This window comes from Cucurbita moschata, unplaced genomic scaffold, assembly GCF_002738365.1.
Source record: "Cucurbita moschata cultivar Rifu unplaced genomic scaffold, Cmos_1.0 Cmo_Scf00026, whole genome shotgun sequence".
Taxonomy (NCBI): domain Eukaryota; kingdom Viridiplantae; phylum Streptophyta; class Magnoliopsida; order Cucurbitales; family Cucurbitaceae; genus Cucurbita; species Cucurbita moschata.
Genome location: NW_019268542.1, coordinates 431,264 through 490,948, shown reverse-complemented (window position 1 = coordinate 490,948; position 59,685 = coordinate 431,264). Strand labels below are relative to the sequence as shown.

General features: G+C 37.5%; 5 protein-coding genes across 12 annotated transcripts; 1 reads left to right on the top strand and 4 right to left on the bottom strand.

The window, feature by feature from the left end:
• Positions 1-7,244: 7,244 nt before the first annotated feature.
• On the bottom strand, positions 7,245-15,560 carry LOC111462052 (cyclin-L1-1-like). 7 transcript variants are annotated; one of them, XR_002713695.1, is made up of 12 exons: positions 15,272-15,560; positions 15,074-15,124; positions 12,635-12,791; positions 12,447-12,528; positions 11,672-11,812; positions 11,184-11,353; positions 8,832-9,105; positions 8,274-8,679; positions 8,142-8,180; positions 7,928-8,034; positions 7,598-7,744; positions 7,245-7,461 (listed from the first exon to the last, which is right to left on the bottom strand). XR_002713695.1 is itself a non-coding variant. In XM_023105722.1 (11 exons), the coding sequence occupies exons 3-10, from the start codon at positions 12,784-12,786 to the stop codon at positions 7,973-7,975; spliced, it is 1,326 nt and encodes a 441-aa protein (XP_022961490.1). In that variant the 5' UTR covers positions 12,787-12,791; positions 15,074-15,124; positions 15,272-15,560; the 3' UTR covers positions 7,245-7,461; positions 7,928-7,972. The 7 variants fall into 7 exon arrangements, 5 of the variants coding, with proteins under 5 accessions (XP_022961490.1, XP_022961489.1, XP_022961488.1 ...); XR_002713694.1 differs by having other exon boundaries at positions 7,643-7,744; XM_023105722.1 differs by lacking the exon at positions 7,598-7,744.
• Positions 15,561-19,923: 4,363 nt separating this feature from the next.
• On the top strand, positions 19,924-26,161 carry LOC111462054 (protein YIPF1 homolog). The gene is made up of 6 exons (XM_023105724.1): positions 19,924-20,182; positions 20,324-20,363; positions 20,954-21,034; positions 24,804-24,996; positions 25,250-25,517; positions 25,617-26,161. Exons 1-6 carry the CDS (start codon positions 20,123-20,125, stop codon positions 25,827-25,829), a joined length of 855 nt encoding a protein of 284 aa, XP_022961492.1. The 5' UTR covers positions 19,924-20,122; the 3' UTR covers positions 25,830-26,161.
• A 7,343-nt stretch (positions 26,162-33,504) lies between these two features.
• On the bottom strand, positions 33,505-35,904 carry LOC111462076 (uncharacterized GPI-anchored protein At5g19250-like). Of its 2 annotated transcripts, none has more exons than XM_023105757.1 (2): positions 35,713-35,904; positions 33,505-33,972 (listed from the first exon to the last, which is right to left on the bottom strand). In XM_023105757.1, exons 1-2 carry the CDS (start codon positions 35,879-35,881, stop codon positions 33,548-33,550), a joined length of 594 nt encoding a protein of 197 aa, XP_022961525.1. In that variant the 5' UTR covers positions 35,882-35,904; the 3' UTR covers positions 33,505-33,547. The 2 variants fall into 2 exon arrangements, with proteins under 2 accessions (XP_022961525.1, XP_022961524.1); XM_023105756.1 differs by having other exon boundaries at positions 33,505-34,056; positions 35,713-35,896.
• A 10,263-nt stretch (positions 35,905-46,167) lies between these two features.
• LOC111461965 (NADPH-dependent aldehyde reductase 1, chloroplastic-like) lies at positions 46,168-48,529 on the bottom strand. Its single transcript, XM_023105609.1, has 3 exons — positions 48,013-48,529; positions 46,463-46,821; positions 46,168-46,384 (listed from the first exon to the last, which is right to left on the bottom strand). The coding sequence occupies exons 1-3, from the start codon at positions 48,513-48,515 to the stop codon at positions 46,362-46,364; spliced, it is 885 nt and encodes a 294-aa protein (XP_022961377.1). The 5' UTR covers positions 48,516-48,529; the 3' UTR covers positions 46,168-46,361.
• A 3,364-nt stretch (positions 48,530-51,893) lies between these two features.
• LOC111462124 (amidase 1-like) lies at positions 51,894-57,544 on the bottom strand. The gene is made up of 9 exons (XM_023105823.1): positions 57,270-57,544; positions 56,026-56,178; positions 55,545-55,669; positions 55,330-55,455; positions 54,851-55,033; positions 54,239-54,386; positions 53,952-54,120; positions 52,359-52,493; positions 51,894-52,277 (listed from the first exon to the last, which is right to left on the bottom strand). Exons 1-9 carry the CDS (start codon positions 57,374-57,376, stop codon positions 52,137-52,139), a joined length of 1,287 nt encoding a protein of 428 aa, XP_022961591.1. The 5' UTR covers positions 57,377-57,544; the 3' UTR covers positions 51,894-52,136.
• Between the last annotated feature and the right edge of the window lie 2,141 nt (positions 57,545-59,685).

Genomic DNA, 59,685 nt, shown 5'->3' with positions numbered 1-59,685 from the left:
AAGTGACGGGCAACCGCCCGTCTATACAAAAGCGAGTAAGTGACGGGCAACCGCCCGTCTATACAAAAGCGAGTAAGTGACGGGCAACCGCCCGTCTATACAAAAGCGAGTAAGTGATGGGCAACCGTCCGTCTATACAAAAGCGAGTAAGTGATGGGCAACCGTCAGTATATACAAAAGCGAGGATCATTCATTCTTCACTCTCTTGTTGCTATTACCCGCACGGAGCGCAACAACCGACCAAGGTGCATATTATCATATAGAATAGAAACAAGCGAAGCGTAGCAACGACAAAAACACAACAATATCAAAAAATATACTTTATAATGAAATAAATGAAGTACATCACAAAAATGAAAGAGGATAAAAGAGTTTAAGAATTCTTCTCACAAACGTTATTTAAATAAATTATTCATTCTTCAAAACTCATTATTCATTCTATCCTCAATAATCAAGGTGCCGGTACATTGATGTGAAGTTCATCTGCAAAAGAAGTACCAAAAATAAAATTAACACAAAAGATTTAAATTTTAGGATCAAATTTCGTTATAAACATTTAATTTCATCAAACTTATAAACGTTCACCTATTTGTTGGAAATAATTTTTTAAACTATTGAAAGAGATCGAAAAATGTACCAGCAACTTCTTTTTTGCCACAATGTGTCTCACACTCAGTATGACACGAAGCTTTGTTATTGCATCCCTCGCTGCAGGTTTCAACACACGACTTGAATTTTTCTTTCACACCATCCAAGTTGCCAAAAAACGACTTGAAATTTGCTTCCATATCAGCTGTATTGTCAGCGGTGGAAAACCGTAGTGCAGATACCACCACAACACATACTAAAAACACCACCATCATCTTCTTGGCCATTATATTTTTAATTTTTTTCTCGACTTACCGAACAATTTTCAACCTTATTTGTACCTTTTAGAATTTTTTTTTTTTTTTTTTTCCTTTCTGTGTGGATGATTGTTGGAAAAAGAAAAAGAATTTATAGGGATATTATTTGTTAAATTTAGAGTGTAAAATAAGTTCCTATTTTCTATGCGGAATCAGAGAAATAGTCTTAGTTTGTTTTCTATTGGCTAGCTTTTTGCTTTTGAGTATACTAAGAAAAAGCTTTTCCGTTGTTATTTTCTTGTCTATAATATTATCTTAAAATGTTGGGAAGGTCATAATGATAAAATCACTGTGACGTCTGAATATTTCAAAAGATAAATATATGATCGAAAACGAAATGAAATCAAAATTAATTTTTTATTTTTCCTAGACAAACAAAATTTTAATTACATTTAAAAAGTCTGAAACCTATCTCTAAAGAATTGAATAAAGAGATTCAAGTCATCGATTCATAGTCAGCACACCATGGATACATCACGATGGTAGGATGTCACGACCTTATTTTCGAGTTTGCACAAAATTAACTCGATGGTGTAAAAAGACATTTTTACACTATATCGAGTTAATACATAAGTAGTTCAAATACAAAATAAGAAACATACACAAAATATTTAAAACAAAACAGGGCTGGAACGATAGGTAAGGCTTGTCACGGCATCTGCTCGAGAGTCCGCTCCTTACCTCCACTAATTCCTAGTTACCTAAAAAAAACATGAAAAATATGGAGTGAGCCTACTTGTAGGCTCTTAACCGTGTCGTTAAGGTATAGTAGGGTACCACACTTATTCCTTTTCATGTTCTTGTCTTTGTCCTTAGTTTTTACTTAGACATGGGTACTTTGTGGCATGAGTGGCACGACTTGATTCCTGAATCCTCTGAAGCCCAAACCATGACTCATAGAAAAATATGGAGGCTACGTGGTTGATCTAGGGCTCTCGCTCCAAAGTTTGCTTTCATCCTCGACCAGCTCCTAGTTACCTAAAAAAATATGAAAAACATGGAATGAGTATAAAAACTCGGTAAATAATAACCTACTTGTAGGCTCTTAACCATGTTCTTTGACACACATAGCTTAGCTTGGTTCATGACATGTGGTGACTTTGAAGCTACCCCTAAAGTGGCTGCCACATGAAAGACCAATATAGTCACATGATTGGTGCAAAACATGATCATGACATCCTACTAAATACATGATGTAGGGCATCTCAACTAGGTGAGGAAAACATGAGGCCCATCATAATATCCCACTCATGAGTTATGGTGTAGGATGTCACGGTCGTACATTATCAACCGTGGGTGCATGATCGTGACACGCTCACGACAAGCCTTTAAGAAAACCCAAGCTCCATATAAATTTTGTGCGCATCTTTATGGCTTTGCAGACCTTAGGCGAGGTTCGTTTTCTAACATGATTTGTGTCGGATCCAAGCTTGTTTGGTCACACACACCGCCTGTGCGTGCATGTTCAATCGTCTGCGACTTATCCAACTTGCCTCTATACAAGGTAAAGTCATTCAGCTCGACCTCTCTTCTACTAGGTGCCAAGGTCACACAATACAATGAATCGTCTGCGACTTATCCAACTTGCCTCTATACAAGGCAAAGTCATTCAGCTCGACCTCTCTTCTACTAGGTGCCAAGGTCACACAATACAATGTTACATCCTAACACGTCTTCTTGGTTTCCAATTAACATGGCCCACATGTTTTGATGTCATCCTAAGTTATAAGATATCGTCAACCATCATAGCTCACACGGTTATGCCCATCAAGAATGGGTTTCATGTATCATTCATAGTACTAGGACATTTGGAACATCCATCAATCTAGATTCTATCGAGACATTGGACCTTCCCGCGTCAATGTCATATCATTTATGGACTTCGTACTAGATAGCGGATGTATGATCCTCTAACGTTTCGTTTAAACAAATAAAAAAAAGAAAAGTCGTCACTAGAGCCCAAGAATTCTAGTGAGGCGCCGAAGTTCTGGGGCAACACAATGTAGAGAGAGATTTCAAAAACATTTTTCGTCGAGACTAAACCACTTTGAGCATAAGCTCTCATGGCTTTGCTTTGGGCTACCCCAAAAGGCCTCATACGAATGGAGATAGTATTCTTCGCTTATAAACTCATGATTTTCCACTAAATTAACCAATGTGGGACTCACTCCCAATAATCCTCAACACAACCCACACCACGAAAGAGATTGTCGACGACTGTACGTACTTCTAATGTACATTTCACGCCTTAACAATGCCCATTCTACGTCGAACATGAAATTTGAGCCTCAAGTTGGTGGGAGTCTCATGAATCAGTCGATGTAGGTGTTTACAAGTCCAACCCGTGACACCTGCAGCCCAAGGATCATTCCAACCCAGTAACCCATTCGACCCACACCTGCAGCAGCTCGGCCCATTAACTGCATCAGACGATCCACCTTCAATAGTCCAATGTTGTTCCAGCCCACTTCTGTAGCAACCGCGACCACGCGCCCGCTTCCTCTAACCCGAACCCGCACCACGACTCGAGAAGCAAACGCGACGTGTCACTCTCTCATGGTGACACGGTCATCCCTACAACAATCAGTCCCTCGACTCCAGCAACTTGAATCGTCTTGGCTCGGTGGCTCGAAAACTCGTTTTCAACTCGGTTTGTGAATTCTAACATCGACCCCTACGTTTTTTACCCTCTACAACTAATTTTGACCCTAATTAAGATAATTAAGGTTACTACAATGCTCTGCTTCACAATTTTAAGTTAAATTTATATTAGAATTGTAAAATACTCCCATAGGGAAGTAGACAACCTAATATGAAATGAATCCCGAAACTTGAAATTAGAGGAACGGATTCCTTATTGTTTTTTGGATTCTTGGATAATTTAGATCTAAAAATCTTGTTTTTTAACAAGGTTGTTAGATTGAATTCCAAGAGTTTCATATTCAAAGACTTATTATAATTAGAGTGAGCTAGCATGGTTACTTAATTCTTGTTCTAAATGAAAGGGATTGAATTGGAGGTTTAATTTTCTAATTCTTACTGAAAATATTCTCTCTGATCACGGACTCTGAAAATATTCTCTCTGATCACGGACTCAGGCCTCAAAGTTGAATTTTAACTGTCTGATTCGATGAGTTATGTGTCGTCTACAACATATCTAAATTCATTGGTTTTCTGACACAATGGCATTTTTGTAATTTTCTAAAACTTCAAAGGTATTTACCAATTTCAAATTATTTTAATATTATTTTTGTAAAAATTCCAAAATTTTCGTAAAATTTCTTAACCGGGCTTTAATTCTTATGAAACCTTGCTTATAACCATCTTAGATTTCTGCTAACCTAAAGTCGCTACTATCATCGTAATATGTTCTTTTATGCGAAAAGTCGTACAACATTGTTATGGACTTGCATGTTTTCAAAGAAAGGTCTTGAAATAGTACAATCTAAATATTAAATAAAACAAAATAAATACTAAAAATGAACCTAGTCTATACTAACCTACAATCTAATGATTTATAAGTCACTATCATATACATGTGTTGTGGTTTTTACTTGCGATACAGTCGTCAGGTGCAAGGATACCTAAACAAATAGAAGTAACACATGTAGTGAGGTGCAAGGATACCTGAACAAATAGAAGTAACACATGACTTAAGTATCTTATGATATACTTAGTAAGTAATCCCACTATTGGAATGAGAAAATGCAAACACATACCACTCATGATTACAACCTATTGTTAATGCAACTCATGATTACGATCTATCGTCAAAACTATTATAGAAGTAGCCTCCAGTCTGGACAAAATTGGATGTATAATACTTCCTCACACGACCCACACATGCAAGCATGAATCCCCAGGCAGTTCGCACCCCCCTCGACCCATCATAGTCAAGCTAGTCGTCCCTAACTAGACATCCAGAGGTCAGCAAACTCTCGAATGCCTTGCTTCATCACATAGTATACTCGGCTGTACTCATCATCATAAATAAGAAAGTAACCGATATATATGAACACATAATATGCATGACATCTCTATCATTTCATCTTAAATTATTCTTATCACACAATCAGATAGATCAAATATGTAACGACCCGAAAAAAAAAAGAAAAAAAAGAGATAATAATAAGAATAAGTAAATAATAATTATTAAAAATAAATAATAATAATAAATAAATAAATAAATTATCACTCTCTCTCTCCACCTTCCCCAAATATCTCCCCAACACCTCCAACTACAAAGGGATCTGCAAAAGAAAGAAACAGAAGAGAAACAAAAAAAAATGGCTACTGGGAAGGAATGGCTTCACTCCAAGAAGATCTGATAGGAAGGGAAGAGATAGAAAATTTATGGGTAAGTTAGATCTCTTCTTTTATTTTTGCAGGAGATAGAAAAATTGTTTTAGATCTCTCTTTCTTTCAATTATTTAGATTTTTGGATCTCTTATCGGAAATCAAAATTGATTGAAAATGGTTTATCAATTGCATGAATCATCATTTTTAGGAAAGAGAAGAAAATCATAATTGATTGATGCATAGTCATTTTATGAAGGAAATTAGAATGGATTGTAAATGAATTTGATAGTCATTTGGGAAAGAAAAAGAAAAAAGAATAGATTGAAAATGGCTTTCTGTTAATTGGATAGTCATATTAGGAAAGGGAGGAGAACAATTGAAATTGTTTTATAATTGCATAATCATTTGTAGGAAGAAAAAAAATACAGAGAGAAGAGAACAAAGAGGTACAAGAAAAAAAATGGAAAATGTGAAAAATTATTATTGTTTGTATCAAGATAATATAATATTATAACAAACCATAGTTGGATTGAATGATTCAAAGCAGCATGAAATAATATTGACATATTTTCAATTTGAGTTTTAGAAAATTTAGAAACAATGAAAACTTGGAATTTGATTTTTACTAAGACCGTTTAGAGCCGTATTTCACATTGTTAGTTGGATTATTAATTAAAATGTGAAATACTAAAAAAAGGTGACGAACGGTGGGATATGAAGTGAACTCCAGCAACCTTTAGAGCAACTCTCGAGGAACGGGAGCTTACGTTAATTAAATTAGGGAGTACTTCGGCTAAGGCCAACCAGGTAAGTGGCCTTACTATAGGATAGGCTAAAAATTGTATGAGTTACGATGTTGTATGAACTATGTCGTATAATGCGGTATATGAGTTATGATGATGTATGACTTATGATGATGTGTGGGTTATGATACCTGATATGTGCTCAGTATATATATATTTTGATGAATGTCGTATTTGATATGTTTGATGCACTTTATGGCAATATGATGAGTATGATGATTGCGTGACGTTTACCTTAATATGATGATGTTTTCCATATTGAGCATGCTATATGATGATGAGTGCCATATTGCATCATGTCGTTAGATCAACATAGGACACAACCCTAAGAGCGTGAAAATGATATTAATATAAATATCCACGAGTATGTGTTATCTAGAATAACAAAGAGATGAGACTAGAGGGTTGTGTCAGAAGAGACATTATGATGGATTTAGAGGGACCTCATGCATATTGTATGTTCATAAGCATAGGGCTACTTCCCCTAGAGATGATGAGTGCGGACGCGCATCGTATGATGAGCGCGTATGCGCACAGGTGCGAAAGCACACAGATGAGGGTGTTCATGAGGTGCATGACACTATGGGGTTCCGCTGACCTCCGGACGTTGCTACAGATTAGCTTGACCAGAGGGTCCAGGGGGTGTGCGAGCGCCCTGGGGATTCACACTCGCACGTGTGAGTCGTGTGTAGGGAAGTACTACACATCCAATTTGTCCAAGACTGGAGGCCACCCCTAAGATGATTAGAGATAGGTCCCTAAATCATGATTGCATGTGTTTGCATTTGCATGGCCTCCTACAGTGGGGCCACTTACTGAGTATTCTTTGAAATACTCAGGCCGTGTGCCACATCATTTTTCAGGTAAAGGCAAGGCGCACTTGTACGGAGGACGGCGGCATCGCGAGCAGAGACTGTGGCACATGCATAGAGTAGACTCATATTTAAATTTCTAGTCTTAAGTTAGAATAGGTTGTTTTGCGTTTCATTGTTTTAAATTATTTTGTATTTGTTTTTGTTTTCTCTAAATTTCATATTTAAACACGTAAGACCATGGCTATGTTTTTCAGAGAAGTTGTTTTAAACGTTTTTTTAAAACTTTCGTCATCAATTATGTTCATGTAAGAGTTATATTTCCACATTATAAATGAGCATGAGACATTAGTAGCGACTCTGAGTATGTGAAAATTTAGGGTTGTTACAAAATAAGTTGTAATAACCAAAACTAAATAAAACGGTTAGGGAAGAAATATATACATTTAAGGTCGCAACGAAATAATACCATTTCAAGAATTAAAGGTCAAGAAAACAGAAAAAGGTTTGACAATGTGCTTGAAATGCTCAACAACATATGAGCAATTGACAAACAGCTTGAAGATGAAGAGCGCTGTTTGGTCAAGAGGTCCAACACATTGTTACATTCTGGCACAGCTACTCAATTTCAATGAGGAAAAGCTGCAGACACCAATACATCCATTCAACATCCTTCATATTCATATGAATCACTTTCATTTCAATTTCTAAGCCTAATCAATTCCAGAAAACCAGAGAAGTGGTAGCAAACAAAAAAATGAAGGACGAGAATGATAACTGGAGAGGTAGATGCAAGAGTATCTATCAATTATAGGCCAAGCACCTTGCTTCTTCAGACTCCAGCCCGCCCCACCATTCGAAGAGGCGAAATATTTTAGAAAGCATCAGCGAGTTAGGAAGTAAGAATAGAGTGGCTACTCTAAACCTGCAAATTAGTCATCTAAAATGTGAACAGATAATTATTGTCACCAAAAGTAAGGATTCTCATTTCATCAATGCAAGCTTCCACCGTTTGTACAGTCTTGACAGATAATATCAACGCATCTACTAGTGTACTTGAAATTGGTACAAATTGAGAAGGCGATACCGACTATTCAACTGCACGTACATGTCAATGCCGCCCACCATAGAAGATCGATCTGATTCCATGTCGTCAATGATGCCTATGGCGATCTTTATCACGTGAAGAATAAGATGAGCCATGGTAATCCCGATCTGAAAAGGAGCAAAAGGTTGCCGTCATATTCATATTAAAGACCACAGAGAAATAGGAGGAAGCTCCCTAAATATGTGTCAGGGAAAAACAAAACACAGACCAATACCTCGCGATGAGTGACGTCTCGATTTTTCCAAGTGTCCTCCTGCGATTATTATTGCAAATATTATTATTCAAATTCAACTTCGTGCATTCTATTGTCTCAAAGTGCAGGAAATAATCATATTCAGAAGTTAACCTAATTCCTTGCTCCTATCATTTGAGCGATGAGCTCGATCCTTGATTTTGTCTCTGTCTGCATCCTCCCTCTCACGTTCCCTGTCAGAATCTCGACCTCTATCCCGATCTCGAGACTTGGTTCTGTCTCTCTCCCTCGCTCTTTCCCTATCCCTGTCCCTTTCTCTCTCCTTGTTCCTTTCACCAGTCTCAGCCCTTCGATCAGATTTCGATTTTGGCAAAACTTCCTCCCTGGTAGTGGCTTCAAGCGGAATGCTCTTGGATTCGTCATCACTCTTCTTAGATTCCTTGAGCTTGTTTAAGGCTAATTTAAGCAACTCATCTTTGGACCCACCTGATTCATGATTATTTCCTGAGGTGGCTTTTACAGCATCATCGTTGGCTGTTGGGCTGCTTTGTGGAACTTCCTAAAAAATGAAGGATATGAAATTCAACTTATGCAGCTACTAAAAGATCAGGCAAAACTAGGCAGAACAGTTTTTTTTTCTTTTTTTTTTTTGGGGTGAAGAAACAATAAAAAAGTATATATATAATAAGCATAGCAAAAAAATTAAAACACCTTGGTCACGGGAAGAGATTGTGAATCCCATGACTTGTTAGAAAATGTAAATGAGTCTCCATCCTTGCAGACTGGGATATATTGTGCCTTAGGAAGGGTATACAAGTGTGCCAAAACTCGACAGACTTCATCAATTCCCGACTTGTCTGCATCAAATGCCTTCCACCAAGGTGGATTTTCAGGAAGGGGTACTTGGAATCTACGAGCAGCAGCATATACAACCCCACAAGCCACAACCTCGCTCTTGAATCGAACGCACAAGGTTGTACGCAAACTGTTCCATATAATGAAAAATTAAATTAACAAATTTTCTCATAGGATATATAAGAATATCTACATAAATTCTAAACATTTTATTGCCAGTTATATCCTGGTTAACACCATCAGGTACGTGAGGTACACGTATGCCATTTTCCCAAAGCTAGGTTATTTCTATTATCGGTTAAATGGACCATATAAACACACAAAAAACAGATAGAAGCAGGCCAAATAAAACTAAATTAGGTGTCACACCTAGCTTCACAGCTAGGATAAGAATATTTTAACTTTTTTTCTCAGATGACTAAGATGAAACTCAAGCTTCTTTCACACAAATGCAAGCACAAGAGAGACTTTAAGGGAGCCCAAAGGTTCCTTGACACAAATATACAACTGCCAAGTCTAATTCAGTCCAATCTCTTAAGTCTTACTATTCTAAAAGGCTCCCACACAAATGACCAAACTCCAGCCAAGTAGCTCATAGTCTATCAAACGCCCTATTTTCCATCTTGGTGGTGTTTTTATAGCCTTGCCTTGATTATTAGAAACTGAAAGGGTTTTTTGTAATATTACTTTCTCGGAAGGGGTTCTCACTATGCCTTGCTCTTAAGTTTCCTTTTGTCGGTATGAATATATGTTTCTCAGTTTTATATTTAGAAAACAAAATAATCCTCAATGAAAACAAGTTTAACTATTGAGGTTAAAAGCAAAGTTGGCCAGTAGATTAAAAGTAAATTCAAACACCATGACCACACCCAAGACCTCCTAAGAATTTCGGCAGGTACATAGGAGAAAAGGTAGAAGCAATAAACCTCACACCACCCAAGACAAAATGAAAAGGAAATCACCCCCAAAAAGGTGAAATTTTTCCAACGGAAAATAGCACTAGCACAAGTGAAAATCCACAAAAACAGAATGTTCTACGTAACTCTATTTCCAAGTTGGTGCTCATTACACAAGAAAGACAATGAATCACAAAACTACTTATTTATAAAGGGTACATGCTCATAATTTACGGACAAGAATTCTTAACGTCTTTGGATGGCATCTCACTTTTCCTAGGGAGGTAAAAGAGTTATTGGACATGGCCTTTAACATACCACCCCTTCAAGAGCGCAAAAGCCCAGCTATGGAAAAACCTCATTATAGCATTTTATAAAAAAATATATGGAAAGAACGAAATCAAAGAGCATTCATGGAGAAGACACATACTTATATCAAGCTCTTTGACAATGTTGTTTACCACACTATATCTTGGTATAATGTGTCTGATACTTTTGCTTCCTATAGTCATACCTCCCCCATTGTAAATTGGGAAGGTCCTTTGAATCGTCATGGATAACACATCCTTTATGTAAATTTCAAACCTCTATGGAATTGTCACTTATAAAAAAATGAATTTTATGCCTAAACTTTCTATTTCGTTGTCTAGGAGGTCTATGAAGAAATTATGAATAAGTTAATGACCTATTAGACACAAAATTAAGAGTTCAAAAACTTATTAGACATTTGGAAGTTCAGGAACTAAATAGAAATAACTAAAAAGTTGAATAACTAAACATGTAACTTATATTCCAATTCACCAAATAACAATATCCCAATTTAATGTATCTATGTAGAGATGCAATGCATACATGCACACAACACATGCAATATAAACAAGGCAACCCTTACGATATAATCTAAATTTCCAATCAATTTCAATGATTTAGCTCTACGTTCCCAAAAATAACCATTTTAACATGTGCTACTTTTATTTCCTTGTCAATTACTTATCCTAGTTATAAAGAGAATTTTTTAAAACGGAAAACCAGAATCGAAGTGACTTCAAATATTGACAAACTCTACGTTAAAACCTCTCAAAAAAAGTAAAGAACAGTGATTTACTACAGTAAGACGGCGATCTTTTTAATATGAGAATGCCTAATTAATGTCTCCAATTTCCACGACCTTGAACTGAGAGAAAAGAGAAGTACAAAAATAGTTGAATCAACGTTCAATAGGATTAACTGTGTTAACTGTAACTCGAAAGCAGTTTAATGAAAATTAACACGGAAATGAAACTTTTGATTAAACTTCTGACTATTATTATACCTGTCGTTGGCTAGATTCCAAGCTTCTTGCCTCAGTTCTGGAGGTGTTCCAAGGGTTGCAAGGTAGTTAGATATGAATTTATGCGGATGTTCAACATGACAAATGAAACCCATCTCTTTCAATATATGCCTCTCAGTTCTGCTCAGCTCCGTCTTCAAGTCTGCGTATTTCTGTATGAAACAAAACAAAATAATTAAAATGTTGAATAACATTATAAAATAAAATAAAATAAAATAAAATAACTAGGAGGTTAGTTAAGTGAAAATTTTAAAAAGTACTAGCCAAGAAGAGGACAGAATCAATAATATGTGAATATAATAGCAAAGCTAGATTCCAGATAATTTTATAGGACAAAAAAAACAATGATTTCAAACCTTTTGTTTTACTTTTTTGTGCAATGAACGACGAACACTTTGATTAAAAACGAAGAAAATACTGATCCTAAGATTCAAAAATGGAAACTGAGGATAAAAAGATCAAATTGAGACCTTGAGAGTAGGGTCCAAGAACTCTATCGATAAGTTCTCTCTCCTACATTCCATTCTGTGAAAAACAATAATTACTTGTCTGGCTTTCCTAGGGTTTTCCTCCAACTTTGAAGCAAGCCACACACAACTAGAAGCAACTTTCTGCAAGAAAGTATCATAAAACAATAAAGCATCACATCAGAATTTTTTTTTATATGAAACATATCATAAGAATTAAAAATAACTTTAAAAGAAAAAGGAATCAAAATGTACAACCTTGACTTCTTTTTTTATTTTTCTTTTTTTTTTTTTTTTTTTTTTTTTTTTTTTTTTTTTTTTTTTTTTTTTTGGTAATGAAACAACCATAAAGCCATGGAACAACTGAAATCCTTAGCCCTTTAATGAGCTCAATACAACAACTTAAGTGTAAGCAGATGTGAAGTCTTCTGAAAAATGGAAGACCATAAACATGCACAAAAAAAAATTATTTGTTTTGGATGATCAACCAATTCTTAAAAGAATGGACGGTTTAGAGAGAGGGGAAGAGAGATCTAAGAAGGCAGGAGTCAAACGAGAATAGAAAAGACATCTAGCAGGTCATAATAGACAAATGGAGAAAAACAAATAATTAGAAGAGACTAATCCAAGTAGAATTTAAATAGTATTTTCTTTTCATTCCATTAAATAAGTTTTCTTCTTCGGGCGTTGAATTCAATTAAGAAAGTAGAACTTAACTAGTCCAATTTTATATATATATATACAAACACATAAAAATTAATAATTGAAACAAAATAACCTTGACATGGAAGCGGGCAAATGATTTCTTGCAATAGAATCGATGGAACAGAACTTGTCCAGTAGCCATGACTGCCTGAGGCCTGAAAGAAGCAATGTTTTAAAAAAATACTACTCAAGTAGTATATACACACACTTGTTCCCATGCCATAAAGAAAAACCATGAAATAGTTTAATGCATGACATTACAATTTAAGCAATATGCCAGCTTCCTGGATGAGATCACAACCGTAGATTCTCAGGGTGGTTTCAGTGACTTCATCAATCCCATCCTTTCTCGAAGGTGAGTCCTTCAACTGCTCATCACTTAGATAAAATGTGTCGATGGCCGTGTAAATCATCGAACCTGTGGATTAAGGAAAAAACTAGCTGACATCACAACAACCTCTCAAATAGAAATCACCAGGTACAATTGATGGAAACCAATTTGTTTCTAGTTTAGTTTTCATAATTAAGCCTTTAATCTCGAGTCCTCCAGAATCCTCTCAAATATGAAATAACAATAATAATAATAAGCAATAACCAGCTTTCCAAAATAAACAAGAAAAAAAATGGAACAACCATGAGAGATTGAGGTGCGAAATTCAAGAAACAAGCTAATATTAAGATCTATCCAAATTAAAAGTAACAAAGATGCATATACAAGAATCAATCCAATTAACATTTTCAAATGTAAAAACTTAAATTCCATAAGTGCGCAGCAAACACAATGAACGTTGTTCAGAGATAGATGACAATGTAAGTAAACAGAAACTAAAATTAAAAACAGCAAAAAAAAAAAAAAACTACATAATACTGATTACCAAAAGGTGGCGAAAAAACCATGGATCTCAGTCACCTAATTCCTTGCTGCATAACTACAAGAGAGAAAGAGATGGCTTCGTGTTTTCACTTACTTCATACATAGTGAGAATGATTGAGGGGAGATGAACTTATAGGGTATACAGTGTTAAGGCTTGCCAAAAGTGTTGTTGACCCAAGGACTCAATTCCCAAAGAAAGAATTTAATCTATTTTGGGTATTGGTCTTTCCATATAGAATCATATAATGAGTGTGTTGAATCACATCTAGAGCCCATATCAAGGAGTAAAAGATGTGGTAGGAAAAAACCTTGGTCCTTTTAGCTTCAAGCACCAACGATTGTCTGAATGAAAGAGAAGAGTGTTTGAAAGTAAGTGTGTGAGGACAGCCCATTCCAAAATATCAACCTCTTTAAGGTTTCTTCACAGAAACAAATCCCAATAGCCATCCTCTGCCTGCCGTAGACAAAAATTCGAGGCATGTTTATTCAGAGAAGGGGGAAACAGGAAGACGGGAACTTCTAGCAGCAACCAATCAGCCAAAAAGATGTAAAATGTCCATTTCCCACTCGCAGCTCATGTGATCATATATTAGGTCTTGATGGTTTAAAATATTTCTCCAAGGGTCCTGGACACTGGCTAGGGATCTCCTTCCAAGTTTCAAATTCCATCAGAGAGGCTCACAGTTGGCATCAATTATCTTCCTGCAAAGAGCATCTTTTTTCTTCTGATAACGTTATAACATATGGCTAAAAGGACCTCTTTCTCTTCATGCTGCAAGTATCGAGGCCACCTTACTTATGAGGGAGGAGAACATTTTCCCATTTGGCAAGGTGAAAACTATCGCTATTTAAATTTCCTTTCAAAAGATATGTTCTTCCAAGTTCTGCATTATCTTATATGGAAGCATCTTCCCTAGGCAATGAAGAATGTGTTCAGTTGAGTCCAAGATGAATGAGGGGCAATCACAGTCAAGGCTGTGTCTTTTGACTCTTCATATGAGTAGAAGATGAATGTGGGGAAATTGCACTAAAGTTTTATAAGAGTTAGATGGGTCTTCAAGACTATGGGCAGGGTGGTTGGGAGGGTTCTTTATACCAGAATAGCTTAGGCAGGTAGGTGGTTGAGTATTAGGCTATAAAAAGAACTCCAGCCCGTACTTTCATCACCAGATGGTATCAAAAGCTTGCTGGATCCCCACTGTTGTCAAGCTTGGCTTTCTTCGCTAAGAAACATTTTCTATTGGAGGTCTTCGACTCTTCTTTATCCATAAGGTCTAGTCATCAAACATTAATTCTTTAAAGAGTTTTTCGTTGAAGGGAGCAGAGAAAGTTATAGATGACATCTGCAATCCATTTTAAGGATGACAAACAGATTGAAATGAAAGAAGAACTGGTCTTTAGTGGTATCTCTATCTATAATTTTCGCTCTGTCTCCTTGAATTGGTACTTTTCACCGTATAAAACTACGTCCTGGATACTAAGCAACTCACAATGTGGATCATTGGCCGTTACTATTTATACCTTAGGCCCTCATACTTAACTCCTCAAAATGTAAAATGCTTCTTCCCTTTCTCAGCTAAGACATCAAGTTTTTGACATAATCAATAACTCATACTCAGATACATATTTCCCAAACAAATTTTCAGCATGCTTTCTGGACAGGAGTAAACAACACTCAACATTCATTTAGCTAAGATATCCAGCATACATCACATTAATCTCTAAAATCAACAATAGCAAACATAACTAACTATTTCAGAACATTCAAACAATCAGAGGCATCAAATAAGCAGAGAACAAAATCGTACAGTGTATGACCCACTCACCTTAATCCTTTCACGAACTAAGATTCTACTGATCCAAAGTTCTGCCGCAGCCTAATTCAATTCAAGAGCATGGTTTCCAAGAATTAACAACTAAATAAACAAATTTCTAAAGTAGACCAACCCAGTCAACCCTAATAAGTGAATAATAAATATTTTACCGCTAAAACCGAGTGAGTCTTGGCTAGTTTGTGCACAAACCTGACGAGGTTGGAAGCTGCGTTAGCTCTAAGTGCAGGTCGCCGGAAGGACAGATTCGCGAGAGAGAGAGAGATTGCCAAGGGGAGTTTGCACGCGTCAGAGAGATTGCGCAAAAGGAGGTCGTGCCGCCACTTTGCACACCGGAGTAGGTTGCGCTGCCGTGTAGTGGATCTTGCCGGAAGAGCCGCGCCGCTAAACTGCTACCAACGGCGGGGAGAGGGGCACGCCGGTGTCGGAGAGGATGAATGCGGGATTAAAGGTGGGATAGACGCGTTCAAGGAAAGAGGAAATCAGTTTTTTGAGTAAATGACCGACAATTCGGCGTATTACCTAAAATACCCTTATTCTTTAGCAAATTTACAAAACTAACATGTTTTCTTTAATTTTCTTTTCTTTTTTTTTAACGAGAAATACAGTATATCAATTTTTGTATAAATAATATTTAAAAAGTATTTAGAATACTTTTAGGTTTATTAATTTAAAAATATTTATAAATCATTAATTTTTTTATTTTATATCTAATAAATTCACATCTAATAAATTTTAAAATAATTAATTAATATATTAGAGAATAAATTTTCTATTTAATACAAGTTTATTAGACTAACTTCAATGGAGAGAGTATTCTTGGACTATATAAACTCATGATTATTCCCTAAATTAGCCAATGTGGGACTTTCATTTTTATTATAAACTCATGATCATTCCCTAAATTAGTCGATGTGGGTCTTTCATCTTTCATCCAACACCTCCCCTCGAACAAAATGCGCCTCCCCTAATGTGGGACTTTCATCTTTCATCCAACACCTCCCCTCGAACAAAGTGTGTCTCCCCTTAATCGAGGCTCGACTTCTTTTTGTTTCGGAGTCTTAGTCATTTTTTACTATGCCTTCAAGGCCGGAGGCTCGACTCCTTTTTCTTTTGGAGTCCTTTGTTTGACATGGCTAAGTTTAGGGCATGGCTCTGATACCATATTAGATGAACACGACTCTCCACAATGGTATGATATTGTCCACTTTGAGCATAAGCTCTCATGCCTTTGCTTTGGGCTTCCCAAAAACCCTCGTCCCAATGGAAAGAGTATTATTTGATTATAAACTCATGATCATTCCCTAAATTAGCCGACGTGGGACTTTCATCCAACGGTCATAATCTTTTACCCTCAATTTTTTCATGGGATATTTATTTAGAGTACGGGTATATAGAAAATTTGATGACATCTTCTTTGGATATGCAATGGAGATTGCATAATCAGTCATTCGGAAATGGTAAGATCTTTGGCACAAGAAGAACGGGTTGATCCATATCTTCTTGACTGAGTTCTGATTTCTCTATTTTTTTTAATAATACCGAGTTGGGTTCTTTTTCTACCCGTATCGAATAGAACATGCTGAGCCAAATCTTCTTATGTAAAACCTGCTTTATTTAAATTGGAAAAATCGTACGATTTTATGATACCGTGCCTTCAAAACTGTCTATAAGACAATTGTGGGATTATGGAAGAGTAGTAAAGTTAGTTTACAACACTTTAGGAATTGAGGTTGCTAGGCATAAATGTTGCATATTCAAGGGTAGGATACTCTTAATAAGAAACAAAATAGTTAAAATAATAATAATAATAATAAATAAATAAATAAACAAAAAGGAGGAAGACAATGATCAAATTTTGGAGAGTATGCTCGGCAAACAAGGAAAGTGGCCCATCGGTGTGCGAACTGACTGGTGAGTCCGTACTCGCACATATGGGCTGTGTGTAGAGTATATGATACATATCCAAGTTACTTGTTAGGACAGTACCGTGAAAAATAGATTGAAAGGATAGATCTCGTCATTGCATTTGCATGTTCTTGCATTTAACTCCCATAATGGGGTCACTTACTGCGTATTTCTTTAAATACTCAAGCTATGTGCTACTACATTTTTTAGGTTAAGGCGAGACATCCTTGTACGGCTGACGACGACATCACAAGTCGAGACCATGACACATGCATAGGGTAATCGCATTTATTTTCTTAGATTTAGGCTAGATAGGATGTTCTTAATTTAAACATTTATTTATTTTATTTAGTTTTTTGTTGTGTTGTTTTTTTAAAAGGTGTTTTGGAAACACGTAAGTTCATGGCTGTGTTTTAAGATAAAGGTTATGTTTTATAAAATTTAAATGAAGTTTTCCGCATTCAATGTTTATGGTATGTATACAGTAGCAACCTTAAATTAAGTAGAAAATTTCGGTTCGTTACAATACCATCCATAAGAAAAAAGAAAGGAAAGGTAAAGCTCCTTCACTTAACTGATTAGATTAGATTGAACTCTTTTACTCTAGAGGTAAAACACTATGTTTGCGAACCGGCCAGCAACTTCCGTACACAGAGATAGATTCATTCTTCGTACCTGGTACAACTTCACATGAATAGTGTTTAGAATCAAACTTAACTGCTTCGAAACCTTTGTCGAAAGAGAACCCAGGTACCTATTTCATTCGCTCCTTAACCCTTTCCTTATTAAGCTTTTCTCTCTCGCCCGTGACTGAACACCTCTTCAACATCTAGAAAAAGGCCCTGCATTGGACTGATTGAACTTACTCTCCTGGGGCAGCTTGGCACCGGGAGATATAGGCGTAGCGCAGGGCAGTCTCAAGGTGAAATAGTATTAATTAGATAGTTCTAAGTGACATTTGAGAGCAATAGGATAAGTCTCATCCCAGTGGAAGAGTTGTTATGAGATGACTCAATCTATACAAGGACTTAATTGAAGTCTAAGTTGTCATGCTAGATGACAACGTTGAAGGCTTATTACCCTCAAAATAGGTACGAGGGATGATGACAAAGGATAAATAAGTGAATGGATCTACAAAAGGAAAATTATGTATAGATAAGAATATATAGATCTTCAGAGTAAGACTTATGGCAAAGCGTTGAACTGTCACACCCTAAATTTCGAGGCGTCAAAATACTAGATGTGACTCACAAACTATGTAGTGCATGATGAAAGTACGACAGACGTTTATTATACTGTAGTACATGTACATTTCGAAAAATGGGGAACGAGGTAGGGATACATTGTCTATAAAGACATGTGAACTAGTAAACTCGTGGACTCTATAGACAAACCAAGCCGACATTCCTTTGTGACTGCTGAGTGTCACAGTCTCACTGAGAGAAAGTAGGTTGTGACCCGCACATGCAAGATAAACAAAGGGCAACCCACAAGTGCCGCCCATCTGACCACGTGAGAGCCAAGATTAAGAAATGTCTTGATGCAACTGAGGAGGACGGTGCATCATCCAACACACCAAGAGTGTGCATTCAAGATGCTGCTACATACTCAGCTTCACACGTAGAGAGGGCCAAGATACTTATACCAAGAAAGAAATCAAAGAGCATTCACGGAGAAGACAGGAGAATAGGGTCTCACCCTCTGTTCATCTCTCACAAATCCATAACACTTGTCTTCTAGAGGTGTTCCGTCCTAGGTAATAGACTAGTCAAACAATCCAATGTGCCCTGGTTTAAGGTCATTCTTACCGTTAATCCTCTAGAGGGAGAATCACATATTCATACACATGGAGCTAACGTACATTCAAACATGCAAGCAGACAAACAAATGCTCAACGAGACGATAACATCCATCAAGCATCCCGAACACAAATTTCACAAAATCACGTCCTCCAACACAGTATGATATTGGTACTTGTAGTATAGAATGACACCATACGACAAACGAGATCTAACACATCCATTTTTTCATATAGAAGCATGTAATTGCGCATTTGTTCCATATTCGTAGGTACAGGTCATGCTAATTTATCCCTAGGGTTGGTTTTTCTAGCATGCATGCAAATCTAAGCGATTCCTACACGTATTATTTCCTAGAAGTCCATGTTTACAAGTTTGACGGGTGCCTTCCCGAGCTTCGATTACTAGTCATACGGGAGTCCAAAAATTTCAAATTCCCCTTGGAGATACCTAATTCACATTACAATAAGGTTAATGTCGAAATCGAGACAGAAAACTAACAAATGGGCATCAAGTGAGTGTGAAATAGGGGTCTCATGCACATGCATCAAATACGTGCGGTCAGGCCCTCCTTTTTTAAGCCCTAGCAGACACAATCTTTACCTTCAAATTTTTATGGTTACAATACGTGTCAAACGTGACTTAGATAAGCAGTATCTTAGCTCAATGCGCGGATCTTGTCGCTTGACAAAATAATAATTCACCCTAGAGATGAGATTTGTCGCTCGACAGATCTGCAACTCCAGAAAATGGTGAAACCGAACCTTCGAACCCAAATTGGGTTCACAAGCAACTAAAGTACTATAAAGAACTCTTAGACCTCCCTAGATGCTCAGATAACGGTAGCATAAGCCCCAACTTCCTAAACCTTAGAATAAATCCCGTGGATATTTACTAGGTTTAGGGTGTGATGCAAGCCCACAGATAGGTTGATTGCTTTTCAGGTGTTCGATGGTTGCCCGTCAAGGTGGAGGAGTGTTCGAATTCTGTGCAATCACAGACCGGTTGTTCCGAATGATTAGTTCATTTTTTATATTTTGTTTTTTAATTTTTATTTCACTTTATTATTATTATTTTTTTAATATTTTAAAGAAATAAAAAATAAATTTGGAGGCGGGAATAGGAAGAGAGAAGGCCCGCCCCATGACATCCAAATTCACTCACCAAACTAACTAACAATAACACGTTCTCCGGAAGAATCGTCTCTAGGAAGGTCCGGGTCGTAATGAAACGCACAAACCTCAAACCAAGAAAATAATCTAACAAGCAAATAAATCTACAAAACATGGAGATACTTCTCTGAGAAGGGAGAAGAAGAAGCAAGAATACGCAGAAGATGATGTCCGGTGGTAACTACACGACTATAGATAACCAAAATGTTTCAGGATCTGTTCCCGTAAGCTTCTCGCCTCTTTAGCTTTCTTGTAATTTTTTTTGTTTGTTTGTTTTGGAGAGAAGTTATCGAATCTGCAGCATTTTTTTTTTAATCTGATCTACTCGGTTGATTTCTCCGGTTTCTGTGTATTTTGATTTCCAGGCTGTTCCAGATCAGGGACAGATAGCCGTTAAATTCACTGGTAAGTAGTTTCCTTTTTCTGATAACGTTTTATGGATTCTAAGAAGGTATGGGCGAAGAAATGAAAGGTTTATGAGATTGAGTGTTAAATTTTGCGTGTGCAAGGGATTAAGATCACAAGCAACTAGAAAATCGTTCGTGTTGAGTTTTTCTATTATTATTTTTATTTCCGGTTCGTTTTCTTACCGGACAAATGTAGGTAGGAAAAAGAATCAAAGCTTCTTATAGGAGGTTTATGCTCTTAAGGATCCAAAATTGACGTATTATTGGAATGAAATTTGAGGACCAAGTGGTTGAACTTAAGCATGGCAGACTGGCCTATGTTAGATCTAACTATATATAGCGAATTCAGTATGGAAAGGGAAAGAGGTTGAATATTAATTTTCACTGGGCTAGAAGCACCATTGAATGAAATTTTGACTAACATCTTATATTGCAGGAATGATATCGATGTAAATACTGAGTGAAATTTAGATTAATCATAAATTATGAGGATTGAAATCAAGTATTAGAGTTTCATTTTGATCCACGGACTGTTGTTTTTTTTGGCTATTTGTTGCAAGATAATAACTGACTGATTTGTTGTTGTAGAGTCAAATCTTCAAACGTTTCCTCCTTCCGGAACTCAAGGAAAGATCGCTGGTGGATTCCAGCCACCTCGTGATGCTGATGGTATTTAAAGATCTTTCTTCAGCTTTTTATCTCAGCATTGTTTTTTAACTTATTCTAATTAGATATGAGAAGCTGATTCTACTGTTAAATCTCTCTAGTTGTTTCGCTGATCAAGACAAATATAAGATGCTATCTTCTAGACTTAGATTGAGAGACACTAAAATTTTTAGGACTTGTCCAACGAACTCTCCCCTGTTGTGTCTAAAAGTATTTTTAGATAATGAACTTACCACTGTATTATTCGTTTCGTCTTTTGAGACTTCTTCAACTATTGACTTTTCCTTTATATTCTTTATGTTAAGTTTATGCTTCATTTAGCATGGTGGTCAGTTTTAGTTGAGAAGTTCATGATATGATCCCATTGAGATGTGTATCTTTCATTTATTTCTTCGTGTTAATTAGTAATTCATTGCATTATATTTCCTGAAACTTCATTTCGTTATTTGTAATAGGTGGTTCTTCTATTTAAGAAACCTTATTCCACGCATAGAAAATAGGACAAAATTATAATTTTCTCTTGATTTTTTGAGCATGGTATCGTAGTTGAAAACCGTAAATCCCTAGAATTAGCTCCAACTCTAGCCGTCGCTACTGTTGTTCATCCGCATCTCCCATGCCACTTTCAGATGAGTTTGTGGGTGCTTGAATATGCGACTGCTCACTCTGTGCACGACCGTGTGCATTCATTTCTATCACGTCTGTATGCATTTCGACTGTCACATCTGTACCGTTAATAAGTCATGCCGCCATCTTCGTGTTGTCTGCTTCGTCGTTTGGCCTTTTTTTTTTTTTCTTGCGTGTTGGCTACTATTTCTTTGGGGTTTTTGGTTTTTTCTACTTTATTGTTTGTTTTTGTTTGACCATTTTGGTATATGGTTTTGGTTTAGTTTCAAATTGGTAACTTAAGCAACTTTGATACGAAAGTAAGTCATCTATTGCTAAATACTCAGATAATTGCATCCAATTCAATAGTCCTACTGTCCAAATCACCTCCGTTTGGTTTAATGTGGTTAACTTTCTTTACTAGCAACAAGAGCGCACCTGCCAAAGATGATCCTTCATTTGACAAGTGATATGTTGAAATTTCCATGGTGGAAGACATTAGTTGTTTTGATATCTGTTACTATGAAATAAATATGGGATGGTTTGACGTAGATGTATTTAGATTTGCGCATTCTATCAATCAAGAGAGTGAAAAGTAGGAAGAGAGTGAGGAAGCTTGGGTGAGACATGAAAATGAAGGGGGAAAAAGTATTATTGATCACCTATTACCTATCAAGACTAGCAACCTCTTTTACTCTTTCAGTGATCACTCCTAGGTTGTAATGTACATGAACCAAAGATGTCATTAGCTCTCCCATCACTAAAGATCATATCTCCTTTCCAATGGTTCACGATATCAAATCTGATGTTAATATGAGCCGTGAGGAATTTAAAGCACATTGTTGATATAGAGATTGATGAATTTTCTTTTGAAAACTCTTTTGCAGAAACATTAGTATTTTTTCAGCTGTTGATAAAAGGAGTTCAGTTGAAGTTTTGCAATCAGCAGTATCATTAGCCAAATATCCTTCAATTCCTCCAAATTTATTTGCTTAATTGAGGTTTGTGGATTACAGATGTAAGAAACCCCTCCTTAGTCACCACAAACTAAGATCTAATTGTGTTTCACTCATCCGTATTTGCAAAAAGGATTGTTCTTAGATGTCAGATCTCTTCCTTCCCCTGCCAATCTTTTTTGCTTGGAGCCGAGTGTTCTTGGCCTTTATTTCGATGTTTTGATTGGATAATTATTTTAGGCTCTTTGTTGAAGAGGATTTAGTATTAGTTGGATTATTATTTATATCCTTTTTTGTTGGTCGACTTCAATCGGTTAGCTCAGCTCTTTGGCTTGGTTTTCTCACCCTTGGGGGATATCCAAACTTAAAAGATAATTTTTGGGACACTTCTCTTCTTCCTAACGTCATAATGAGAATAGAGGATCTATTTCTTTGAGGGAGAAACACTACAAAGTGATCTAACTGGTTGAGATCATAAACTTCAAGTTTATGTTAAAAGGGCATTGAATCAAAAGAATCAGAACTAGGCAGTAGATTTATCACATTACCATTCTAATGCTTTATCGAATGGTTCTGTAGATTAAGGTCATAGATCCTTTATTGTCATTTCTTCATCTAGCCATAACAAATTTATTTGATGTTTCTTATCTTGATATTCTCATAGCTCATATGACAGATACTAGTAATTGTATAAAATACCCAAATGCAAACTATCTTTCTTACCATAGTCATAGAACCTAAACTTTTAGGATAAAACCAACCTATTTGTTTGAAGGAATATACAAGGCTCTAAATGATTGAATCAGAAATTAACCGTCAGACCAGAGATGAATTGATAAGGAATCACTCCAATGAAAAGTAAGATTCAAATTACCCTTGTTGATCAAATATTCAAGCAAGAGTAGTCATGCCAAGTCTGAATAATACTAAATATGTAACCTAAATTACATAGAATTGCAATAAAATATTTAGCCTTTAGCTAAAGGAAAGTATAAAAGCAATTTTTATTGCATTTTCCAAGTCTACTTTACAAAAACAAGATACTATATAGCCTGAAAAATAAAATCCATTTCTGAGTCAAGAGTTGTCTTCTAGATTATCTTTAAAATAACTTTAAAATAAATAAAAAGTTTAAAAATACATTACTGAAATACAAATACAATATCTCTAGATTATCTTCTATCCAAAATTTATAACCATCCAAGAATCTTCCCGTGATTGAAATGTCTTGGTTCATATCATTCTCTATCTCTTCCAGAAGATTCCTTATATATATTTGTGACATTTTGATGCAAAAATAAGAAAACATAAACAAACTCCAACACTCTCACGTGTGTACACTTAAAGAAATTACTCATTTACACAAATTAAGTTCTCATTCTCACCTCTCAAAATTTTCAATAAAGCCAAGATTGGATTTTAAACCCTGGGTCTGAAAACTAAAAAAATAAAATAAATAAAAATTAAATTGAAAAGAAGGAAACATATATCCGATTTTGGGTCTAAGGCTTTGATAGCAAATGATAAAGAATCACTTCAAGGGAAAGTAAGATTCAGATTACGTCACAGGCAAAATCAATCATGTCAAGAATGATTCTAAACATGCCATCTAAACTATATATAATTGAAAAGAAACTTAACCCTTAGCTAAAAGAAAGCACGAATGCTTTTTTTACTATATTTTCCAATTGCAAGGATATTACATGGTTTTATTTTATAGTCCAAAATAAAACCCTTCCATGAGGTATTTATATAGCCTAAAATTAAAGCCTTCTATGAGATGTTTGAAGAGTTGTAACTTTCATATTTTTTTGACCATAATTAGCCACTATGTAACCTTAAAATAAATAAAAAGTCTTGAAATACATGAATGAAATCTCTAAATTATCATCCACCCAAAATTTGTAACCATAGCAAATGAAACTCATCTTCTTTGAAGTTTATATTACATGATTGAAATGTCTGGGTTCATATCAATAAGTGATATTTATGGACTTGTCAACTAGTTTGAGGTGGATCTCAAGATCAATGAAACGTGCAAGTTAAAGCAATCTTTATACGACTTTAAACATTCTTCTAGAGCTTGGTTTGGACATTTTTTAAAAGTAGTCATGAGCTATGAATTTCAAAACTATGCAATTCTTGTCTCTTGCGATATATTGTAACAAAGCTTGACGTTTGAACTTAATAGATAAGTGTATCTGATGCAGATACATTTTCAAAACCTATCTCTGGTTCTGATGAACCCCCCCAACAGGCTGGTGGCTGGCTTCAGACCTTCTCAATTTCTTCCTACAAACAATATTTTGATGTCGATACTTCAGACGTTCTAGAGAGGATCAAGGATTCGCTTTATCCATTTAAAGGAACTTTTAACGAAAGGACAGCCGACACTCCAGATTTGTAAGCTCCTTTTTCTGTAACTATACTAATTTTGTATCCTATCTATTGAGAGAGTCCCACGTCCTAATTTAGGGAATGATCATAGGTTTATTAAGTAAGGAATACATTTCTATTGATATGAGGCCTTTTGGGGAAAGGCCAAAGCAAAACCATGAGAGCTTATGCTCAAAATGGACAATATCGTACTATTGTGGAGAGTCGTGTTAGATTATAGTCGGAAGACTTTATGATTATAGTATCATTTTCTCTCCAGATACGGACCATTTTGGATATGTACAACCTTGATATTTGTGGCTGCTTCTATTGGAACGTTTGTAACATACATAGCACAAAAGTTACAACATAAAGATTGGAACTATGACATAAATTTGGTAACTTGGTCTGCTGGTTTGTTCTATGGCTATGTCACCATTGTTCCTCTTGGACTATATGTAGTCCTCAAGTACTTCTCGGTGCCTTCTGGCCTTGTTCAGCTCTTATGTCTCTATGGCTACTCTTTATTTGTGTTCATCCCAGCACTGGTAAGTCTAATCAGTCCATGATTCACTACTATTACTTATTATAAGATTACATGCTCTTCTTGTTCAATGTTCAAATGTGCATTATGTTTGTATTTGCAGTGTCTCTCTGTTGTTCCTTTGGAAATTTTTCGATGGGTTATTGCGGGCGTTGCGGGATTCATGTCTGCATCCTTTGTGGCACTCAATCTCCGAGCTCACATAATGTCAGCTGGTGAGAGGTGGGTTTTGATTGTGGCTTGTATCTTCTTGCTGCAGTTAGCTCTTGCTGTCATTCTCAAACTATATTTGTTCACCGTAACTGTATTAAACTAAACTCCCCGACCCTTGATAAACATGTCGTAGATTACGCACGAGAATTTCTTTTGGTTTTCAATACTTGTCATGTTTAGTGTTACAGTCATGCTTGTCCAAAGTGTGTTGCTTATGGTCGCATGGTAGATGTTTCAGTCTTTCTTGTGGTTGACAAAGATGTCAACCAATTAAGTGGGGAAAGATGTCACGTTCATCCTTGTCCAAGGCGTGTTGCCTATGATCGTATGTCAGATGTCCCGATCTTGCTTGTCCAGGACTTGTTGTCCATGGTTGCATACCTGTTCTAAACCCTTGCGTAGATTACGAACGAGAATTTCTTTTCGTTTCCAATACTTGTCATGCTTAGCAAAAGCATAATCATTCTTTAATTGAAAACATCTTATATATTTTAAAGGTCAATAGATTCCACTAGCCTTATTACATGTGTTACATGTTCCATTTCAACTGGAACAACTTCCGACAATGCTTTAAGAAACTTCAGGCGGACGAATTCAAACGTACTTTAGTTTAGGGAAACTTCGACTAAGGCCAACGAAGTAAGTGACCTTACTATCGGCTTGGTCAGAAGATTGCCTTATGTATGACACGTGCTCAATGGTCCTTGCATGTGTCATATATGCTTTAAATTATATGATGATGTGACGATGTTATATGATGATGAGACTACGTTATATGATGGTGGTATATGGTGTTACATTATGATGATGATGTATAATAACATGACGATGTAAGATGCATGATGATGATGTGACTTAATATGATGTTATTCTATATTAAGATGATGTGCAAGTAATTAAATGCCATGATACATTATGATAACGAGTTTTTCTAAGACACAACTCTAATTGGTGTTAATGATGAGGAATGTATGAAAGCGAACGTTACTTGGTGTGAAGTGTGAATAATGAATAGGGTGTGTCACAAAGATGATTTAAAGATGAAAATTATTGGGACCTCATGCATTTTGTGCGTTTATATACATCGGGTTACTTCTCCATTTATAATAATGAGTACGAACGCGTACACTATGATGATAATGAAGATGATCATACCTTGCATGACAATTGGGGTTTGTTGACCTCCGGATGTTCGACTATAGACAGCTTGCCCGACTATGATGGGTCCAGGGGGCTGGGAACCGCCTGAGGATTGACGCTTACACATGTGGGTCATGTGTAGGAAATTACTACACATACAATTTTGTCTGGACTAGAGGGCACTTCTAAGATGATTTTAACGATAGGTCCGTAATCATGAGTTGTATGTATTTGCATTCTCTGACTCCAATAGTGAGGTCACTTATGGGGTATTTCTTAAAACACGCAAGCCGTGTGCTACATCTATTTCGAGTAAAGGCAAGACACCCTTGTACAAACGACATTGCAAGTAAACACCATGACACGTGCATAGGATAGTGATATTTCATTTCTTAGATTGTAGGATAGTATAGGGTGTTTTTAATTTTAACTTTTTATTTGTTTTATTTAATATTTCGTTAGGTTACTTTAAAAATGTTTCCAAACATGTAAGTCTATGACAATATTTTATGACCCTAAATCTAGGATTGTTACATACTCCCTCCGATCCCGTCATAAAGTATTCTGATTCAACTGCTTATGTTCTTCACTTATGTTCTTCGTCAACGTTTCAAGATGATCAGGTTCCGCCTGATTGATCACATATACTCATTTTAAAGACAAGATGTTTGACAACTTCTCTAACGTACTTTGACTAGTGAAATTAGGCGAAAATTCGCAAAATGTGCGGTGCCAAAATTGCTATGCGGTAAGGGAAAGATTTAGACACTTTCTTTACTTAATATTTTTAGAAAGACTAAATATTAAAAATACTTGGTAGAAACTTCTATTCTTGGGTTAGATTTTGAAGCTCTACAAATCATTCAAAATTGGTCAGCTCTCGGGTACACAAAAGTATCGCAAAGTATAAAATTTTAGCACTTGGAGACAGACAATTGGCCTCAAGGCCACCTCATAATGTTGTACGTCGAAAGCGGAACAAATGTACTCACAACACCAATGAATGGAATTACACAAAGAGACACCAAGATATTTACATGGTTCGGAGAGAAGAAGTTCTCCTACATCCACGGGTAGCAACCAATCACTAATGAAAAAAAGCGTTACAAGGAATACTACACCCTCACCACTATGTCACTCAAGAAATACAATATGACACACAAAACATTCCCAAATCTCCATATCAAATTCCGATAACTAAATCGGGTACGACTAAATCTAATTCAAATAATCAAATTAAATCTAATTCAAATAATCTAATCAAATCTAATCCAAATAACCAAATCAAATCAAAACTTATGATAATTTATAACAATCTTCACTTCGTCATTCTCTAAGTTGATAGCTGAGTTGGTTGCTACCACGTCAACACATTACTCATTTCTTCCCACGTTGATGAAATCCAAACAATGCTAGAACTTTTCACGAGCGATCATCTTTGTCAACATATCAGCAGGATTATCATCAGTTCCAATTTTAATAAACGAATGTCCCCTTCACTAATAATTTCTCGAATAAAGTGAAAACGGACGTCAATATGTTTAGTACGAGCATGATGGACTTGATTTTTTTTTATAAACAAGTAGCACTCTGGCTATCACAAAACACATCTATATGTTCCTTGCAGGTTTTCGAATTTTCCTTCGTGGTCTATTCCTGGCGATGGACTCAGGTTCCTCCACTCTTTCATTTACAAGGCTTTGCTTCTCAAGGCTTTGCTCCTCCTGTTCTAAAACATCAGAGTTATTATCTACCTGATCAATAGGTTCTTCAGTAGGAGCAACCATATCAAGAGAGAACACCACCTGCTTCAATGTTTCGTCATTATTTTTAATTTTCTGCAAAAAAATTCCAGACTCATCAAATGTCACGTCTTGACTATTAACAATCTTATTTGTTTCTGGACACCATAACCTATAGCCCTTCACGCCTTTGCTAAAGCCCATAAACTTGACTTTTTTTTTTTTTTTTTTTTTGCTCTAGGATCCCGTTTTGAGTTTGTCACATGATAATAAGCAAGACACCCAAACACATGCAATTTATCATAATCACTAGCAGGAGTACCTGACCATACCTCAAGCGGAGTTTTCCCACCATTTCTATAAACAGGTAAACAATTCACCAAGTGAACCGCATAACTAAGAGCCTCAGCCCAAAATGCCTTACTCAATCCTGCTTGAGACAATATGCATCGAACCTTCTCTATTAATGTCTGGTTCATTCTCTCAGCAACTCCATTTTGTTGTGGCTTACCAAGAACAGTGAAGTATCGAACGATCCCTTCATTTTGGCACACTATATGAAATGGATCATAAGTATATTCTCCACCGTTGTTTGATCTTAGCTTTTTTGATTTTCTTGTCCGTCTAATTCTCTACCATTTTTTTCCACTCTAGGAAGAGTTGGAGAACCTCGATTTTGTGCCTCATGGGATACATCCAAACTCTCCTCGAGTAGTCATCAATAAAGGTGACAAACCACCTCTTTCCTCCCAATGAAACATTCTTCGTGGGGCCCATACATCAGTGTGAACATAATCCAAAATGCCCTTTGTTTGGTGTATAGTTGTACCAAACTTCACATTTTTTTTTGTTTACCAAATATACAATGTTCACGGAAATCAATTTTACCAGTTGTGGCACCCTTAAGGACTCCTTGGTTCACCAATGTCTGAAGCGCCTTCTCACCAGCATGCCCAAGTCTCATGTGCCATAATTTCGATATGTCTTATTCTTTCGAACTTGCCACAGCAGCATGCCCAATTATTGTGGTTCCGTTGAGGTAGTATATGCTACCTCTTCTAGTTCCTTTAATTGCCACCAAAGCTCCACGAGCTGCTTTCAAATTCCCTCCTTCCAAAATAATACGATAACCACTTGCATCCAAAACGCCAAGGGAAATCAAATTTTTCTTCAACTCAGGGGCATATCTCACATCATTGAGTTTTTGTATAACCCCGTCAAACATCTTGATTTGTACTGAGTCTTCCCGTCATCTTGCAAATACTATCATTGCCCATATAGACAACTCCACCATTGAACTCTTTGAAGTCCAAAAATATCTCTCTGTTGTGACACATATGATAGGAGCACCTAGAATCAAGAATCCATTCACTGGTTTGGCTGACTGATAGGGAGGTTGTCAATGCATTATCTGTATCAGTGTCGTCATCTCTAACCACAATGGACTTCGACCTCTTCTCTTTTAAGGTCGGACAATCTTTCTTCCAATGACCTTTATGTCGACAATATGCACACTCATTTTTATCAAGTTTTCTCTAATTATCAGATCTACCTCTCGACTTTGATCGGGAATCTCCACATTCGCTCATTTGCCAAGTAGAAGTCCTTCCACGAGCATTTAGAACATTTGAGCTAGAGTCTTGATATGTCTCATTTTCCTTCTTTCGCATCTCATTATTTATTAAGGCATTTGAAACATCTTCAAAATCAATATTACTGATTCCATGTAGTAGGGTCGTTACTAAGAACTCGTAGGATTCCAGCAAAGAATTTAATAACAACGCCGCCTTTGTCTTAGTCATCAATCTTAACATCAAGATTGAGCAAATCAGTGATGATTTTGTTAAAATCATCCAAATGCTAACCATTGAGATACCTTTTTTGCAGTCAAAACGGGAGAGTTTCTTCTTCAAATAGAGTTTATTTTCCACACTCTTTTGCATATATTTCGCCTCAAGCTTGTCCCATAGTTCTTTCGCCATGGTTACCTTCATAAATGGATATTTCTGATCCTTGCCAAGACTGGATTGAATAATTCCACAAGCTTGTCGATTTAATTTCGTCCATTCTGCTTCTGTCATGTCTTCAGGCATCACCTCTTGGAGAGAAGCATTAAGATCTTGCATGACTAGCAAATCGCTAACTTCGCCTCACCAAACACCAAAATTATTGGTTCCATCAAATTTCTCTATTTCGAAATTAGAACTCAAAAATCTCGATCCACACCATGATTTAATTTCAGATGATTCTGCCATTTTCAAGAAAATAAGTACGATTGTGAGAACGTCTAGTGGTCGATGAGGCCAAAACTTTCACAATACCTCAAATACCACAATCTGGCTCTGATACCACTTGTGCGCAGAAAGCGGAACAAATGTACTCACAACACCAATGAACGAAATTACACAAAGATATTTGCATGGGTCGGAGAGAAGAAGTTCCCCTACATCCATGGGTAGCAACCAATTCACTAATGAAACAAAGTGTTAAATACCTCACTATCACACTATATACTCTCACCAATATTTCACTCAAGAAATACAATGTGACACACAAAACATTCCCAAATTCCGATATGACTAAATCACTCAATCTAATTCAAATAACCAAATCAAATCTAATCCAAATAATCAAACCAAATCAAAGCTTATAACAATTTACAACACATAATTCATAGTAATTTCCACGCACATAAGTAATTGTCTTACGTCCAATATAATTTCATGCACAAAACTAAAAAACTACTACAATTTCATGCACACAATTAGATAATTGTCTTACGTTCATACACATAAAATATGTCATATAATGCTCGTAAACACTATTTACATGCATGTAGGTATGTATAACATCACAAATAGTTCGAATTAAATCATAGGTCACACATATTAATGCATACATATCCAATAGTTAGAAAAGCATTTAAAACGTGATTGAAGTTGATGATTGTTCTACTTGAACGTGAATGAGCCGAAGGGGTTGAGCTAATTACCCAGACTCGGATCCAATCCGAGACCTGACTTGAATTTGTGGGTTTCTTCAACTAATAACTATCGAGGTTTCTCCAACGACTTCTTTAGATTTTACCACGAATGTGACAGGTGTTGGAAATGGATCACGATCGAATTATGTCAAACCCGAAACTTTTCGCAACACAACCCAACCCAACCCAACCCTCTATTTTTGGGTTGGGTTCGGATTGGGTCCGGGATGAATTGTAGATTTCTTTAACATAGTTCAATATTGTCATAAAACTAAAGACAATTAAATACCGACATTTATTGAGAATTGGTTAAAGTAACAAAAATAGGAGGATAGAACATGAAATTAAATAATCATTTTTAAAAATTTTACTTTATTTATCCACCATTTATAATTATTCGTATACTATCTTAGATAAAATATATTAAAAGTTTCACAAACGAACACAAATCAATCTATAATTATTGAGAAAAAATAAACAAATTCAATAAAAAAACGTAGCCAGAAAAAATATATTAAAAGTTCCACAAACAAACCAACACAAATCAATCTATAATTATTGACAAAAAAAAAAAAAACAAAAAAAACAAAAAAAAAACAAAAAAAACAAAACAAATTCAATAAAAAAACAAGGAGCGAAAATTGTAACATATTAATATAGTTCAACATTGTCATAAAACTAAAACTAAAGACAATTAAATACTGACATTTCTTGAGAATTAGTTAAAGTAAAAGGATAGATCATGAAATTAAATAAATAATAAGCGAAAATTGTAATATATTAACATAGTTCAACGTTATCATAAAACTAAAGACAATTAAAATATTTTAATTGAAATATGCTTATTTATACGTGACCTTAAATCCTAAACTGTTAGAATAATAAAATAAAAAATAATATAAATAGAAACATGTTAGGTTCAACATTCTCATCAAACTAAAAATTTTATTTATATGTGACCTTAAATCCATATCCTAAACTATTAGAATAATAAGATAAAAAATAATATAAATAGAAACATGTTAGGTTCAACATTGTCATCAAACTGAAGACAATTAAAATATGCTTAGGGCGTGAGTGTCTTTGGACTGAGTTCAATACCACTCTGACAAATTCATTAATACAGAAAAATTCTTAATATATTATATATATATTTTTTTTGGCTCGGGTCAACCAGAAGATTTTACTCATGAACCCAAAACCGAACCGATTCAATTCGGGTTCAGAAAAATAAACTCAACCCTTCCCGTAATGCTAATCCAACCCATCCCAACTCTTATAGTTCGAGTTAGGTTGGTTCGGATTGTCGGGTTGAATGTACACCCCTAATTCAAGCCATAACTTTCTTTACAATTATCCTAAATTTGGTATAGGTTAATATATATATATATTTTTTTTTACGCCAAGCTTATTAACTCACCATGGTGTATGTTTGTCAAAGAGCTTCGAAGAAAAGATACACATAATTCATACACATGGTTGTTTGTTTCCCCTCGTTGGAGAATGTCATGTTAGTGTACAATCCTAAATTATTGGAGTTGGGTTGGGTTGGATTAACATTTTAAGTTGGGTTACAATAATTTTTGAGTTGGGTTGGGTTACCAATCCAACCAACTCGAACTTTTGGGTTGGCTCAAAAATTCCCGAACCTGATTCACGTACACTCCTATACCTATGACGATTAATATATAATAAGATATACTAATTTATTTAGTATGATTACATTGATGAACCTTGTTTGAAATCCTTACAAATTGTGATTTTTTTTAGGGTTTGTGATATATTTTCGTTAAAATTGTCCCGAATGATTATATATCGTGGGTATAATTTATTTTTAAAAACAACCTAATTCAATCCAACCCGATAGGGTTAAGTAGGATCGAGTTGTAAAACAATTGTGTTATTTAGGTTACCAATGCTTTAAACCCAAACCCAAAAGCCTTTTCCCTCACCTCATCAAAATAACAAAAGAACAAACAACCCTAAGAAACCAACCATGATACCAATGCAACCACCCCGGGCGACAACCAAAGACGAAGATCCACCGTTAGCAAAGTTCCCCGTCGACGTATTGGTGCTAAGAACGAGGACGATCCAATCGTCAGACGTCCCGACCCCAGCACCCGTAAAGTTCTTACTGTTAATATAATCGACGTCATGGGATTTGGTATAGTTATCGGCGACGGACTTGGGATCGAGGTGGGGGACGCAAGCGGGGAGCATGATGCCATCAACGGTCGAGTTGTAGGCTATGTGACACTTCTTCAAGAGCTTAAGAAAATCTGCAAGGGTATTTTCAGAGTTGATTTCTTTGTGGAAATCATCTGGACTTGAACAAGGCTCATCTCTTAGCTTATAAACGAACCTGCTTGCTAAACATGCTGCATTTTTGTTATGAGTAAGATTAGATAGGTGCTTTGATTGTCTGTAATTGTTGATGGCGTTTAGAATCTCTGTATCTTTCACTGCACAAGAAAACTAAGCCATGTGAGGCATTGGTTATGTTTAGTGCGGTGTCCATGTAACTTCATTAACAATATGAAACACTAATTAAATTCGCTATAATTTATTTGTCGAGATCTACCTCGAACGGCCTAAATCCACCGCTAGCGGATATTGTTTTTCTCTGGGAGACTTCCCATCGAAGTTTTTAAAACACGTACGCTAGAGAGAGGTTTCCACACCCTTATAAAAAATACTTAGTTCCCCTCTCGAGGCCCAATGTTCTCCCTAACACACTGTTAGGACTCACCGCTAGTCGATATTGTTTTCTTTGGGAGACTACCCATCAAGGTTTTTAAAACACGTATGCTAGAGAGAGGTTTCCACACCCTTATAAAGAATGCTTAGTTCCCCTCTCGAGGCCCAATGTTCTCCCTAACACACTGTTAGGGCTCACCGCTAGCCGATATTGTTTTCTTTGGGAGACTACCCATCAAGGTTTTTAAAACACGTATGCTAGAGAGAGGTTTCCACACCCTTATAAAGAATGCTTAGTTCCCCTCTCGAGGCCCAATGTTCTCCCTAACACACNCCTAACACACTGTTAGGACTCACCGCTAGTCGATATTGTTTTCTTTGGGAGACTACCCATCAAGGTTTTTAAAACACGTATGCTAGAGAGAGGTTTCCACACCCTTATAAAGAATGCTTAGTTCCCCCCTCGAGGCCCAATGTTCTCCCTAGCACATTGTTAGGGCCCAACTTCCTTGCTGGGACACTACCCGATGTTCACTCCTTTTGGGGCTCAGCGTCCTTTCTTGCTCACCGTTCGTTATTTGGTTCTGGTACCATTTGTAACGCCCCAACCCAAGCCCACCGTTAACCGATATTGTCCTCTTTGGGCTTTCTCTTTCGGACTTCTCCCAAGGTTTTTAAAACGTGTTTGATAGAGAGAGATTTTCATACACTTACAAAGAATGTTTCGTTCCCTCTTCAACTGATGTGAGATCTCACCAAATCTACCAAAGATCCTAAAGATATTCGATCCGGAACTATTATATGTCCAAGGTCCAATATTGAAATAATTTTACACATTTCCTTGACTTTGTCGGTGTCAACAAACAATTCGAAATGCCTCGACTTTTTTATAACATGTTCGAGTCAAATAGTAATGATTCGAAGCACCTCTTTTTACACTATTTCAAAAACTACTTTTAAACTGAGAATGAGAAAGGGAGTGGAGATATATATCTCAAGTAGCTAAATAGGACTCGAAACATGGATACTATTCTTTGCCCCGTCCATTAAATGAAGTGTGGAATAAGTAATTGTAATATTGAAATTTGAGTTCTTAGAAATTATATTATATTTTGATTTCTAAAATATTATTAAATTTTTTTGTATGGTATATATTTTTGAAAAAATATATAAAAAGGGAAAAAAATTCTTCGGGATAAATTCAATCCATACGAAAATAAATGAGAAACTTCGAAGAACGAGGATGAAGAAGGATTACCGTTCCTACCCCTCCTATCCCGTAAACACCTTTAATCTTATCTGTTTAAGCTATCAAATTGAATGATACATAAACGTCATATCAAAATAAGCGATTACAACATGCAATATTCTTCGATGAATAGCTACAAACGTTAAAAGAAAAATAACGATGAAAATCATACCGTCACAAAGAACAGCATTGGGCAGAAGGAGGAAGGTGGCGATGACAGCAAAGAAGAACAAAGCAAACACTCTCATATTTGTGGGAAACAATTCACAAATGAACTGCGAACCCAAAGCAATAAAAAGAGGCGAAGAACATAAAAGTGTGTGATAAAGTTGAGTTTCCATTGCTATAAATATTATAATTGAACACTTTATTTTGTGTGTTTGCTTTAGAAGTTGGGTTTTAGATTCCCATTTTGAATACTCATAAGTGTTCTAAAGGAATACTCGAACAAAAAGAGCATCATTTTGGCTATCAAACTAAGGCTTTGTTCATGTCCTCAAACCAAGGCTTGGTATCATAACTTTAACTTTTTCGCTTCCTTCTTTATAACAACGCATATGCAATCATATGCAATCATATCGATCTTTTGACTTTGAGAAGCTGGGCGTTTAAGAAATTTTATGACCCAAAAAACTCGATCGATTCAACGTAATTCGTATTGTTTGGATTAGGTTATTAACTTGTTAAGTTGAGTTTATTTGAGTTAATTTTAGTTGAGTTTGAGAAGTAACGATGTTCGTGTCGGTTCTGGGCGTTCAAAAAATTTTATGACTAAAAAAACTCTGATCAATTCAACCTAATTCGTATTGTTTGGATTAGGTTACGAACTTGTTAAGTTGAGTTTATTTGAGTTAATTTTGGTTGAGTTTGAGAAGTAAGGATGTTCTTCGAGGGCTTTCCTAAAGCTATATCTTATCTTTTGATTATTTGTGTAACGACCCAGATCCACTGCTAGCAAATATTGTCTTCTTTGGGCTTTCCCTTTCGGGCTTCCCCTCAAGGCTTTAAAACGCGTCTGTTAGGGGAAGGTTTCCACACCCTTATAAATGATGGTTTGTTCTCCTCCCCAACCAACGTGGGACATCATAATCCATCCCCCTTCAGGGTCCAACGTCCTCGCTAACACTCTTTCCTTCCTCCAATCGATGTGGGACCGCACCCAATTCCACCCCCTTTGGGGCCCAGTGTCCTTACTGGCACACCGCCTAATGTCTACTCCCCTTCGGGGAACAACGAGAAGACTAACACATCGTCCGGTGTTTGGCTCTGATACCATTTGTAACGACCCAGATCCACCGATAGCCGATATTGTCCTCTTTGGGCTTCTCCTCAAGGATTTAAAACGCACTAGGGGAAGGTTTCCACAACCTTATAAAGAGTGGTTTGTTCTCCTCCCCAACCAATGTGAGACATCACAATTTGTTCTCCAACACTTATTTAAAATAAATTTTTATTATTTCAATGTCCAGTTAGAACAAATAAGCCCGCTTTCACATTTAGTTTTACATGCTTGAAGGAGTAAGACCGATAGTTGTTTCATTTTTGTGTCAAAATCCAATGACTCTTCCATCTCATTAAAAGATTTTGGAAAAAGAGAGGACGGAAGAACTATTGAAAGTCAAAATACAACATTTTTGTTCACCGACCAATCCCTCGAAAGGGTTGCCGTCTAATGGGTACACGAAAAGAATTGTGGAAATGAAATCCTGATTATATTACGACATGCCTCTTAGATTGTTCCCATTTAGCTTCACGTGTAAGGTAATTTTTAAAAATATATATTCAAATTGTCTCGTAGATCTTAATTAAATGTTTCAAAAACACATTATTTTAATTTTTATTAAAAAAAATTGAATAAATAACGGAATAACCAAACAAACCTATACAATTAGATTGAGTTGAGTTTATTATTTAATAGTTGTTTGAGTTAAAAAAAACATACCATTCAAACCTATTTTTCTTTTTAAATAAGACCGATACTACATTCGTATCATGGTTCCTATACGAGAAAAATCATTTAAAAATAATTCATTTTAAACATTGTTATAAACTTTGTAACGTATCGTTAGGATCTTGTCGTCGGAGCCCGAGAATTCCGACAGGTGCTAGAGCTCTCGGGCAATGCCGGGAAGCCCGCATCCAGGCTCCACGACACGCCAAAATCTCCCCCCACGACCCTCCAAACCTTGAGGACTTCAGGAAAACACCAAAAGGAGCACCAACAACAGAGGAAAGAGTGAGAAAAATAGTAGAGAGAGAAAGAACCCAAATGTCTCCGATGAGGAGTAGAAGAAGGATAATCTGTCGGATCCGGATCTGGGTCGGACTCAACCCATGACCCGACGCCTGCGACTGAGACCTTTTACCCGAACAAACCCGAGGCCCAACCCGCGACCGCGGCCCAGCTTGCAACTCGCGACCTGCAACCCACGCCTCGACCCGAAGTCATCTGCACACGACGTGGCTCACTTCTGTTGTGTCACGTGCAGCAAAAACATCCCCTCAGCTCCGCGGCTTGGCTCGGCTCGGCTCTGCTTTCGCGGCTCTTTCGGCTTATTCGACTCAGGAATTCTAACTTTAATCTGATTTCCACCGCTCCGACTCTCCCGTACCTGTTCTCGGCCTCGATTAAGGTAATTAAGGTCATTTTAGTGTCGTATTTCACAAATGTCAATTGAAATTATTATTATTTGTGAAATACTAACGACAGGTGTAATGCTAAAAAAAATCCATAAAGTCAACAAAGGGGCAAATGAGTCATTTTTCCCCTCCAGCCATTATACGGGTCCATGAATGCCCACTTAGAAGTTGAGAGGAGATAGGAATCGCCACAAAATCTCGTTGGACCACCGCCAGACAACACCTTCAGTCGAGGCCTAAACAGAAGAACTCCTTGCTTGGAAGGATAGATAGGTTCGAGCGGCCGACACTCCATTTCCATCAAGATTATTTGAGTCCGCAAGGTAGGTTCTTGATCAACCTTCTTCAGATCTAAGACCCTCCTCAATGATTCTAGATTTAGATCTAGAATACGAAAGTTGCTCTTCTCAAAGATTCTTACAGTATGTTCAAATACGAAGGTTACTTTTTAAGATCTGTGAAGAAACTTGATCGAAAAGGTGACTGAGATCAGAACCCCGAGAAGTCATCCAAGAACAGTAAGAGAGAAAGAACCTCTTTCTGACGATCATATCTCGTTCTGTGTTAAAGTAAAATTTAAGAAAAAATTACCAAAATGTAGAGTGAGTTTCCATCTAGAACTTTGTTGAAGGGACCATATGGAAACGAATTGGTTGGAGGAGGGGAGAGAAATTTGTTTTTCGGTAGCCACGTGTTGACCGGTGGGTGGTGAAGCGTGGCTTGGCAGGTGGAGGACATGCAGTAGGCACCGATTGGAGCAACGCAGCCCTAGCAAAACGGCGACACGTGTCGCCTGGGAACCCTACCTGACTCTAGATCCACAGATCGATTCGACCCAACTTGCAACTCATTGGCCTAAACCAACCTGCGGTCCAACCGAGTGAATTGAACCAGCTAACCCGCAACCAAACCGACCTGAACCGGCCCAAGTGAACCGCGATTATACTGAAAGTACCCGCGCGTGGTACTCATGTGTGCCGCCTGCGACTAGGCTTCTTCCCGGCGCGTGTAAGGTCTATTTTACTTCGTTTGAATTGTCTTAGTGTTCAATTATGCTTTAAGCTTGCGCTATATATATGTATGTGTTTAATTCATGCTGAAAGGAGGATGAGAATTTGTGAATTCTGCGCTTCGGGAGCTTGATGGATGTTATCACCCCGTTGAGCATGTATGTTTATTTTTGTATGAATTATGTATGATGATGTTGGATAACAGTTGTATGCACACTCAGTTAGTTTTCATGATCCACTGTAATGATAAGTCTAGGGTTTTGTGGTTAGAGTGACAAGTCACTAAGTATAGACCTAATCTTTCCTATAAGAGTCTAACAAATCACCACGGCATACAAACAACCTCAGGATTACCCTTACTCACGGTACCCGAGAGTTCATAAGGGTACCTGATCTATAGTGATGCATCCAAGAAGGAACTGTGATGTATGTTAATGCAATACAGGAAGGTCGTTGCATACGCGTCCCATCAACTAAAAGAATACGAAAAGAACTACCCTACCCACGACTTAGAGTTGGCCGCCATAGTGTTCGCGCTAAAAATTTGGCTTTCCTACCGATATGGAGAGAAAATCCAAATTTTCACCTACCACAAGAGTTTGAAATATTTCTTCACCCAGAAAGAGTTAAACATGAGGTAAAGAAGGTTGTTAGAATTGGTGAAGGACTACGACGTTGTAACAACCTAAAATAATGATAATATGTATTTTGTATGTATGCGTTGTGTGTTTGATGATGATGATGATGATGATAATAATAATAATAATAATAATAAATAAATAAATAAATAAATAAATAAATAAATAAAAAAAACGAAAACGAAGCAGCTGCGTCAAGTAGCTGTTGTAAAGGAGGATGAGGGGCGGCGGACGCGTAGACTGGAGGCGTGGGATGGATGAGTGGATGATTAGAGGAGGTGGAAGCGTATTAGGGCTGGATTAAGCTTTAAAAAGGAAGAAAAACGAAGATTGGTGATTCGCGAAAAACCCAGAAAACAGAGGAGGAAATTTTCTGAGAATTCGAGTTTTGGTTGCTTAAAATTGGACATCAATCGAGGGTAAAGGAAGAGGGGTTGTTGCTGAGGAATCGTTTGAGGAAGGGGATACAGCCACGAGCTGAATCGGACGGTAATTCGAAGGTAACGAAAAAACCCACATCACCGAACCTTTAAATCTCGATATCTTGATTCATACTGCATAATAAGTTATGAAATAAGGCTTGTTAGAACCATAATTAGAAGATCTATAAAGTTGTAGAAGAAATCAGAACGAAATTCGAGCTGTAGAGATGAAATTTTTACTTCGGGACACAACGGGTATTAAAGGAAAAGATTGGGGAAAATTGCAGAGAGGAGAGGTTGAAGACGAGCGCGTGAAGGACACGCAAGGCGCGTGGGAGGCCGCGAGTGGAAGTGCGACTGTGCGCGGGTCAGGCGCGTGAGAAACGAACCCCGACCTTGTGTTGGCGCGTGAGGGCGCGTGAGAAGGTATTTTGGCTCCCGGTTTGTCCCGTTCGACTCCTTTTGACCTGTCCTATCAAAATTGGTCTATACTTATGTTGGAATTGATAAAATATAGGTCTAATAGGAAGGAATTGTGTTGAAATACTATTAAACGTACATTCAAGGGGGAAAAGGAGTTCGCAACCAAGTAAGTAGCGTATCGACCTTTGAACTAGTTCTTAACTTGTTTTACAACATGTGAGTATGTTGTTTACTTGATTAAGTGCTTAATATGTTATAATGAGCTTTGATGATATTGAGTGTTTATTGTATATTGTGACTGCTTGCCTGTGATGTAAGCATGATATAAATGATTGTCAGAATGTTCTATGTGTTGATCATAATACATGTATGAAAGCATGCAGTAACTGTGAGTATGTTATGCATGTTAATGGAAAGGTTATGACTCTAGATATGCTTATTGGTTGTTGAGCTATGACTTGTTTATATGAGTATGATAGTCTACTAATTCCCGCGGGGTTCCTGGCCAACGCGCTGTGTGCTAAGTCAGGGAGCATGAGTACTCCTGACCGTTGGTATATGAGATAAACAGGCCGCCGGAGCAATTAGTAGACGGGCCATATTTGACCGAGAGCGAGTCTTACATACGAGTCCGAAAATTCTAGGTAAGCATATCGAAGGAGAGTCAGTAACCTAGCTGGAGGTAGCTGAGATACCTCATTAACGAATAGATGACCCTAGTAAGAGAACTAGGAGTCAGTGATGAATAAAACGTAAAAACACCTGGAATGATTAGTTATGAACCCGTGAATGATAAGCTAGCTACTTACTGAGTAATCTAATTACTCATCAGAATTATTATAACTTTTCTTTCCAGATGTAGATGCTGCAGGCCAGCCGAGGACGAGACCAGCGGGTTAGAGACTACTGGGAATCCATGTCTGGGTCTGTTTTGTAATTATGTTTTCGTTGTCAAGAATTTACCTTAGTCGTTTTAAGTTTTTTAAAAGTACTGTTTTATTTTCTTTTATTTTATTTTATTTAAAATATTTTACTGGATGTTTTTAGAAATATTTTTAATTTTATGATTGGATATCAGAGTCTCTTAATATTGTCGATAGTAACTCCTGTTAATCGCGTTGTCGATGAGCGGGTGTTACAGACGTAGATATCCAATACCACCCTGGAAAAGCAAATGTGCCCTGAGTAGAAAGACGACCCACTCGTCGGCCCTCATTACGAGGGAAGTAAGAGTACAAAAATATTTCGAGCAAGCCAACATAGCGTAGTGATCGAGGGAGTCATAGCACAACTGGCCCGACTCACAGTACAAGCCACGCTTAGGTAGAGAATTATTGACTCCCAGCAAGAGGACCCTAACCTACAAAAAATATTAAGCTACTAGTCGTCTAGTAGACGAATTCTCGAAATCCTCAGATGAAGGATTATTGTGTCAAGGACGCCTATGTGTCCCGACAATAGTGAAATTAAGAAAATAGATATTAAAAGAGGCACACAACTCATCATTTGCCATGCATCCAGAATGTACTAAGATATACCAAGATTTAAAACAACACTTATAGTGGAGAAGCATGAAGAGAGATGTCGCTGAGTTTGTGAGCAAGTGCTTAGTTTTTCAACAAGTAAAAGCTCCTAGAAAAAAAAAAAATAGTGGGGATGTTACCGCCCCTAAGTATACTAGAGTGGAAGTGGACTTTATAGTAGGATTACCCACAACGTTGAAAGGCTACACAGTGATCTGGGTTATCGTCGACAGATTGACCAAGTCAACGCACTTCCTACCTGGGAAAGCAACATATACAGTTGACAACTGGGCTCAATTGTATGTGAAAGAAATAAGACTACATGGAGTTCTAGTGTCGATAATGTCGGATCGAGACCAACGCTTAATGTCAGCGTTTTGGCGCGAACTTCAAAAAGAGTTGGGTACTCGCCTCAACTTTAGTGTTGCCTTCCTCCCCCAAGAAGATGAACAAACAAAGTGCCTAAACCAAATCCTAGAGAACATGCTACATGCTTGTGTATTAGACTTTAAGGGAAGTTGGGATTCCAAGCTCCACTTGATGGAATTCTCGTATAATAATAGCTTCCAAGCCATTATTGGAATGACACCATTTGAAGCCTGGAATGGGAAACGGTGTAGGTCCCCACTATGTTTGGACGAGGTAGGTGAGAGAGAGTTAGTAGGACCCAAGCTGATGCGAGTCACCAATGAGGCTGTCCAAAAAATTCGAGCGAGGATGCATAACGCTCAAAGTAAATAGAAAAGCTACGCCAATGTAAGGCGTAGAAACTTAGAGTTTAGATAGGGGACCTAGTATTCCTAAAGGTAGCACCCATAAAAGGTTTCTTGAGGTTTGGATGTAAGAGCAAGTTAAGTCTCAGATTCATCGGACCATTCGAGATTCTCGAGCGAATCGGTCCAGTAGCGTATAAGTTAGCTCTACATCCCTCCTTCTTAGGAGTACATAATGTATTTTACGTGCCGATGATGAGGAAATACATGATGAACCCTATCCATGTAATAGATTACGAACCCCTCCAACTCAACGAAGATTTGAGTTACGAGGAAAAACCAATAAGAATCTTAACTCGGAAAGTGAAAGAATTATGCAACAGGGACATGCATTTGTTAAGGTGCTATGGCGAAACCACTACACCAAGGAGGTCACATGGGAGCGTGAGGACGAAATAAGAGAAACATACCCCGAGTTAGTACGAGTTTAAGACTTTCGAGGACGAAAGTTCTTTTCAGGGGTATATAATGTAACGATCAAGAAATTTTTGCGACCCACGCAGAAACATGCTCCACGATCCTCTCCAAACGCCCATTCTTCAACCAAACAATCCTCAGCTAACTGCCTGACGTTCTCGATCACTTACAAAGAAAGATAGAACGAGAAACAGAGAGAGAGGATCGAAGAAAACTTTGACGAGAGTCCGAAACCAAACCCACAACCCAAAATTGCCATAACGGATGTCGGAAAGCTTGGTTAACACCACGAGGAGGATCCCCGATGACTACATATCATCTTAGGTTAAGTTTTGTGCCATTTTCCCTATCGGTAAACGAAGTAGAAATTTGGTTTCCTAAGTTTTCTTAGATCTGTGGTTCTCACGTGTTTTTAAGCCACGAGACTTCGAGGAAGAGAAAAGGAGAGGCAAACCAAGAGGAAGAGGAAGAGGGAGAAAAAGGATTGAAATGAACAGCAAGTCAGGTGAAGAAGAACGGACCCGTCGAATCCAGGTCAGACCCATCTGTGACTCGAGGCCCAAGACTCGTGTCTTCGGCTAACCCAACCTGCAGTGGCCCAAAACCTACGAACACCAGTCCAGCCCACAACCAGGGACCCGCGGCCGCCTCTGCAACCTGAACCACTGGTCAGCATGTAAACCCAAGGCCCAAGTTCCGCCTTGGCCCAGTAGCACACATCTGCAGCAGCCCAATAACTCGAGGCCCAAGTTCCGCCTTGACCCGACGCCATCTGCATGACGTGGCCCTGGTGCTGCCACGTGTCCACATGCGACAAAAACAGCCCCTCAGCTCTGCAGCTTGGCTCAACTCAGCTCAGCTTCCGGCGGCTTCCTCGGCTTATCTCGCTCCATTTTCTATTTCTAGCCCAATTTCCACCGATCCTCCCAAACTTGTTTTCAATCCCAATTAAGGTAATCTAAGCCACATTATATTTAGATTATTAATTTTATTGTGAAATACTTAGGTGACTAACGTGATAAGAAACAAACCCGGCAATGTTTGGAGCAATTCCAAGGAACGGGAGCTTATGTTAATTAAATTAAAGAGTATTCCGGCTAAGGCTAACTAAGTAAGTGGCCTTACTCTAGGATAAACTAGAAATTGTATGAGTTACTATTTAGAATTGTTTGAGATAATGTACATTGATTTATGCGATATCTGTGTTTACCGTGTATGAGCTGTATTGTATGATGTCGTACACTAGTGTATGATGATGTATGAGTTATGATGTTTGAACTATGATGCATGATAATGTACGTAATTTATATATTTCGATCTATGACGTACTTGATATGCTCGATGCACTTAATGACGTTATGATGAGTATGATGATTGCATGACGCTTATCTTAATATGTTGATGTTTTTCATATTAAGCATGCTATATGATGATGAGTGTCATATTGCATCATGTCGATAGATCGACCTAGGACACACCCTAAGAGCATGGAAATAATATTAAAATAAATATCTAACGAGCATGGAAAAAATGAGACTAGGGTTGTGTCAGAAGAGTTGATAAGATGAGAACTAGATAGACCTCATGCATGTTGTATGTACACATGCATAGGGATACTTCCCCTAGAGAAGATGGGTGCAGACACGCACAATATGATGAGTCGGTGATCATGGGGAGCATGACGCTAGGGGTTCTGTTGACCTTTGAACGTCGCTACAGATAGCTAGCTTGACCTGAAAGGTCCAAGGGGCGTGTGAGCCGCTTCGAAGTATTCAAGCCGTGTGTCTCATCATTTTTTAGGTAAAGGCAAGGTGCCCATGTATGGATGACGATGACATCGCAGGTAAAGACCATGACACGTTCATAGGGTAGTTGCATGTTTAAATTCCTAGTGTTAAGTTAGTATAGGCGGTCTTGAATTTCATGTTACTTTTAATTTATTTCATTTATTTTGTATTTGTTTTCAGTGTTATGTGCCAAAACACATAAGACCATGACAGTGTTTTTAAAGTTGAAGATGTTTTAAATTAGTTCGAAATTTATACTATTTATGATGTCATTTTAGAGAGTATATTCCACATATGGGCTAAGTAGTAGACGTTAGTAACGACTCTGAGTAGGTAAAAATTTAGGGGCATTACAGTATCCATGATGCATATATGTACTATGTCATGTATGAAAGGAAGAAGAAAATGATTTTGATATTATGCTATAACTTTTAAACCATCAGGACCTCATGCATTTATGTATGTCACGTACATCGGGATACTTCTTCGTTATGTTATGTTAGTACATACGCGTACCTTCGATATTTATGTTCGTCATGATATCATGCAAGCCTTTTCCTTTCTATTGCATTCAACGACATGATAGGGCGTTGTGCCTGACCAAGTCAGACCCAAGGGTACATATACGAGCCTGCCCAATGGGTCCATGTACGTGTGCGTGAGCTATGTGTGGGAAAGTACCATGCTACGGTATTAAAGAATAGGTCTCATCATGCATGTGTGTTTGCATTACCCAACTCTACTTACTTAGTGTTTCTTGAAATACTCAAGTCATGTGCTACTCTTATAATTCAGTTAAAGGTAAAACGCCCCTGCACGGATGACGATGAATGCTAGAATGACCATGAAAGTTAATATAGAACCATAGTATGCATTGTTTTAAGTTAGTAATTTTATAGGTGGCCTTTTATTTTTCGTATTCAGATATTATGATAAGGTTTTATTTTGATGACGTTATTTCTATTTCTCGTTTTAATCTAAACGTACAAATCCATAGTTTCATTTGAAACGTTTTATTCAAATGTCTGTATATGTTATTAAAGACATACATATAGTGACGTCTCTAATTTAGATAAGAAAATTAGGGACGTTACACTTATTCAATCATCGGCACACCTAAAGTAAAATAAAACGTACACATATAATTATTTAGAATGACACCAACATTATTCCACCGACATGATCACATTACCCGTTCACAATTGTACCACCTGCATACAAATTCAAACAAAAACCATATCAAAAACTGAAGTTATCATCATAATTAAAAATTAAGTATGAAAGGTTACCATTGGGATGGAGGATTTGGCCAGTGAAGTATGAAGAACAGTGGTTGCAAGCCAAGAACACATAGGATGGAGCAACCTCGATTGGCTGACCGGCTCGTTTCATCAGAACATCACTCCCGAAGCTTTCGATATCTTCATTATCGAATGATGCCGGGATCAATGGTGTCCATATCGGCCCAGGGGCGACACCGTTGACTCGAATCCCTTTACTTGCAAGCTGAAGAGCCAGAGCTCTAGTGAAAGAAACAATGGCGCCTTTGGTGGCAGCATAGTCCAACAGTTGAAGGTGGCCTTTGTATGCAGTCACTGAAGTTGTGTTGATGATTGCACTGCCTTCTTTCATGTGCTTCAGCGCATGCCTGTTGCCAAAACAACAAAGTCGAAGATGGTAAGAGTGATTAGGATTGAGTTACACGTCTTACTTAAATGTTTCGAGCTTCCCCTCAGGGTTTTTAATACGGGACCTCTCCTCCAATTCACCTTCCTTCAAGACCTAGCGTCCTTGCTAGCACACAGCCTCGTGCTCAATCCCCATTGGGGATTAACCTCCTCACTAATACATCGCCCGGTGTCTGGCTCTAATACCATTTGTAATGACCCAAATCCACCGCTAGTAGATATTGTCTTCTTTGGGCTTTCCTTTTCGGGATTTCCCTTAACGTCTTTTTTTTCATTCTCCTCCTCAACTAATGTGGGATCTCACAATCCACCCTCCTTCAGGGTCCAGTGTCCTCGTTGGTACTCGTTCTTTTCTCCAATCGATGTGGGACTTCCCCCTAGAAAATCCAGCTAACGTCCTTACTGACACACCACCTCGTATCTACCCCCTTTGAGGAATAGCCTCTTCACTAGCACATCGCCTGGAACCTGGCTTTGATACCATTTGTAACGGCTCAAATCCACCGCTAGCAGATATTATCCTCTTTGGGCTTTTCCTTTCGGGATTTCTCTCTGACGTTTTTTTTTCATTCTCCTCCCCAACCAATGTGGGATCTCACAATCCACCCCTCTTCAGGGCCGAGCGTCCTCGCTGGCGCTCATTCTTTTCTCCAATCGATTGGGACCCCCACCAAATTCACCTCCCTTCGGGGCCCAGCGTCCTTACTAGCACACCGCCTTGTGTCTACCCTCTTCGGGGAATAGTCTTCTCGCTGGCACATTGCCCGGAACCTGCTCTGATACCATTTGTAACGGCCCAGACCCACCGCTAGCAGGTATTATCCTCTTTGGGCTTTACCTTTCGAGCTTCCCCTCAAGATTTTTAAAACGCGTATGTTAGGGAGAGGTTTCACACTTTTGGGTTTTTCGTTCTTCTCCCCCACCGATGTGGGATCTCACATCGAATGACTCGATTGAGTCTAAAACAAAAGCTTCTACTCGATCTAATTCAACCCACGAACAACTTTAAAAGAGAGTACGAGGAAAAGTTTATTGCTTGAATCCTTAAATTAAATAAAACTCGAACCAAATCATAATTGGACCATAAAATAAGGACCAATCGTTTCAATTATTTGGTTAATTGATCAAACTTTGTGTCAACTATACAATACCTGACCATGAAGAACTGAGAGAATATGTTGGTTCTAAACACTCTCTCAAGCCTCTTCTCATCAATCTCCTCCACGGTCCCGGTGTACTGCTCGGCAGCGCCGTTGACCAAAATATCGACCCGACCGAACGCTGCCACCACCTCCTCAACCACCCTCTTGCATTCCTTATCAAACCCCAAGTCAGCTGCCACCGCCATTGCCACCGGCTGCTTGCCCTCCGCCGTTCGACACTCCCGAAGGATTTGAAGCGTGTCAGCAGCATCCCTATCCTCCTGCCCCTTCACATATGTGAATGCCACAGTCGCCCCCTCAAGGGCAAAGCAATAGCACACTGATCGACCGATCCCGGAGTCGCCGCCGGTCACAAGGGCCACCTTGTTGACTAGCTTGTTGGAGGGTTTGTATTCAGAGGTGGAAAACTGTGGTCTAGGGACCATGATGTACTCTTTGCCTGGCTGGGTTGGTTGGTGCTGAGGAGGAAACTGATGCCCTTTGGAAGCCATTTGGAAGATGTGGCGAACTAGCAATGGACAAACCATGTCTTATAAAGGCTATTGGAATAGGGACACGTGGTGGAAAAGAGTGTACAATTTGAAGTATCCAAGTTATTCCCATTAAGGACAAAGAGAGACATATGGACACGTATGTTGGAAAGACATCATTGCAAATTGAAACCTTGTATAGGACCCTTGTCGTTTGGCTCCTAAACATAAGAGGTAGCGGAACGTGTTTGGTCTATCATATCAAAAAGATGTAACGGTCCAAGTCCATCGCTAGTAGATATTGTTTTCTTTGGGCTTTTCGTTTCTGGCTCCCCCTCAAGGCTTTTAAAATGTGTCTACTAGGGAGAGGTTTTCACACCCTTATAAAAAATGTTTCGTTCTCGATCGACCCCCCCCGAGGCTAGAGTCCTTGCTGGAGCATGTTCCCTTCTCCAATCGATGTGGGACCCCTCAATCCACCCCTTTTGGGTCCCATCGTCTTTGTTGGCACACTGCCTCATGTGTCCTCCCCTTCAGGGCTTAGCATTCGCGCTAGCACATCGTTCGGTGTCCGGCTCTGATATCATTGTAACGGTCTAAGCCCACCACTAGCAGATATTGTCATTTTTGGACTTTTCTTTTTGGACTTCCTCTCAAGGTTTTTAAAACGGGTCTTCTATGGAGAAGTTTCCACACCCTTATAATGAATGTTTTGTTCTTCTCCCCAACCGATGTGGGCTCTCTCAGAAAGAAAACCCGAACAGTGACCATCAGATATTTTTGGTTGCTTGCATACAACTCTAGTTACACGTATGATCTTAGAAAAAAAAAAAAAAAACATGCAATTGATGAAGACTTGTGTAGGGCCATGAAATAGGAAACTCGTTTTTTTTTTTTTGTACGACATATGCTCTAGAGTTGAATTACTATTGACGTAACAATTTAGTACACGAACTTTAATAATCAATTTAGTCGTTGCCATATTTAAAACCATACTATTTAGTCCGGAAAAATTTCAAACTTTAATTATCATATTCTTTTTTATAGTCGAAAAACTTTAATTAAAGAAATATGGATGTTAATTTGAAATTATTTTATTGGGATACTTACCTTATCATATAATTTAATATAACTCAAAAATCACATATTTTTATTTTGAATTTTGAAATTTAGTTGGTAACCGACCCTTGATATTTAAATTGGTAATATATAATGGTTCGAACGATCCAGATCCACCACTAGCAGATATTGTCATCTTTGGACTTTTCGTTTCAGCTTCCCCTCAACGCTTTAAATTGGGCCGGGAAGGTTTCCACACCCTTATGTTTTTTTGTTCTCCGTCCCAACCAATGTAATTTTGTCCCTAAATATTTGAATGGATAACTTTTGGTCGTAAAAAATGTCAAGCTTTAATTATTATTTGGTCGTAAAAAATGTCAAACTTTAATTATTATATTATATTTTGTGGTCCAAAGAGTAAAGTTATATTAATTAAATGTATATTGATATTAATTTGAAATTCTTTGTTAAAAGCCCAACCAACACAAAAGCCGGGATTGGAATAACCTTTGCTTCCGGACCCTTATTGCTCAGGGCTAGATTCTTTTCATTCACACCTTCGGTCTCAGAATTCCATTCCCTCTCTGTCTTAGCCTTTGACGCTTGAGCTTTGTTTTAGAACTCTGGTTTCACTATTCTTTGATTGGGTAAAGCGCTATTTGAAGAACCTGACCTACACCTATTTCTTCTTTCACCTATTCTGTAAACTCCTTCTGAAGGAACCAGATTGAACTCGGTCTCAGAATTCCATTCCCTCTCTGTCTTAGCTTAGCCTTTCTTCTAGCTTTCTTTTATTCTCTGATTGAACTAGAAAAAGAACTAGGGTTGAACTATTCGAGAACGAGGTAACCTGATTGAACTCAAACTCAAGTTAAACTCAAACTCAAGTTGCAATTCATGTCACGTTAAAAAAGAATTAGAAGGAAGAAGAAGAAGAAAGGTTATCTCAAATGGGGAGTTAGACTCGAATATAAAAATAAGGTCCCTTAACTTACTAAGTCACAACAATTATTTCATTTCATCCCACTTAAGATGTTCGGAGTTGGTCAGAGAATACATTTTCTAATGACTCCAACCCAACTTAACATTTAGATCCTTTCCTACCATTTTCGACGGTCCATTTTCGGCCTACCATTTCAACGGTTCGTGAAGCATGTTTTGACACTATTAGTATGACTACTTTTTGGCCTGGATCTAAGTTTATATTATTGTATGCAAATTAGGTGAGTCAATTTCCATAGTAGGATTCTAAATTAGAACTATGGGACTTGAAGTGGAATTAGATTTGGGAGTAGTTCTAGAGACTTCAACTTAACCCAATCAAATAAGTAGCTTCACTGATGGCTTGGTTGGATGACTTGTTTGCTATATGAATGACGTTGTGTGCCCTATGACCCCTACATGTCTCGTGTTTTATGAATTTTTGCCCCATGACCCCTGCATGTCTCATGTTTTATGAATTTTTGACGTATACTATGTTATGTTTATGTTGTGATATATGTTATATTGTGTTACTATGTTATGTTATCAATTATACTACAATATGATTATGTTATGTCATGGAACTATGTTATGTTATCGATATTGTTTATGCATGAACCTCCATATGTCACACTATGTAAACTATATTAATATGTTCGCTCAATGCCTATGAGACTTTAGAAAGTCATGTATATTAATCATGAAAGATACGACAAGTATTACATGTGTATGTCTCATAGAAACACTATGTCAAGAAAATAATAGAGGTATGACTTGCATCATAAGTATATACCATATTTTGGTGTCATGGGACTTCATGCATTTTGTCTATCTGGGATACTTTCATTTATGATTAGTGTAAATGCTTACCTTATGATATTCATTTTTGTCATGATATTATGCCGGCTCCTTTCTCTCTATGGTGTTCGACAACGTGAACATATGCTAGCCAACCAGTCAGGCCCAAGGGATACGTATAAGAGCTCTCCTAATGGGTCTATATGCGCATGCATGAACCGTGAAGAGAAGTACTACACATTCAACCTTACTCGAACTAGAAAGAAAAGCTCAAGACCATGATGTTTTTACGAAAAATATTGACTAATTAAGAGAAAGATCATGGGTTTATAAGAAATACTATCTCCAACGGTACGAGGCTTTCTGGAGAAACCAAAAGCAAAGCGATGAGAGTTTATACTCAAAGTGGACAATATTATGCCGAGGTTCGTGATTTCTAACCGCCTTCCAATAATATCTATGATTTTCATAATTTTGTAATCAACATATCCATTGATTTTGACCAACATTTCAAAAAAATCATGAATAAATATCTCATCGAGTGATTCAAAACTCCAGAAATAAGTATGGAAGAATAGTGGAGCATTGTTCTAAAGATTCATTATCAACAGCTATACACAGAACAATACATGAGACAGATCGAGTATCAAACATCTCATCATTCAATCAACTTAAAATTGATTCATCGCTAGAAAAAGAAAAGCTAATCAAAATGCTTATACCTGGCTTGCACATGCTCTTATTCTTCCAATCTGAAAATAGGACAGCAATTTTCAAGCATCAAGGTAGTTTCTTTTAGATTTCTTAGAAGCTTACCTCAACTTCTTGTTTTAGAGTGTTGTAAAGACTATCAACAACATTGAGCAAAAATCCATCTGAACCATGTTTTGCTAGCAAAGATAATGATACCGGAAGGCCATTGTACAAGCCTAGAGGTATGCTAACCTGCAGATTACTTAGTCAGGAAAAGGAACATCAAAATGGTTGCTACAACTTTTGGGAGAGACAGAGAGAGAGAGAGGGAACCTGACACAATCCAGAAACTCCAGCAATGGAAAGCAAGCTGAAAGCTTTCGCACGAAAGTTGTGTAGCTTCGAGACGTCTGTGTTTAGTTCTGGAGGGGGGCCTGGGACTGTAGGAATTACAAGGACCCCAAAATCCTGAAATGAAATGATCCAAAATAATAGCTCAAGATTAGTTTAAAATTATGATTCACGAACCGAAAAAAGTAAATCGTGTATCGTAAAAACTCTTCATTAAACAAACTCCAATGTGCCGCTATAACTCTAAAACAAATTTCACCCCATAATTTGATATGATAGCTAGATGTCACTTTGTAGTTGCCCAAGTAAACTATATATATATATAACCCAAGCCTAATGGTCGACCACATTCAATGATCAAAAGTTATGCTAAGAGCTCCTTTTCTTAGATAATAAGTGAAACTTTGAATGAAGGGCTCACTCTTTCCATCCAATTACTTGAGGAAAGGTCGAAGGTAGTCTCTTTAGATTCAATTAAAACTTTTTTTTTTTTTTTGAGGCATTAAGGAACCAATTGGGGCAGGAGGTCAATTACCAAGATACCGCCATTGTCTCACTAGCAGAAGCAAATAGGGAACTAGAACAAAAGAAGGAGCTTTTGGACAAATCCGTTGCCGGACAAATGAAGGCAGAAACTAGAAAGGAATTTACTTCATTGAAAAAGAGAAAGAAGAAAGCAAGACAAGATCCATTCTCCTTTACCTTTATCAAAGAATAAGAAAAAAGAGGAACAAAATACGAAACGAAAGATTAATTCGAGGAACGAAATACGAAACGAAATACGAAACGAAAGATTAATTCGACTAAACAGGAAGGAAATACTCAACAAGAATTTGTTAAAATGTCATCACTAGCCCAATAGGGTTAAGCCCAACCATTATTATTATTAATGTATGAATAATTATATTTATGATTTAGGGATTTCAGGAATAAATTTAAGAAAATGATTTAAGTATTCTAGAGAAAAGGGTGAGAAATTTTAGGAATAGATTGACTACCCTCTCGTATAAATACCCCTCCATCCTACTTTAGATCATCATCCCAAGAAATCCCAAACAATACAAAGGAGTAGTTTCTACAGAGTGTTTTGTAAATTCCTTTTCGATGGGTCTTAATATTCTCGCAGAGAGTTGTGTTCAACAGAATTCTCTTTCACTCCTTTACTAAATTAAATAAGGTAAGTAAAGCAGCTGGATGAGAAGAAACTCTCATGTCCCCTATTCGATTCCTTGTCTCACTGTTTGCTATATATAAATATATTCTATTCCACATAAAGGAGAGGAGATTTGAATTTATAACTCATAGGAAAAGGTATAAATGACTAACTACTTGAGTTATGCCCAAGTTGACCAAAACACTACTTGAGTTACACAGGTTTTAGCCTTTTGAGGAGCTCTCCCTCAAAACTAATTTCCAAAATTCTATCCTAACTCCCACTATTTATACCTGTCAACTAAAAGGAAAATGCATACATTTTAAGTTGCTAACTATTTTACTTCGAAATTTGTAATCTGGGTGTGTGTGTGTGTGTGTGTGAGAGAGAGAGAGAGAGAGAGAGAGAGAGAGAGAGAGTACTTCAAGAAGAGAAGCAAGAGCTTCCCGCAGCTTGATTTTAATGGAACGACACAGATCAATATTCTCATCTGTCGTCCTCATGGCTTCTAATACTCGTTCTGATATTCCTGGACCCAAATGAGGATTGCAAGTCCTAACCCATTCTTCGTGATTGATTTTGAACTCATACCTACAAAGGAGAAGTAAAAAGTGAGGAGATGAAGATCAGTCGTTCATTCAGCACAAAAATATATTATGATCAATTAGCTAAATAGAATTTGAGTTACGATTCATGGCCAGATCAGAACCTCTGAAGCAATTGCATCGATCTTGCAAGGGCTGCCAAGGATGGTATGCTATGCTCATGGCCTGCATTTCCTTCAATCATGAAATGCTTCAAACTTGGAACTTTGTCCTCAACATAATTCCCAAGGCTAACTTGTTTTATAAGATGGCCTGCAATTGAAGACTCATATAAGACAGCATCCAACTCGGTTGAAATATTGTATTAAGTGAACTCAAATTTTATGTTTATCATTTTTCTTCACTATTATTATTAATGATCCTATATACCGTTTGCAAGGCTTTGGCTCCGAATTGACCTTTTGTTGAATGTGACAAAAAAAGGCTATAGTTTATGCAATGGCAGACATCTCAAAGTATGAAGTTAGACCCTCTAATAAATTCCCTCTTGCCTAAATGAATGACAACCAAATCATAGTTCAACTTGTTAAAGCATATATATGCCTTCAACTAAAAGGTCAAGAATTCAAAATTTCCACCTCACATTTTGTTAAGACTCAAAAGTGAGAAACCAAAATGCAAGAAATCAAATTCAGATTCATTCACGAACTATTATCAAATATACATTCATCAAGACCACAAACTGTGAAGACAACTAATACCGACTGTCGACTCACCACCAAATAACTTTGTTACTGCATTCACAAAAACTTGCGTCAATCGTTCACTAGGAATACATGAGAGCTTCATACAATCTTCTGCAATAAGCACCTGCGTAGGCTTGTGATGTTCAAATTCTGGCTGTTGAAGCAGGAGCTGGCCTACTCTTTTTAATACAATAGGGTCCCTGGCAAACCATCCTAAAATGAGAAGTTGGTGTCAAAGGATACACTTTGTTAATATGGCAGGATATATAACGTTACATCATGAGTTCAAAATTGATGTCGAAGCCTTGTAGGAAGAGAAAACATGTTCGGAAAGATAGCATTTCGTTGAGATATGGGCTCTATTCTATCTATAAGCAACCAATGCCTATGCTATCAAGAAGTACTGTACCATTCTTAAAAGCAAAGTCACAAGTAAAAAAGCCATCACAACAGTGTCGTTATCACAAAAGAAGATGAAGACAAAGTAACAATGAGATACTACTCATTACCTACTGTATCAAAGCTCTGTGCCATGGGAATTACTCCAGAGGTAGAGACTGCACCATGTGAAGGCCGAAATCCAAAGATTCCACAATAGGATGCAGGCACTCTTACACTACCCCCAGTATCAGTTCCTACAAAACTAAATATGACCTTTACAACATATTCCAGGGAGAATTCATTAAACCACAATTTGCTCAAGGTCAAAGAACTAGGAACTTGCCTAAGGAGAAATCCACAAGCTTTGCACCTACAGCAACGGCAGAGCCACTGGAAGATCCTCCAGGTATCCGATCTGATGCATGTGGGTTTTGGGGTGTGCCATAGTGAATGTTTTCCCCATTTATACTGAAAAAATATGATTATCAAGCTAGTGACTCCACTAATGAAAATATTCAAAAGCCTACATCGTCACAAACAATCATTTGGTGAAAGATTTTCAACTAGAAATTAGAAACCTGTCAAAAGATAATTGGTTCAGTTCATATGTTGACCAATTACAATGCAGAGTTGTCTGCTTGCAATAGAATGATAAGAATGGAGTAGACATAGTTTTAAGACAATTACAGAATGGTGTGCAGTGCAAAATGGTTTTATCTGCTGTATCCCAATTTCCAAAGCTTATGCCTTGTTTGTTTGTTATCAATTGTAAAAAATGAAAGCTAAAAGGAAAAGAAAGAGTAAAAGCTAGAAATTCTTGGTACCTGTAGGCCATTTCATCCATGATAGTCTTGCCAATGCAGGTGGCTCCTCCTTTTAGGATCGACAACACGGCAGGGGCTGTCTGACTAGCAGGTGGATGTGTCCTTAGCCATTCAGGATTTCCAAAACCAGTTACATATCCATCCACATCAAATCTGTTTGGTTCAAAGTCCAATGAGAAGTTTTTCATCAACGCCCCGGTTTCATGAAAAAAAAAACTGACACTTTTATATGAAGGACCATGCATTAAAACAACAAAGAATTATTTTATTGAACTAAGCTTCATCTTACACACACTAATGAACAGTTAAAACAGAAAACCAACTGGTGATGGCTTGTAAGAATGGAGATATCAATATCTACAAATATATCGGCCATAAGAATTAGGCTTTAGCGACAAACGTTACGATAATCTTATGTTATATAACAATTTAATCTTCATTTCACTACTCATAATACTCTTTCTACTCTAAAAGAAGAATTCAAATAGAACTTCACAACAGAAAATTATTTTACCCTTGTATTAAAATGGGTGAGTACAATTTAGCCTTTAAAGTATTAATTTCATCAAATTCAACCCTAAAATTAGTTAAGTGGTAAAATCAATACTCTCTATAAGTTGAAGAATTAAAACAGCTCTACTTTCTCCAGGAGGTTGTAGGTTTGAACCTTAGAGTTGAACTCCCCGCCACATGCCTGATGTAATGTTCTTAAAAGATATAAGATGAGTTACCTTTTACTTCATCGAAAGTTAGGAGCAGTTATGGATGCTTTATGAATCCCATTTTCCCGGTTATATTGGATGCTTTAACATGGTTGGGACATGTTATTGTTAAGCTTGGAAACTTCGTCACTTGCTTTACTTTGTAGTTAGATTCAAGTACCTTTTGTGATTGGTTTTAGACAATTATGATGCTTAACTTTTAGCATTTTTTGGTTAAATTTCTTCTTGTTTTATTTTCTTAATGCATTGATTGATTCATGGAAAACTTCGTAATTTGATCTTACTACTAATTAATGTATCGACTCACTAGTACAAACGGAATTTTCCCCAAAGAACGATCAATTCATTTCATGAATATATGTTGATCGAATAAATAATATCGGATGGAATCATCAATTCCACCAACCATTGAAACTGAAAGCGTTTCATACTATCCATCATACTTTAGAGAAATTACAGAACTCATAACCTGTTATCAAGCCAAATAAAAAGTAGAAAATAATCAAAAAGAAAAAATCTCACATGTCTTTAACAGCGAAAGTGAGGCCAGCCAAGGGAAGTTGATCGGACGGGGAGCTCGGTTGCAGGAGGAATTTCTCCATGAAAGCTCCATGATCCTGCACAGCCATTGCAACTCCGGAGATTCTCCCCCTTTCTTCTCCGAATCTAATCGGAATCAGAGTCCGCCACAACCACCTTAATAGTGGCTGGAAATTGCAGAGCGGAGGTTAAACTAGCGAAGCGAGAGAAGAAGAAGAAGATGATGAAGGATCAGCAAATGATACAACGGAATCGGCAATGGCTTATCCACTCATAAAAAAATTCTATTTATTTAATTTCCAAATTTAAATTTTTCGTTGAATAAAGCTTTTATAATTTTCAAAATATTTAACAATTAATTGATCCAACGAATACATGTTTTATTCTCCTCCCCAACTAATGTGAGACAGCCACCAATTCTCCTCCCCAACTAATGTGAGACAGCCACCAAATCCACCCATCTTTGGGGCTCAACATCCTTACTGAAACACTGCCTCGTGTCTACCCCACTTCGGAGAACAGCGAGAAGGCTGACACATTGTCCGGTGTCTAACTTTAATACCATTTGTAACGACCCAGAACTACCACGAGCAAATATTGTCCTCTTTAGGCTTCTCTTTTAGGCTTCCCTCAAGGCATTAAAACGCATCTGCTAGAGGAAAGTTTCCACAGCTTTATAAAAGGTGTTTCGTTCTCCTCCCAACCAATGTGGGACATCACATATTATGTGTTAGAATTCTCTCACATGTTACTTCTTCACATAAGTGATTGTTCAGACGGTTCGATGTGAGCAATTACCTATATGTTGATGGTTAGAACATTTACTAGCTATAGAATGCATGATTAGGAAATTTTAATGAATTGATTTATGAACATGAATGCGTGACAGGTGTAAATGACTGAAATGTCTTAAAAAAGAGAATTTAGTACTCTACGCTATATATAAAGATTTTCTGTAATGACCCAGATCCACCGCTAGCAGATATTGTCCTTTTTGGGCTTTCCCTTTCGGGCTTCTCCTCAAGACTTTAAAACGCTATGGAAAGGTTTCCACATCCTTATAAATGATGGTTTGTTCTCCTCCCCAACCAATCTGAGACATCACAATCCACCTCCCTGCGGGGCCCAATGTTTTCGCTGGCACTCTTTCCTTCCTCCATTCGATGTTGGACCGCCCCCAAATCCACCCCCTTTGAGGCTCAGCATCCTTACTAGCACACCGCCTCGTGTCTACCCCTCTTCGGGGAACAACGAGAAGGCTGACACATCATCCGCTGTCCCGCTCTGATACCATTTGGAACGACCCAGATCCATTGCTAGCAGATATTGTCCTTTTTGGGCTTTTCCTTTCGGGCTTCCATATTGTGATGTCCCACATTGGTTGGGGAGGAGAACAAACCATCATTTTTAGAAGGATGTAGAAACCCTCCCCTAGAAAACACGTTTTAAAGCTTCGAGGAAAAGCCCAAAGAAAGGGAATATCTACTAGCAGTGGATTTGGGCCGTTACATTTTCATCACGCCAAGAATTCTTATATGAGTTTAAGAACTTAGATTCAAATGATTGACTAGATTTATATTCCTATATGAACATGCATAGATGAACAAAGTTAAGAATAGGGTGCTAGAGTTAGTACAGCTTCACGATGACTAGATGAACAAAGTTAAGAATAGGGTGCTAGAGTTAGTACAGCTTCACGATGTCTAGATGAACAAAGTTAAGAATAGGGTGCTAGAGTTAGTACAGCTTCACGAAGTCTAGATGAACAAAGTTAAGAATAGGGTGCTAGAGTTAGTACAGCTTCACGATGTCTAAATGAACAAAGTTAAGAATAGGGTGCTAGAGTTAGTACAGCTTCACGATAACTAGATGAACAAAGTTAAGAATAAAGTGCTAGAGTTAGTACAGCTTCACGATGTCTAGATGAACAAAGTTAAGAATAGGGTGCTAGAGTTAGTACAGCTTCACGATGTCTAGATGAACAAAGTTAAGAATAGGGTGCTAGAGTNACGATAACTAGATGAACAAAGTTAAGAATAAAGTGCTAGAGTTAGTACAGCTTCACGATGTCTAGATGAACAAAGTTAAGAATAGGGTGCTAGAGTTAGTACAGCTTCACGATGTGTAGATGAACAAAGTTAAGAATAGGATGCTAGAGTTAGTACACCTTCACTATGTCAAGATCAACAAAGTTAAGATAAGGGTGCTAGAGTTAGTACAGCTTCACGATGACTAGATGAACAAAGTTAAGAATAGGGTGCTAGAGTAAGTACAGCTTCACGATGTCTAGATGAACAAAGTTAAGAATAAGGTGCTAGAGTTAGTACAGCTTCACGATGTCTAGGTGAACAAAGTTAAGAATAGGGTGCTAGAGTTAGTACAGCTTCACGATGTCTAG

Coding starts and splice junctions, on each gene's coding strand:
- LOC111462052 (XM_023105722.1), bottom strand. CDS start 12,786: ATGATTTACACGGCCATCGACACATTTTATCTAAGTGATGAGCAGTTG. Junction 9,106..11,183: donor TGGAATCTAGCCAACGACAG/GTATAATAATAG, acceptor TATATGGAACAG/TTTGCGTACAACCTTGTGCG. Junction 8,035..8,141: donor GAGACGTCACTCATCGCGAG/GTATTGGTCTGT, acceptor GCTCCTTTTCAG/ATCGGGATTACCATGGCTCA.
- LOC111462054 (XM_023105724.1), top strand. CDS start 20,123: ATGATGTCCGGTGGTAACTACACGACTATAGATAACCAAAATGTTTCA. Junction 20,364..20,953: donor GATAGCCGTTAAATTCACTG/GTAAGTAGTTTC, acceptor TTGTTGTTGTAG/AGTCAAATCTTCAAACGTTT. Junction 25,518..25,616: donor TTGTGTTCATCCCAGCACTG/GTAAGTCTAATC, acceptor TTGTATTTGCAG/TGTCTCTCTGTTGTTCCTTT.
- LOC111462076 (XM_023105756.1), bottom strand. CDS start 35,881: ATGGAAACTCAACTTTATCACACACTTTTATGTTCTTCGCCTCTTTTT. Junction 34,057..35,712: donor CAATGCTGTTCTTTGTGACG/GTATGATTTTCA, acceptor TTTCTTGTGCAG/TGAAAGATACAGAGATTCTA.
- LOC111461965 (XM_023105609.1), bottom strand. CDS start 48,515: ATGGCTTCCAAAGGGCATCAGTTTCCTCCTCAGCACCAACCAACCCAG. Junction 46,822..48,012: donor TCTCAGTTCTTCATGGTCAG/GTATTGTATAGT, acceptor TTTTGGCAACAG/GCATGCGCTGAAGCACATGA. Junction 46,385..46,462: donor CCAAATCCTCCATCCCAATG/GTAACCTTTCAT, acceptor ATTTGTATGCAG/GTGGTACAATTGTGAACGGG.
- LOC111462124 (XM_023105823.1), bottom strand. CDS start 57,376: ATGGCTGTGCAGGATCATGGAGCTTTCATGGAGAAATTCCTCCTGCAA. Junction 56,179..57,269: donor ACTTTCGCTGTTAAAGACAT/GTGAGATTTTTT, acceptor TGAACCAAACAG/ATTTGATGTGGATGGATATG. Junction 55,034..55,329: donor ACAGAGCTTTGATACAGTAG/GTAATGAGTAGT, acceptor TTCTCATTTTAG/GATGGTTTGCCAGGGACCCT.